Source organism: Euprymna scolopes, chromosome 13 (assembly GCF_053919585.1).
Source record: "Euprymna scolopes isolate OS-2025 chromosome 13, ASM5391958v1, whole genome shotgun sequence".
In the NCBI taxonomy this organism is placed as follows: Eukaryota; Metazoa; Mollusca; class Cephalopoda; order Sepiida; family Sepiolidae; genus Euprymna; species Euprymna scolopes.
Window position 1 is genome coordinate 104,916,735 of NC_136494.1, and position 72,089 is coordinate 104,988,823.

At 34.3% G+C, this 72,089-nt stretch overlaps 1 protein-coding gene across 2 annotated transcripts; it reads left to right on the plus strand.

The window, feature by feature from the left end:
* The first annotated feature begins 3,143 nt into the window (after positions 1-3,143).
* Positions 3,144-29,510, plus strand: LOC145292139 (low density lipoprotein receptor adapter protein 1-like). 2 transcript variants are annotated; one of them, XM_080138261.1, is made up of 8 exons: positions 3,144-3,418; positions 17,779-17,936; positions 24,600-24,712; positions 25,449-25,563; positions 26,040-26,150; positions 26,552-26,695; positions 28,168-28,205; positions 28,933-29,510. In XM_080138261.1, exons 1-8 carry the CDS (start codon positions 3,346-3,348, stop codon positions 29,075-29,077), a joined length of 897 nt encoding a protein of 298 aa, XP_079994387.1. In that variant the 5' UTR covers positions 3,144-3,345; the 3' UTR covers positions 29,078-29,510. The 2 variants fall into 2 exon arrangements, with proteins under 2 accessions (XP_079994387.1, XP_079994386.1); XM_080138260.1 differs by having other exon boundaries at positions 3,175-3,418; positions 28,165-28,205.
* Positions 29,511-72,089: the final 42,579 nt, after the last annotated feature.

The window sequence follows — 72,089 nt, forward strand, 5'->3', positions numbered from 1 at the left end:
TCATCAAGAACTTGTTTACATTGGTCTTGAAGACGACCATAGGTGCATAGCTGAAGGGATTACATAGTCATAGTGGATGACTTGTATGACTTGTGTATATTCCTTATGTGCATATGTACATCTATGGCTTCATGTGTGTGCATGTAAATGCCATGCATACCTCCCTGCGAAATTGTTCAAACTCTATGTAACGGCACACGTGGTCCAACAAGTTGTACGCATAACTAAAATAAACTTTTGCTGTCATGGCGTTGAATTCTATCAATAGAATCCAATCATTTGCTTTGAATTTAAAGTTCACTTTTCATTACACCTTTTCATATTTGAGAAAAGGTCAGAGAAATACTTTATTTACCATGATCAACAATGCATCAAAAGCGGTGCTGCATACCTCTGAACCCAGTAACTATCGTAGGACCAATCCTGTTGCAGCCACCCCATCCTTCCAGCAGTGTTCGGGAGGTATCTCTAGTATTATTTTATGTCCCCTGACTAAAAATGTTGTCTGAAAAAATATATATGTGTAGAGTCACTTTTAGTTGTAACAACATATGATTTAAAAACAAAACATTATTATTTCATTTACCGCCTGATCAGGAGATCAGAGACAAGGTCAAGTGTTAGTTTGATGAAAATGTTTCTGTGGAACGGATTGGGTTCGAACTTGGCACACCCAGGTTTTAAGTTTGTCTCGTTAACCACTTAGCCACCGTCACTTACAAAATTTCAGCTAACCTCCGACTTTCTTCAGGTGCGTCTTATCGAACTCAGGCATCTTCATAAATCGAGGATCTGTACATGATTATGAACAGAACCTTTTATTTAATCCACAGGGATAGCTTGCTCTTGTTCCATCAGCCATAACTGGGTAGCAATTTGTAATTGTATTCTTAGTATTGCCTATACTTCAACCTCTAGAAGACTGTCATTTAAAACAGATTATTATTGGCACTTACATCTGTTGTGCAAAGACATTAGTTTGAATAATCCAAATAATGCATTATGCGTAATTTATGTTTAATATATTTTAGTTAAACTTTTTGGTACTTTCAAAAAGTTAAACATTTTTGGGGGTGGGGGTTCTATTTTACGTATTTATTTATTTATTTATTTATTTTTTTTATAAATTTGTTTTTATTTCCTGTATTATTGAGATGAGGATTGATTATTCATATTATTTGGAGCTTTTTAGGCTACCATTCTCATCTTGAGTGTTATTTTCACAACATTTCGATTAATGTAACCTCCAACCTTCTTCATATGTATCTTGTCCGACTCAAGAACATTTCTTGCGGATAATTCTAGTATAAATTTTAGAAGGTTACCCCCATAGATTACATAAAGGGTTCTGTTTTAAATTCTAGGCAGATTCTCGAGGTTGACAGAAAGATTTCCAAATTTGATAAGATACAGTTGAAGAAGGTCGGAGGTTACATCGATTGAAACGTTGTTTTTTTGTTTTTTTTAGGTTTCTATTAAAATGTCAGACGAACAAAATTCTATAACAAAGCATAGAGGAACAGTTAGAAGCCATAATGTCTCTTTTTCTTTTTTTTTTAATTTTAAATTTAATTTTTTTTCTTTTAGACAACATGGGGCAAGGCTAAATTTAGGATGCTGCAAAACATCCCTGGGTTATTAGGCAAAGGCGAATTTAGAAGCTTGACTCATTTCTGACCGCCACCCGGACTTAGGGTTAGGTTTGAGGTAAATGAAGGACATGCTTTCTTCCTCATGATCAGCAAACAATCTAATTGATTGCTTCTTCTTTTTCTTTTTCTGGACAAACAAATTTCAACAAAAAAGCCCATACCTGCCTCAGTGCCTACTGCCTCAGTGCCTCACTACCTCCAACTATTCATATAGCTAATGTCAGCTGTTTCTCTGTTATGCTTCGTCCTATTTATGTTACATCTTGTAGTAAACTGAACCCCATTCTAAAAAGTGAAATATGTAATGGGGGGAGTCTAAAAGGGTAATTTCTAGCATATTTGAAGACCAGATTAATTAATAATAAAACAAAAATATCTATAAAAGTAACACTGTTTAGCGTTTTGCCCTCCCCCCTCTCTCTCTCTCTCTCTCTCTCTCTCTCTCTCTCTCTCTTTAAAAAAAATACTCAATGTTTTTAATTGTTTCAATGTGTTGCTGTTAGGCATTGCATGCATACCTTACTGTAGTGTACTCAGTTCGGTATAATAACGATATGGAGGAATACCTGTGGAAGGGCGTTGTTCACCCCACCCCCTCCCCTCCCCTGAGGGGACACTCTGGAAGAACTGTCGTCATTTCCCGGTATGGGAACCTCATTAAACTAATCTTTACTTTCGAAGGAGGAGGTAATGCATGGGAGAATGGGCTCCCAAGAACTAACCGAACCATTCAAACAAAAGGGTCGGAACTTAATGCGCTAATGATTCCCCCAGAAGCTGGTACAGACCTCCAGGCGTTTATCAGAGTTGAATACGGCACTGTTTGGTTTCAGGGGAACATGCACCAGGCATTACCTTCTCCTCTATGAGGAGGGATTGATTTATTGACGATTACCTGAGACACCACTGGCACTCTCCACTGCTGAGAATGAGGACGTGTGTGATCACAGCAAACATTCCTTTTGGAGTTAGTGTCTAGGATCGCCACGTTAAGATCGATTTTGTGTTTAACTTTTCTGTAGTGAAAGGTAAATAAATTCACTTTACAGATATTCCACACTTGTGACACTTACGGTATATTTCTTTGGCATCTACAATAATAACAAAAGTAAAAATAAATAAATAAATAAATAAAAAATAATAATAATAATAATAATAATAAAACGTGTTTCCTTTTTTCTTCTTTTTTTTACTACTACGATTAAACTTAATTTCAGTCTCGTGCCAGGGCAAATATATTATTAAGTAAATTAAAGAATTTCCTTTTTTTTTTTTTTAATAGTTGTGGGAGCAAACAATAATAATAACGAGCTAGCAATGACTAAATAATATTAATAATAGTAATAATAATCACATTTGTACATCAGTAGGGGTGAGAATGTATGAAAATATTTCTGTTCTCTAAACCGATGGTGTGTTTTCTCTGAGCCATTCATCTTTTAGCACCGGTTCGATAGCTCCGCCCACTTTTGCCCATATATGGAATACGCCGAACACAGTCTGACAATATACGCGAAAAAGCGGCATTCTACTGAACATAGGGTTTGTAGCCGGTTGTCATTTCTACTTTTAGAGACCGACTACCCTTTTATATTTCACTTTTATAACATAGCATTACTCTGCTGTGTATTTATATATATATTTCTATATTTTTGTCTGGTTTATATATATTCGCTTGAAAATATTCAAAAAAATGGATGTCTTATGTAGAGTTGTACGAAAGAGCCCGACTGTTTTCAATTCTTTTCACAAGTCTCGTCATCAAAGTAAGTTAAACATTCACTTTTTTCTCCCTATTCTGCGTTTTGATGATAATTGTATGTTATTTATATGTTTCTTCCTTTCTTTATATACCATCCTTAATTTTGCATTTATTTTTTTTTTTTAACAATACCGAAACAAATTACATAAAATATCATCAATCTCACTATTTCTGACACAGACACTCGGATTTATATCAAAGTCTAGTAACTGTTCTGTTAGGTGTTAAGGCTACCAGGTATTACTCCCTCCTTTAGAAATATGTATTTGTTTATTGCTGGTCGTCTGAGGCGCCTCTACCGATGAATACCGACGCGACTCCGATCATGGCAAATTTTGCACCCATAGTGCCCCCTTAAAGTGCAGGTCTGCATTCCCAACTATAAACTAACGTTGTGTCTAACTTTGCTGCAGTTAGAGTGGGGGGGGGTTGAACACTGAACAGGTATGACACTTAGGTTAAACCAACTGACAACAAATCGCCACACCTATTTGTATTTTTAAAAACAAAACATTTTCTCGTATTTTGCATATTGCAGGATTCATCAATTTAATATTTGCGATATAAAGTAATTTATCAGAAAATTAGTGTTATATTTTTGTGATTAAGTGACTGTTTGCTGCCTTTTCAGTTTGACAACAAATTTCTTTTATTTTGCAAATATAAAAAACACAGACAATTTTTAAAATCATCTTTAAATAAATATTATGTTTGCAAACTAAAGTTTTCAGACTTTACATCTCAGTGATTTTAGTTTATATCACGAAAAACATCTTATGTGCTGCGGTTAGTAAGAAAAAGTGGAAGAAACCGACGAACATAATTGTTTTCCGAGCACATAAATGTCAAAAATACGCGCGACTGTAAACTTTTATAACAAGAAAGCTTTGACATCAATGTAACCTTTTGGTTAATTATATGCAAGCAGTTAATTTTATTTAATAATTATAATTTACTTAAATTAAAAGAAGCCGGTTGTGAATTAAAATAAAAAATAAAAAGACCAGATTGCCCCCTCCCCCACCTTCCACCTTCCCCGGTGGTCTGATTTCGCTCGTACGATGCAAACCTACGAATAGAATCGCTCGATTCTTTCGGGCGTGTTTCCTATATCAATTCGATCGATTTGTTATTCGATTTCGATTGCAATGGCTTCATAATGGTCAAAGGAATAATTAGGTGGTCGTGTTTTCACTTTAGTCCCTTTATAAGGGCCAAAAGACGACTTTAAATATTTGTGAATTAGGTGATGGAAGGGGTTGGGGTCAGAGGTTGCATTTCATTACCATGTGTTGTTGATGGTTTTTACGTTTATACTTCCACCGGCTTTTATGTTTTTTCTTATTTTAGCTTCATTTCAATCGGAATATTTTATAAACTTATAATTTTTTATCTGTCGTTAATAATCTTGCGGAGTTTTCAAATGATATTTTTTGAATCGATTCTATTAAATATTCGCGTTTGTTTGACGCACCGTCGTTAATTTTGACACTGGTTAATCTATTGAACGTTCCGTTCTATCTACCCATGCTTACGCGTAGACTTCTAATATAAATACATGTTTTTTAACATTATTCATTACAAAATAATATAATAACATTTATTAATAATATTATCTTTCTCTTAATTCTAACATGTCAACTTCCTAGTTAGATATAATTGCCAGTTTTCATAACATCAAACAGTCATTACAACAGTGAACAAACTGAAAAGCCGGGTTTTATTTCATCGCGAATAATCACTTGTTTTATAACAAAAACATTGACAATTTTATAAATAAAAACAATAATACATTAAAAATAAAAGTGAAATTTACTTAGTGTTTATATTGATGCATTTATTTGAATTTATTAAAAAAATCATTTTATGATATTACTTATTAACCTTAATGCGTTAAAAACAGTTTAGTAGTTAACCAACGTCCATCAAAGTCATTTACCTACCAAGATTAATATAAAATTTTGAAGTGTTAATGTATTTGTGATGACAAAATAATTATACTTTTTAATTCAAAACAAAATGAAGATTGTATCAATATTAATAAATAAGAGATATTTAAGTTGTTATTGTCAAAATACACACACACACGTTGAAAGTAAAAATAAGAAGGCTTATTAAAAATTTCAAGTAAACAAAGAACGAATATATTGCCTTTAATATTATGTATTTTTATCAATACAATTAAATTATTTGGTATATTAATTGTTCATTTGGAAAAGTTTAATCTAAAATCATCAGATGTTAAAAACGCATGTTAAGTAAAAGCGGGTGTTCAACAATGTGGCCAGTTGCTTTTGTAATATCAGCCGATGCTACTTATGCAAAATGAGACGAGTGGCGTGATCTTTCCCAGCCAACCACGATTCGCCTTTCGTTACAAAACATACACACACACACACACACACAATTATACACTTGAACTCTATAACAAGTAATATTGATACACACTCATACATACGCAACTTTACGCACGCATCATCGTACGAGGACCGGCTTCACCAATCTTCCTCTTTCGTTTATTCGCTGCGAACCTTTTTGACAATGCAAACAAAAAAATAAAACAATTAAAAATATTTGCGCTTAATTTTAATACTTTTTAAATACTATATTTTTTAATTATTTAAAAAATAAATAATTTATTTTAATAATTTTTTTATTACCCATAAAAATAGTGTTATAACATTGCACCTGCTTTTTGGCATTCCATTATTTGCTGCTGGCTTAAAATTCAAATTTTATTCAATAACTGACATTAACCTTATGCTATATGTCGAGTTGAGATCGAAATGTAATATCTGTTCTCTCCTCAGTCAGAGGAGGGGAAATCCCTATAGACTGGGTTAAGTTTTAGTTTTGCGTTCATCCATAGTTCGCTCTTTTGGGGAGCTGTGGATATCCCCATTAAAAGCCAACCTCGTGTTTAACTTTGACCTCGTGTGGGGGGGGGGTGAATAAATTGACAACTGTCAATCTTTTTCATTTTCAATGTCATTTAATAAAATTAATAACTAATTTATTAAATTCTAAACGAAAAGGCAATTAAATTTCCACACAAGACAACAGAGAATAGTGAATTTATGAAAGTTTATATATATTTTTTTACTTAATATTTTATTTTTCAATATTAATTTAAACTTGGACAGAATATCCCAAAATCCTAACATTTTATTTATTTCACAAAAAAATATCCTCATTGCTTCCTTTGGCAAAAGTGATGTATTGTTAACAACGAGAAAAAAAAATGTGTAAAAAACAAAACAAATGTACAACAAATAACTGTTACCAAAGGCAAGAAAAATTACTTTTTTACCTACGTGCATATTTTGGTAAACGTTAAACATCGCGGCTAGAATAGAATACGAGCAAAAGTTCTGTATGGTTTTTTGTTTATAAATTCCGATCACAAATTGTCAAAACTAAAACGACAGTTATGGCAATAGATTATTTATTTTAAATAATTGTTTTTATTTATCTTAATTGAAAGCCATAGCTCAATAACACTTTGCGATAATAACAAATAACTTTATTTAATTAAAACCCTTCCCAGGTAATTACTTCATCGTGCAAAGCTAATTTAAGCGTTAATTACTTTGACTTTTCACTTTGTGAAATATTCAACTTGAATAATTGAAGTTATTGAAATTCTGACATGCTAACCCCAATTCATCTCTTAAAAATTTAATGTATATTACGCATTAAATTATTTTTAATAGAATATCTATTGAAATAAAAATAATATGAGGGAAAATTAAAACAATTCAAAAACTCCTTTTTTTAAAACAAAAAAACAAAACAAATATGGACAATAATAACGGCCTAGCTTATCGCGTAAAATTGCACGTACGCTTTTTATTCGTTTTGATTCTATTGTTGAATGCGACTAGCAAGAAATATTTCATAATCTATCTATTAAATAAAACTGTCAGACCAAATCCCGCATATACGTAACTTTCATAAATATATATACAGTATATACATCCACTTTTCAGCTGTTGTTTATATTTACTTGTCTCCTCACGAGGGCAAAAAAATGTGGGGAAATCTAGTTCCACTAAAGAGACACTCTGTATTGCAACAAAAAATTAAAATTGTCTCATTTTGTGCGGATTTCTGCTTAATTGAGTTAATACTGAAAGGAGCGTAATACCAGAAACAGATACTACATTTTGTTCATAGCCAAAAAAGGTCAAGGAATCAAGACTTAATCCGAATAAAACTTGAGAACTGTAAGCCAAATTAATTTTTAAAAAAATAATGACAACAACGGCAAAAACAAATCCTATTTTTATTTATATATTTTTTTTATGTAAACATGACTATTTAAAATTAATTTTACTAAGTCTCTCACCTGGCAATGTCTCAATCCAGACAACACATAATAATCCCTTCAGGTAACAGGTGAACTCACTGAAAACGAATTTTATTTTATTGGTGATTTAATTTTAGGTATATTTGATAGATAATAGAACAGTTATTTGTAAACATTTCTATTTAAAAATGCATGCAAACAGTAGATGTTATTTGGAGTACTACATCAACTAATTCAGATCTAAATCATTCAATGAATGTAATGAGGTTTATACAAGAGTATTCAATATCAAGGTAGAGCGATATATAATTTTTATTTATTTTTACATAAACATTTCGGTATCGCTACACATTCATGAGTATGTTTTAGTCAATTAGTTATAATTAACTTAGAGAAATCACCAGGCGATGTTGTTTTTAAAAAAGTCTAGTCTGTAAAAGTTGACTGAAACATACTTATTAATGTGTAGCGACACCTAAATATTAATGTAAAAAATGTTTCGTATGGCACCATTTGCATTGCACTTTTTCGTATTTAATCGGAATTAAGCGATATAGTGAAATAAAATTATGCAAGTATCTACCAAATTGACGTAAAATAAAAACTTGAACGAGATTAAATTCATTTTTAATTACAGTTCTGATTTAGAAAAAATTTCTAAGAAAAAATTATATTGGCAGAACGACAGGCGAACACATAAAAAGTATTATGGGAAATCTGTGACATCTTTTTTAAGACTTGGCGCCACAGTTGCTCGTGAAACTGTCGCTGAATGTCGTCACAATTCATGTTATTGCGGAGGGAAGGGGAAGATACTGTTTAAAAAAAATATCTGAACAAAGAATTGCAATATTCCTTTCCTCGCCCCGCGTCAATAAGGGAATCAGATTCCCTTTTGGAATGTTCTCATCTTTACTTTTGCTACAGGGTCTGCAAAATGATTCGTTTTTATTCTGAAAATAAAATAATTGACAATTATTAAAATCATTTTGATTTTTTTAATTTTATTTATTTATTGGTATTGTTTAATTTTAACAACTGTCTGTGTGCTTTTTGTTTTTGTGACTAGTAAATTAAACATTAATCGAATATTATTGAAATAAAAAAGGTAAAACAAATAGTAAAATAAAACGAAATTATAAAAATTATGTTTTCAAAAAATCTAATTAAAGGATTAAATTCACCAAAATGCATTTCGATTTCTTCGTAAACAAGTCAGCCATTTTAATTTGTGTTAATATTTAAAACAAAAAAAAAGGGACGCTATCGTTATAATTCAGTTTAACTTTCAAAAATTCTATCAATAAAAATAATAATTTGGTGTAAAAAAGAAAAAAATAAGGGAAAATAAAAGTAAAAAATAATGACTCCCGGGTAACACTGGATAGGTCAGCTAGTTTTAAATATTGAGGAATGTTTTATTGTTATGTAATGTGATTTTTTTACCGCAATAACTACGCTAAACTGCATGCAACATCCTAAATGCACAAAATCTTGCCTATTCATCAAACCTCGAATTATTTTAATTAATATTTTATTCTTTATTTATTTATATTATTGGATTTTTTGTTAGATTTTTTTTCTTTCGTATTTTGGATTTTTATAAATCGTTTGAATTAAATGTCCACCTACATTAGGTTAGATATTAATGTGTAAATTTTAATTGTATAAATAAAGTTAATATTTTTAATGTCTTTAGGTATTTTTATATTAACTTATTTAATTTCAACTTATATTTTCTGATTTATCTTACTCTAATATTTCAATTTGAAAACTTACAGAAATTAAAATTGAGATTGGTAGGTTCAAACGACTTCATTCATTCAAAATCGGTGCTTGCTTTTTGTTTATTATTAATTGTTAAATTTAATAAAATCTAATGAAATGATTAATATATTTAATATACACAAGTAAACTGTTAATTTACCTGTCTATATTTTTTATTTTATTGGTGCATTATATTTATATATTTTTAAATTATCACGTTTACTGTGAATGGCCGTGGGAACAACTGGTGTTTGTTTCCGATAACACGTCATATAAACGTCATAACATCGTACGATCTTCCTGACTTGAGTCAATCATCCAGATTTGTTGGTATGTGTAGTAGTAATTAAGAAGGGAATGGTCGACCTTCCTCATTTCAGATATTCACCCTTTGACGTCTTTACGACATAGATGTCGATTGTTATCATGTTTAACGAACGATGTAAAAATACTTTTTCGAAATAACAATAAATCGAAGCAGGGAAGGTAGATAATTTTTTCCTGTCAAACAATCAAACATGTCTCAACCTAGGTGGGATCGTTAAAATGTTCTGTTCTTGCTATACTTCCAAGCTTTACCTCCTCTCAGGAAAGAGGGATATGTTTATTGCTTACCACTTAAAGGCGACCTCACTGGGTAATGCCAATAATTCGTACATCCGAAGTTCTTTTCCTTTTGTGGGAGTTGTTGAGCTCCCCACATTAAGCTGGCCAGGTAAACATTTAGAGTTCGCATGGTTTGGATTTGACCCAAATTTTGTGATTCCTTGTTGGAAATGCAATTTAATGCATTTTTAACTATTTATTTAATTAAAAAAAGGGGGGGGACAATCTTTCCGAAAAAAAAAAAATATTTTGGTAATTATACTTTAAAGAAACGTTTTAAAGTGTGTTCTCTTATGAGTATCTTTTTTTACTTGTCTCCCCACGAGGGCAAAGTTAAAAGCAAGGTCGATTTTTGGTAGGGAGGTGGTATAAAGCTGGTATTTTTAACAGCTGCAATATGCAGCTGTTAAAAATACCAGCTTGGATAGGGGACAATAATAAAATTAGAAGGATTTCTCTTCCGGAGACAGACAGACAGACAGAATACTACACTTTGATCTTATCCCGAAAAAATACTTATGACAAGTGAGGTACTGACTGAGGTACATGCAAAGGTGTGTGTTGCCACTGTTGCATTCCATCGAAGTAATTCGTCAGGCTAATTGCCGACAGTTGTCTTTGACGATTAATAATTATTGTACAACTTAACGTTTAAAATAAATACAAAATGAACAAGTTTTATTTGATTTAAACTCTTAATTATTCTAGTCACCTTAATGTTGATTGTGATGATGATCAACTCAAAAAACGTGAATGTCTAATTCCGTGTAGTTCAACGATTGGCAGAGACTTTTATATCACGCCATATCACCCCCCCCCCCTCTCTCTCTCTCTCTCTCTCTCTCTCTCTTAAATTAATTTGCCTTACTCTTTCCCGTTTCCCCCCCCCCTTATCAAGTAGCGTCAATGTGTGGGTGGGACTTTCAAGTACTTTTTTCCTATTTTGTTTAACAATTCAGTTCGCAATCCAAAGTGACTATTTTTATTTTTAAAATAATAAAATCGATTCTTCTATTTGTAAAAAGTATTATTAAAATGTAATAGGAACTGTTCTTAAGATTGTATCGATGATTTCAATCAACCGAACTACTATTCTCGTCTTGGCTGTTATACTCACAACGTTTTGGTCGCTGTAACCTTCGACCTTCTTCCGGTCCGGTGCATCTTTTTGAACGCGGTTACCTTTACGGAATTTTGAACTGGACCTATGATTTACCACTTATAGACGTTAAATAACAGTCGGTTCTAAGTGACAGTGGAGGTTGATGGTTCAATTCTTACTACAAGCAGAGCGGACAATAACTAAAACTAACAAAAATAACATAATTAATTCGGTCATGATTGTCGAGATGAGAACTTACTCCCGTGAGTAAAGTGTTTACTCAGTTCGAAATTTCTAGTTGAAATATGCAACCATGAAAATGATGATCAAACATCCGCCGAAACGTGAATATAAAGGGAAATAAGAATAGTAGTCTGAATAAGCTGAATGTAAGAGTTGGGGGGGGGTCTCTCTCTCTCTCTCTCTCTCTCTCTCTCTCTCTCTCTCTCTCTCTCTAACGGCTATTACATTCATAAATGTAGGGTTTGTCGTCTTCATCATTTCATTCACTTAAAATGAATTTTACAAGAAAAGACATTTGTTTTTACATGATAACAACCGTTAAACCCTGAAGGTGTGACATATTAACCCACACTCAAATCTTATTTCATTTTTTTTTTTTTTTTTAAGTGTGTGGGGTGATTTAGTGAATATAAAGTGCCCTCCTTACTCCGCCTCCTGGGGTTAATTTCGGATGAGATTCTGTCTTTATTTCCTTTCTAAGGGATCACTTGTATCAGCAGATTTAGTTGTAGTTCATAAAACCCCCGGTTAAATGTAGTAGTAACCCTCCCTCCCACCCTCCTTCTCCAAAAGAGTGTTTGAGTGGCGCATGAGAAAATCAATATTCTCTTTTACTTAAAGTAAAAGGTGATACTTGAAATTTGTCTTTAAATTTTAATACAAGCCAGAAATTACTTTTTTTATAGCTAGTTTAAAGGTTTTCCAATCATTTTTTTAATATCGTATATTTAAAAAAATGATTGGCTTGTACTTACAGAGCGTTACATTCGATATTAGTAATTTCTGTCTCGAATTTAAAGTTTAAAGGCTTACGTCAAGTATTATGGTTGGTTTGTGTTCGTAAATCAATGAGAAACATTTTTCTCGCGCGTCTCTGTCGTATCAAATAATATAATAAAACGATGGTGGTATCTCCTCCTCACCGTCGTCTTCAGGTACTTCATTTAAATTTATCTTAAAGAAAAAAAAAGTGGTTTTAACCATTATTTAACTAGTAAATGATACTATCAATCATAATAAATAATACACCTTGCGTCTCTGTTTTAAGATATCTATAGTGTATTACACTGAAGGAACTTTTGTTATATAACAACCAGGAATAATAATATCTCTTAAAATATCACAAAAGGTGACAATTGTCTGCTCGATTTAAAGTAGCAATAATCAATCGTTGTAATAATTCTAATTAATTTTGATGAGTATAGTGTTAATTAGTCGTTTCTTAAAGGGAAATAGAGTTTACTGTAATATAAAATGTTTGCCTTTTTATGCTTGATTTATTTGTTTGAAAATACAGGGTGGCCCACTTAAAAGTAGCCCAGAAAATGTAGTAGATAGGAGGAAAATTCTTTTATTATTTAAATTACCTGTGGCATTCTTTAAATTACCTGTAGTGTTATAAAAGATGCTGGGAGTGTTCCCCGTTAACATCTATGCATTTCTGGGCATGTTTAACAATGTTGGCAAATACTGTCTGTAGATCTTCTCCCGTTATTCTCCTAATAGCGTTGGAAATGTTCTCCTTTAGTTGGTCTAGATTGTGAGGATTGTTTGCATAAACTTTTTGTCTTAAAGTCCTCCAAAGATAAAAATCACATGATGATAAATCCGGGGAACATGGTGGCCATAACCCTTTGCTTATTATTCCATAAACATGCCATGAACTCATGTCAGTGATTTGTGAGACGTGTGGCATGTCTTGTTGGAAAAAGAATTGCATTTTGTTTTGTGATGTCAGTTGGTCGTTAAAAGAAAGATTAGATAGACTGGAGTACTTTTAAGCGGGCCACCCTGTATCACATTCGTCCTCTTGACAGAACAAATACTATAATGTAATAATAACATTCTTCTTCTCCATGTTAAGACTAATGGAAAAGAAATTTCACATCCAAAGGTTCAGCTACTCTGTTACACCTATGAAATTGAGTATATGTGATAAGTAAAAATTCTAAAAACCAGGTGATGTTATTACATGACTTAAAGAGTTCCTCTTACATCACCCAACATCCCATGATACAACCAATTGACATAAAACCTTTTTTTTTTTTTTAATTTTATGTAAATATTTTGAGACCATAATATTTAAGTTAAAATCCAAACTCAGAAGTGAATAATCAAATTGAAAAATATTTCTTTTTAAAAAGAGTTTTCTTCATAAATTCAAATATGTAATCTGGTATTAGCATTACGAATCTCATAAGGACTATAGACTGGCTAAAAAGAGAATAGCTCCACTGTAATCAGGAGACGATTATAATGGTTGCTCAAAATCAAGACTTGATGACCAATACTTTTAAGATGAGTGTTCTCAATAAAGACGAGCAGGTTTTGCTACACAGAAGTAGAGAGTATGAACAGCCTTATATCCCTAGTAAGCTGCTGCTCGGGGGCAGCTATTATATGATGCAATATAATGGAGTGTGTAAATATCTACACTGGATCATCTGTAAAAAGTTGAATATTGAATGTAGCAGCAAGTTATGGGAGCATATACCAGACAAAACAGTTGGAAAAAAGTCATACACAGTCCAATACGTACCTGGAAAGCAGAACTATTAAACCTGACATAGTGATACAAGAAGGAGAAAGAAACAACCTTAGTAGAAGTTAGTATCCCCAATGATGCTGGCTTCAACAGAGCTAAGAGGGAAAAGATAACAAAATACAAAGGTTTTATGCACAACATGAAAAGAAATTGGAATCTTAGGAAGATCTTCATCATTCAAGCAACTGGACTCATGGAAAAGAATTTCCAAAACTACCTGGCAAATATGCCCAATGAACCAAGTGCTAGAGAGATAGAAACAATTGCACTTAAAGAGATAATTAGAATCTTTACAAGATCTTTCGGTTGGAATGTATGAGAGAGTGAGTGAATGTCTGTCATCCAGTAGGATGCCCTAACCTCAGTGAGAACAAGATGATAATAAAATTGGGAGTGGGTGCATTTCTTTCTTAACTTTTGTCACAAATTTGACAAACTTTGATAATTTTCATTCATAAAAAGAATTAGAAAATACTTTTAGTCCAATTAATCCAATATTAAACATGAAATCATTTTGTCGTTCACAAATCTCATTTTTCTGTGTCTTTAACAAAAAATGGTTTTGACTTATCAATTAAAAAAATGTATTCTGAATCCACTCTGCAATAAATCAGGTAAATACAGCAAATTATGTTGGAAAAGGTTCAAAACATTTGAATCTTGAACAATTATACAACAACTAGGTAGACTTATTTCAGCATTAGTAATTAAATAATAATTATAACTGCAAATTGAACAATTGACCTGGCTAAGTACTCAACTAGCAGAAGAAACCAATATGCAAGAATTGTGAGGACAACGATAGCTACTGGACCCTGAAATACACTTGACAACAATCTTATAATAACTAATTTCATTCTTTTACAGTTAAAAACATGGAAACACCAGCTCTTGACAGATCACCAAAGTTAGGCTATGTTAGCTGAGTTAATATTTATGTAGGTAGCCATTTCCGAATACTAGAAGTTGCAAACAAGCAACTGCTCTGCCTAGTTGTATAAAAGGATATCAGTTTTGCTGAGAAGTATAAATGACGACAGATTGGCATCCTGTCATAGCTTATCTGTTCTGCTTAATATTATGCGATTGGGATCAGTACTGAACGTGAGAGACTTTCAGGTAGAGAAACTTTCCTGTTTTAAGTTACTTAATTTGACTTTAAAATGCTTTTTAGTTTTGAACATATCTAAATTTCTGCTGAAAATTGTTAGATAGCTTCAACTTGAGCCATCTTTTTTCCAAAATCTCAGATCAAAAATTTATTTTCCTGTCCTAACATTCTGTATACAATATAAAGTTTTATCTATTTTGCAAGTCAATCTCCCCATTGTTATTGCATGTTTTTAAAAACCCATTTTTGCACTTGTTAAAACCTTTTACAAGACTATCAAGGATTTGCTTTTATTCAAGTGTACTTTCCCCAGTTGCATTCATAAATCATTTTGCCTAGACATTAATGTCGCATGCTTGGATTATTTTTACAAAAATATATTTATTTATTTTATTTATTTTTTTCTGTTGCAAGGAGCTAGGTCATGTTCTATTTGACGTATTTCATATTTGTGCATGTAAACAAAATTGTTATCTAGGTTATGAGAATGTTTATAGCCCCCCCCCCCTTTTTTTTTTTTTTTTTTTTTTTTTTTTTTTTTTTTTTTTCACATTTTCCACATTGACCGCTTTTCAAAAAGATTTTTTAAAGGGGGGGGGGGCATGCAAGTGGGTAACCAATCAACTCTCTGCTTCTCAAATTCCAGTTTTCCACAAAAAATACCTCAAGTTAAATGGCGAGATTTGTTATTCTGCTGCAATTTCACATGACATTTTGTTTATATTTCGGGCTGTGCCAGTGTACACTTTAGACATCTTTGAGATGTCACTTCAGGACAACCAGAATTCATAAATATTTAAATGCATTTGAAAACATCAAAATGTCAGTGAAATATATATACAATTTAACCATTTTATATTGATTATCTCTTTTTCTCTCTCTCTCTCTCTCTCTCTCTCTCTCTCTCTCTATATATATATATATATATATATATATATATATATATGGATGGATATATATATATATATATATATATATATATATATATATATATAGTAAGTTATAAAATGTCTATGGTGATTAAGCTACACTGAATATTCCGCGTTTCATCCACTTTAGGATTCTTCAGGCTTATGCGCCCGCATAAGCCTGAAGAATCCTAAAGTGGATGAAACGCGGAATATTCAGTGTAGCTTAATCGCCATAGACATTTTATAACTTCCTAACTAGCTCTACCTACGTATTGAGCACTTTTGAAGTAAATACTTAAAGCTTACGCATAAATCTATACTTTCGTATATTAATTTTATGTGAGTAAATTAAGTAGTTATATATATATATATATATATATATATATATATATATATATATATATATATATATATATATATATATGTGTGTGTGTGTTGTATATATTATCATTTCATGTATCCATATAAAATGTTTTAAGGAGATATATTTTATGTACAAATTTTCAGTATTTACTTCAACAGTGCTCAATGTACAGGTGTAGAGCTAGATAGCAAGTTATGAAAATATATGGTAATTAAGCTACATGGAATCTTTCGCATTTCATTCTCCTAGGGAATCATCAGACTAAAATGCATTTTAGCCTAATGATTCCTTACGAAAATGGAACATGAAAATTCTGTGTAGCTTAATTGCCATATATGTTCATAACTTATGTATATAATGAGACTTGCTATATAAATGAATGTGACTGGAACAAATTTTCGCAAGAAATTTAATCATGTGTATATAAGTTTCAAAATAATATATGAAACCCTATCTCTATTGAAATTGTTCTGAGATTTAAAACAAAATTAATCAGACAAGATTTTTTAATTTAAAAATATTTCAATAAATCTTGATCCTTTTTTTATTAATAACATTAAACATAATGCTTTGAAAAAAATATCTTTACGTCTAAATTGTTTTTATTCCTTGAAAGCATCAAACATTTTGTAGCATTTTTTTTTTCAATGTAATGTCGCTATTTCATTTTAAAATTTGGGGCATTTTTAACAATTGGCAACAAAACAAAAAAGGGTAGGGGTGAGAAAAATAAACATGATTAAATGTTACCAAAGGCAAGATCGTTTATTTTCCTATTTAACTGAATAAGTTTTTTATGTGTTATAACATTTTAAGCATTTTTTTTTTTGTTCAAAAGAAACCATGTGTCCATTCTATTCAGTTAGAACTGAAAAAACCCATAGCTGCCATAAATATTACGTGAGAACCTTCGATAATCACTCAAAAATTGAAAATTCAACAAAATACTGGTAAAACATTACATTTTCAGAGATTGGTGACATTTATTGAATGTGCTTCTAGTAGATTATAGCAACCTTTTTTTTTTTCTTTTCTTTTTTTTACTGAACAGTGTGGATGCATATTCATTTCATTCGAACCAAAAAATGCTTCAAAATATGTTTAAATAAAAAAAAATCTTATTCAGATAGGTAAAAGAGTAACTTGCCTTTGGTGACATGTATTTGTTGTTTACTTATTCTTTTCACACCCTTTTTTTTGTTTTCTTGGCCCTTGTTAAAAATACTCCAAATTTTTGCCATGATATTTCTCGTAATAAGTGATATCTGATTTACGACCTTAAACAATATTTCGTACAGTCATGCATTCATTTCTATAGAAGATGAACAAAATTCTTTATATATTAGAGATTTTACGATAATTCTATTTCAAAATTATTTATTTAGTTTTCTTCAATTCTTTTTCAGAGTTACATGATAAATGGGGCGAAAATAATGAAACATTAAATGAAGGAATGACTTTTTACCTGAAGTACCTCGGTTCGACATTAGTCGAAGAAATCTCTGACGGCGAAAGTTATGGTGATGGCATAAGCACTAAAGCTATCCAGAGAGTAATCTCCATGGTGAGAATCTTTTTTTTTTTTTTTTCTCGCATAGGCAAATTCTGTAAAACTTTCAATGAAAAATATAGGTTGATGCAAAAATAATGTCATTTTTTGACGTTCAACTATATATATATATATATAAACGGCATTATTTTTACACCAACCTAATACTTCTTAAGCTTTTTTTTTTTTCACATAATCAAACATTGCAGTGATCAAAAACAAGTTTCCTACTTTTAAAGTCATATGCTCTACAACTAAATGACATATTACTGCAGGTGTTGGACAAAATACTGAAAACACCTTGAAGTAGTGGTTTTCTGATGGCAGCTCTTCCCATGATATTCAGCCTTGTGAAACTCTTGGAGAACAGATTTTGTTGAAACGTGATTATCCAAATGATTATTTAGCTTTGTTGTAATTTTGGTTGCCGCGGTTTTACGCTCTTTCTTCACAATCTTTATACAAGGGCTCTTCAATCTCTTTCAGACAGCTTCGGCTTTCTTCAAGAATTTTGTTTAGAGAAAGATGTTTTCTTTTTTTCATAGGCTGTCATCATCTTCAAAACAGCCCTTCTCGATACAGCCACTTCCATTAAATATGGGCATCAACAATCTGCCCTCAATGGAAATCTGATAGATCTGCCATTTTAATTTTTCTTACTATTATACACTGTCTGAAATGGAAAAATAAATTTAGCTAATTAATGCAAGACAACAGTAACAATGGATGGATGAGTCTCTTAATCCTCTGGAGTCATGGGGACGCTGTGTTATTTCATACAGCATGTCTGGCAGCACCCATTCCTTCTCCAGGCTTCAAGCACATACAGTAGCTGGTATTACCAAATGGTCGGCCATTTTAGTATTGGCCAGGCTCAATGTTGTTTAACTTCAGTAATCTAACAGGAACCAATGTGTCAACCAATGTGTCAATGTGATTATGCTGTATAACAATAACAAAACAAAATGACACCAATATTTTGGTAATTTTTTTTTTTTTTTTTTTTTTTTTCAATTTGTATAGGTGTTTTAAAATTGATGCAAATTTCATAAAGTGTTTCTATTATTTGTCCAACCCCTACATATGACAAGTTGAGACTTTTCTGTATAAGATAGAGAGAAATGAAGATTGGAACGAGTTTGGGGAGATTTCCGTACACATATCTCTTCTATTTTAGCGAAACTTACATTGGCTCAAACACTCATCTTCAATTCCAACTCCCAACATTTTGACTTAAGAACCCATTTTACTGTAATAATCTATTATTATGTTAAAGCTGAGTTAATCAACACTTGTTTCCCTGTTTTTTTTTTTTTTGTTTTGTTTTTTTTTCTTATATCTAGTAATCCCATAAATTACGTACTAAAATATTCCTCAGTTTTAAGATTGAGTCATGTTTGAAAAAACTTAGATTTTAATAGTTTCAATTAGTCATAATTTGCAATTAACCTTTCTAGCTATCATTTTCAACCCTCCCCCCACCTCTCTCTCACTCTCTCTCTCACTCTCTCTCTCTCACTCCATTATAAACAAACAATATTGCCACAAGTAGTAATATTATTTTATCTGTAGTTAGAGAGCAAAAGAGAAATTGTAACTGGGAGGAATATAGCAAACAAAAAGTACATTACATTCCTGAATTGTGATTATAAAGATTTGTGAAATTAATTTTTTTTATTGAATGAAATCTAAATAATTCAACATTTAAAAAAAAAAAAACAATAAACAAACAAACAAAAAGTGATAAAGAACAAAATTATGATCATGGTTCAGTACAAGTAGTCCAAACATCCAATTACGGCCCCTTAAATTTTAAACAGTACTGTCTTGACTCTTAAAAGCAATGAATTTTCCCTGACTCAAATCTCAACATTTGCTCTGATTCTACAACCTTTCTTACACTTGTATTTTGTTTTAAATTTCCATTTACCAAACATTTCATTCGTCTGTGGCAATTATATTGTTCGCAATCTTCAAAACTATCAATTTTTTTGTCTTCTATTTCCATATCGACGTTTTATCATATTCCATTTCATTGTCCTCTATCTAGATGGCAAAACAAGTTTAAACATTTTCTGAGATTACAATATCTCTATTCTTATACAAGTTTAAAAATATGTCATGGATATTAAAAAATATTTAGTCATTGCTTCCTTATATCATCAAGAATTTGAGATTTAATTATTTAGGTTAGGTTTGCCTCGTCATTCTCTACCGACTTTCAAAAGCTGACAATTTAAGCATTGTAAATCAAATTATTGTGCAAAATGTGGTTTTTGGAAATCCTGTTTGGAAAATTGAAATTTCCTGTTGATCCTCTTCTTCAGTCATTATATCCAAACAGTTTTTCCAATGTAAATAAACTCTTTCATGTGACATTTTCCCAGTCAATATCAGCTTTAAAAAACTCTGCTTTCCAAGGAGTATTTATTATGTATGACATCAGACTTTGTCATGATTTTTTTTTTTTCTTCTTAACTAAAATAAACACATAAAAAAAAGATTGGTCAAAATAAAAAAACAGATTTTTATGCCAATCCTGCTTTATTGTTTTTATTTTTACCTTTGGACTTCCTGGTATTAATCTTTAGCTAAAATAAAGTTCACGTCTTGATTGACCTCTAGCCTTTCTGCTCACATACCTTACCTAGCTTGTAATTTTAGCCAATGGAGTCTTGACCATTTCTGAAATGTTTTTCCTTTTGACTGTGGTATGTTACTGGTCCTGTGTAGTTCTAGGAGATCCTTTATTCCGAGCTTTGCCGTCTCTCTTTGAGGGGGGGGGGGTAGTTTATTACTAATCACTATTCATCAGTCACACATTTGCATAAGTTTTTCTGTCAACCTATCATGTATAAGTTTGAAATATCCAATTTTTAAAGGATCCATGTATTTCAGCAAGAGACTTTGTCACATATAAGTTGGAAACAACATTTTCATTGTTGAACATATTAAAAATATCTCTTCTTGTTTTTTGTTTTTTGTTTTTTTTTTCTTGTTGCCATTTTCTGGATAAATGGCTAACCATTTGTATATATTCTAACATACATGGAACCAATTTCTTTATTATTAGTTTAGTCACTTTTGTTTTTCTACCTAATTTATAGTGCATATGAACACTTTGTGTAAATTAGATGACAAAAAAAAGTAGTTAGGGAGCAACCTGACAAAAAAGAAACTTCTAAATGCTCCTGATTAGAAGAATTAAAACAAATATTTTTCTAACATAACTCAATCCCAAAACTAAAGCATATTTTAGCATGTGTTTTATATCATCAAAGTTGATATTGTTTGATTAAATGTGTGTGTGTGTGTGTGTGTGTGTGTGTGTGTATTAAATCTTGTTATTGAAAATTTATTCAAATTTTCAAGAAAACCTTATAAACCTATAAGGAACGTATACAAAATTTTAATTATTCGACATGGAGTACAAATAAAAATAAAAACCTTATTCCACACTTTTGAAGAATGCAATTCTTCTCATCAGAGGGAAGGAAGAAGTTTGCAAAATATGCATTAAATTTTGCAGATTAATGCATTAAAGGAAACAAACAATATGAAATTTATCAGATTTGCATTAAAAAAAAAAGTAATTTAACAGTTAGAGACAGTTTGTAGGGATTCAGTGAGATTAAGAAAGCAGGCATTGGGGGGGTAAATCTATACATCTCGCTCATCCCAGCAGTAAAGAAAATTATAGCAGTTAATTTTTTTGTTTTTTTTTTACATTCATAATACAAGTTTTCAAGAGAACTTTATTCTAATTATAGATAATATTTTATGCTCAGTGGACACCATTATATTATTTCTCCTACTAAAGAGCTCAACCCACAAGTAGTGATTAAATAGTTGTAACATTTTACCTGAACAAGTTAATGGCATTATTCAAATGGAACCACACTCTCATTTGAGTCCACTTATTGAATATTGTACTAGGAATACACGAAAGCAAACTTTATGGAATAATATGACATTGTTTTTGTTTTGTTTTTGTTTTTTGTTTTTTTTGTTATAATCTACAATCTGGATAATTCTAGGTGTTTCAGCTACACTTATAAATACATAAACACATCTACACATATCTATATATTAATAAAATTATAAGACCACTTTGTGTGTGCTTTCTTGCATCAATATAATTTCAATAATTGCACATTATATATTTATTTCATATAAATTGAATATCTGTTGAAATCAAAAATCCATTGATTAAAAATAAAACAGTTTTTTTTTTTTTTTAATCCTTTTAATTTGAGTTTCCTTAATATTTATTCTTATGTTCTCTTCACTCACAGCCAAAGCGGACACTATGTAATCACTTTCCCCTCTCTCATTGGCACTTATCTCTGTATTAGTCTCCCTATTGATTTGCCTTAATGGCTTTTAGCTTTATTATCATTTATAAATTTAAGTTGAACAAAAAAAATTGTGTGTGTGTGTGTGTGAGAGAGAGAGAGAGAGAAAGAGATTTCAAAATGATAAAAAGCGAAACAAGATGTGAAAGTAAAAATACTCTTGGGCAATGCCAGGTGGGTACAGCTAGTATTATGGCAGGTAAGCTACACAGAAACGGTCACGCTTCATTAGTTAATAAATTCTCATGCTCCTTATCTATTATTCCTGACTCCTGTTTAATTGTTTCTATATCTAAGTAGTGTTTACTATGAAAGTATTTGTTACCAACTTTCTATTGTCAGAATAGCATCCTTTATTTGTGACGTTTAAACATTTACCAAAGCTTTTTTTTTTTTTTACACCTCACCGCACAATTAAGAAATTCTATTGATGAAGGAAGCCGTTCTTTAAGGCTAATTGCTGTTCTGGATAGCAACTAAGTTGTTAACCAGTGTCTGCTGACTGCCACCTTGACATAGTAACCTATCAACTCCACCCACTAACCAAAAACTTCATATCCTCTACCCTCTCCTCCCCTGTGCGGTGATGGTCAGGTACAGTTTTTAAGTTTTAAGCAGCAAGAATATAATCTCTTCCTACTTTGCTCATCTCTCTTTCAATTGATTGTGATTTTTTGAGACAATAATCAACCGAGCGTCTTCTCCGCCCATCAGCTGATGCTGATCATGTCATCTCTCACCACCATCAGCTGATGTTGGAGAGAGATTTGCTGCTCACAACTTGAGTTAATTTCCAAGGACTTGTTAATTTTTAAATCATATAGATTGAATTGCTTCCCGTTGCAGTGAAATGTTGCACATGGCCTGAAGGTAGAGAAAACCAAATCCCTTGTAGGAGGCATTTTAGTCAGGTAAAAAAAAAAGAGGCTCAAAACTTAACTTGTCGACATTTCCAATTAGGAGGCTCTCAGAGAATCAGCAATACCCTGTACTCTCATTTAGAAGATAATCCCTAGAAGGGTGCAACTCCTAAGACTGCTGAACCATACCTCATTCTAACAAAACAAAAGTCAGTGCATATACAGGATGGGACACATATGAAAATCATATTCCAAGTAAAAATTCTGATATATTTACGTATCAGGCAATAATTAGTATCCTTACCAAATATTAGGAAAAAACTATTGAGTAGAAGCTTAATCAAAAATAAAAATCAGTTTTTGTGTTTTGTTGATCCGCCGTTGATAAGAGCGGAATCATGTTTAACCAAGGGGAGATAAGTCAGTTTGTGATTTAACCAAGTAATAGTGAATGGAGGATTAGGAAAATACAATAAAACTGATTTTTATTTTTAATGGAACTTTTTGATAATTTTTCCTAATTTTTGATGGGGATACTTATTTTTGCATGATATGTAAGTATGTCAAAGAATTTTTACTTTTACTAAGAATGCAATTTTCATATGTGCCCTATACTGTATAAGCGCCCAAAAGTCTGCTCATCAGTGAGGCTGTTCTTCGTTACTAGAATGATGTAAGTAAATCTTAGCTGGTACGTTGACTTCAACTTGTATCTACCTACGTACATGCATCATCTGAAACAAAAATTGATTACTTTTTAGTTTACTGCTAGGAAATATGATTAAATTAAAGTTTCACACTGAATAAAAGTTTTTGAAAAATTCTAAAGAGAAAAATAAAAAAAGAATTAAACTTCTTGAATGTGAAATGATTTTTTTTTTCACTTGGCAAAAAATTAAATTTCTTTATCAATAGATATTTATTTACATTTCTTATTTATCAATAATCCCTTATCAATTTTTAATGAAAAAAGTACTTGAACAGGAATAAAAGTAATTAGCAAAGAACAGTCTATATACCTATTCACCATGAAAATATAAATATTATCACTAATCAACCATGTGTAATCATACACCCAATGTTTGACGTACCCACTCCCACTCTATCAATATCTTTTAGTTATCTACCTTGCCTTTTAGCCTTCTTTTCTCCCACCACTACTTCTAACTTTATATCTGCTTGACTCTGTTCAATAAAATTCTTTTCTTGACAAAGTGAAATGGAGTAAGAAAACGATCCCAAGCAAAACCTGAACAAAAATAAATAACAATTTCAATGGTTAATTGATTCATCTAAAGTTTCCATTTTATTTTTATTTATTTTTTTCGTATCATTTTTTTTTTTTATTGGTACAAATAGTTTAGATATTATTTTTCATTATTCAATATGTAAAACTTGATGAATCTTATCTGTGGTTAGCTTAATAAATGTACTGTAAACATCTATTTTCTTTTCGTTTTTAGGAGAAAAATTCTGGAAAGAAATGGAGAAAAGTTGCCCTAAATGTATCCCCTCGGGGAATTAAAATGTGTGACATGATGAGCAACGAATTACTACTTGATGTTTGTATTTACAGGTAAATATATATACACTCTCTCTCTCTCTCTCTCTCTCTCTCTCTCTCTCTCTCTATATATATATATATATATATATATATATATATATATATATATATATATATATATATATATATTAAAAGCCTTATCAATGCACATATTGAAAATAAAATACCATTAAACTTCACATAACCCATTGGATCAAAGTCATTACCACTTTTGATTCAACTTGAAAATTTAAATACTGTAACATTTCTGTTAACACATTCTTTTTACATAACTAAAATAATAATTACATTGAAATAAAGAGGCTGTTTTTTTTTTTTGTTGTTTGTTTTTTTTTTTGTTTTTTTTACTATCGAGTTCACTTACGTGTTTACGGTGTGTATGGACATACAATATAAAATTAAATTGCAAAATAAAATACTTAAGAAACAACACTAAAATAAGAGTCATTCTTTTTCTAAATTTTCACAGAGACGTGAAAAAATATTGGATCAGCATACAATGTGAGAGGGTGAGAGAAATATATTAATAGCTAAATGACAGATGAATAACTTGTTCAGTTAATTGCAAATTTTGGTTGATTTAAGAAAAAAAAAATGAATTTTAATTTTCAAACAAGTCAATCCCAGAACTAAAGAATATTTTAGCATGTTTTGTACCATTTAAGTATACAGAAAAAAAAAAACATTTAGGGAACAACTTTCTTGCATTGCCTTTTATGTGGAATTTTCTTTTTCATTTTCTTTTTAGGATTTCATTCTGTACTGCTGATAGGAACCATGAAAGGATTTTTGCATTTATCGCCCGAAACACAATAAATGAGACAATGGAATGTTACGTCTACGTCTGTGCAAAAAGAAAAATTGTAAGTCTCTTGCAAAATAATTCTCATTAAAAAAATCATTTTGAAACTCCTATTATATTGTTCAATTTAAAATTAGTTATCCCCCCCTTTAATAATTTTTAGTTTTTAAGTGATTAATTAAAAATGTTTCATATTATGTTTAGACCCAACTAAGTAATTTTAAAAATAAATTCTAACCAAGTAAATTATATTGTCAATAACACAGTACAATAATAACAAATGAAAATTGGCTAGTCAGGAGTAAAGTTTGATTTGTTAGTTTAAATAATGTTTGAGTCTGAGTTTTGCAAAATAACTTCATATGTTAACTTATTACTCTTTGTTCTCATCTTGTGCAACTATTAAATGTTTTAGATTATTTTTTTTCTCATGAATAATCTTGTATCATGTAAGATTTTTATTGAATGAAAGCAAATTAATAATAATAAAATAAGTTTTAATTAATTATTACATGAATTTTTTCTTTCTAATTGCAGGCTCAAGCTGTGACTCTTACTGTATCACAAGCATTTCATATTGCAGAATATTTGGAAGAAGAGGAGTTGGAGCGGTTAAAAGCTGTTGAAAAAGAAGCTCAAACACGACTGGTGAGTTCCCATTTAACACATAAAATGAACTGCATAAACTATTGAATAGATTTCAATCAAAATTAGCAAACAGATAAGTAAGAAAGTGTTGTGGGTTATCTTAAATTAACCTAGGTCAATCCTAAACTTTAAATAAGCCATTTATCATGGAAATGTATCTCTAATCAGAAGAGGTCTTAAAAAGAAATGTACATTAACTCTTAAAATCGGGAACCAAATCATATCATAATTAACCTTACATATGAAAATATGTGATCTGTAATTGCACTAACCATGTACCTCCACAAAGACAATATGACAGATGCTGATGCTTAACCTTTGTTTTAATTTTTTTAATTAGTAAATATTTCTTTTTATCTATTTTATTTTCGTTTAATTCACTTATATATTTTTGTTTTCAGTGTGTGGAAGATTTGATTGAGATTCACGATCACGGATCATTATCCAATGGTTATCATCCCAAACTTTCCAATTCCGTCACGAGTAGTGATGCTTCAACTCCCCTTAACCTTTCACCACCATCAAATTCACCTTGCATTAATTTGGTAAGTTCCTGTTAAAATCTTCTCCCTAAAATCTGCACATTCTCTTTATTAGAATAGCTTGTGGACTAAATTGCCAGATTGTAATGAAAAAATTTTTTTTTTTTCCTACATAAGGTTCTGTTTGCCATGTAGATGTTTTGTAAAAAGCATCTCGACTAGTTTTTAGCAAAGAAAAACAATGCTATAAAAAAATGTTATTATTAGTTTTAAAAAGTTTACTTAATTGAAGCATACATGAATATGAAAAAGAAAACCAAATTAATTTTACATTTATATCAAACAGTGTCAACTGAAAATGTTTCCCTTAAACTTTACTAAGTTTTAAGAAGCGACCATGTTTCATTTTACTTAAGTCAAAGTTCTCAGAAATTAAAGGATCCTCTTCCAGGGGCTAACACTTGGTCTCTACATGGAATACATAGATATTCAAATATTCCAGTAAGGTTCTCCTTTACCTTTTAAAAACTGACTTAGTAAAGAAGTTGAGAATATAATTTTCTTATCTCCAATTAATCATATCAATCTGTTATAATACATCTTGTAGTCTCTTGGTCTTACTGAATTCAAGGACAAAAATTCCTCTCGTCAGATGGAATATCTAGCTTCGTGATTTTACTTGTGGTAACATTACTTTGAGAAGGTGCACTATTCCTCGAAAAAGTCAGTGTTGGCTAGCTATGTTGAGATCTTATTTGGGCTGCGAATATTATGTAGTTTTGAATATTTAGTTGCGGTTTACTTCTAGGGAAAAATATCCTCATGCCAGGTTGTTTGGACAAACTCTGTACAGAAAGATGTTAGGCACTCAAGGATAGTGTCTAGTAGGCATTCAAGTTCTCGACAATATATGTGTGTGTGAATTTATGAACTATTCGGTGATGTTTTTGATAATTAATAGTACATTGTTTAACAAATGAATGAACTGGTAATACCTGGTGTGGTAATAACCTTGGTTGGGCTATACCGGTTTTCTTCTTTATAGGAAGTTTCTAGGGAATATCAAATTCACGAGCAGTCCACAATTACATATATATATACCAGTCAAGGGAAGATAACATACAGTGCCTAGCATTCCCAAATGGTCATATATTTAGTACTGGCCAGGCTCCATATTGCTTAACTTAGTTGATCTATTGAGAACCGGTGTGTCAATGCAATTATAACATACATAATTCAATTGCTTAACACTGGATTTTATTCCAAGTTATAATTTTAATTCATGTTTCCAAATAGATCAATCATTTAAAAACTGATTTGATGCATTAATTGAAATCATTTACGACTTCTGAGCTTATAAGGTTTAAATTAATTTTAGTTAGCAAAGCTTTAACATTGCATTTTTACATTGTAAGTTTAGTTATGAAGATAAAAAAGTAAGAATTCATTTTTTTTTTTTTTTTAATTGTTAATGAAAAATTTTTGAATCAAATTTAAGTGAATTTTGTTTTCTTTTTTTCTCTTTTGTACAGCAGGAATTTGATGAAGATAATTTAGACGATTGTTTCTCAAAGTAAGTTTAATTCTTGCTTTTGTTTTATAAACGAATAATTTGTTACATTTTCAGTCATTAATAAGATAAAAACATTTATTTAATATTATTACTAAAATTGTAACATAATTGAATATCTAATTTGATTAGCTTTATTAAATCTCTAGGTGTGTCTATTTTAATCAGTAATTCCATTTTAACCTTAAATTTCGAGGCAGGGGATGTATATAAACATTTACATAGAATATATATACGTATATATATATACATATATATGTATATATATATACGTATATATATATACATATATATGTATATATATTAATTAGTGTATATTTAAACAGCAATCCGTCTTTTTATACATGTTTGATAAAATATAGAAAAGACAAGAACATTTTGAGGGTCTTCATTAAGAAATATAGAAAAGAATTATATATTTATATTTCAAATATAATTTTTTATAGTACAAAGTTTCTTCAATAGTTCAATAGTGTAGGAATAGAGCCATAACTATTTTTATATTATATAAACCATCTTGAATGCAGGGAACAAAATGTTCATAATTCATGGCATATCTTAATATGACCATTTTTTAAGTTTTTTGTCAATTTTAACTTGATTAGATAATTTTCTACGAAAATATATTGCTCCATTACAAAAAAAAATATAATTGTTAGGTAAAAATTGTTTTTATTCTCTATTTTTATTTTCAAAATTATTAAATATTTTTTGTATTTTCTCTTTCTAGGCTTGCAGAAAATCGGATACGAAGGCAACCCTCTTTTGGCACCGACATTTTCAATGAGGATAGTGTTCAACAATATTTAAAAAATAACAAACGGTTTGAAGACTTTGTGCACCAAAAATCTGTAGAAGATTTGCTCTTGTTATGAAGACTTTTATTCTACAAATACTGAAAAAGGACACAAAGAAATTATATATTATTATATATTCAAATAATTTTAAAAACTTGAAATGACAGAGTTCAAAAGACAATTTTTTATATGAAAAAAAAATTACAAATATAAAGGGAAAAAAAAAAATGAACAAACGAATCATCTTTTTACAAAAAAAAATAATTAAAATAAAAGGAACATCCCGGATGAATCATTTTGGGGAAAAAGAATAGAAAAGATTGGACTCTTCATCTCTAAAACTGAAAGTTACAGATATCAAAGGAACGTTCACAGCTTTTTATACCTGATAATCAATCTGTGGTAATTATCAAATAATGACTCCCAAAACAATTTTTTTTTTCATACTCCAATACAACAAACGAACTCCTGCTGAATTAAGGGGTTTTTTGAAAAGAAAAGAAAAAAGTCACTATTTTCCTGTTTTTCTTCCTCTTGCCTCTTGGGGGATGCTGACCATATTAAGGGCCAAAAATCGATGACACCTCCATCAATTATTTATTTAAATGATTTTTCGTTTTTATATTTGTTTCCTCCCCTTGATCCCATTCATATCTATTTTCTTTAAAAAAAAAAAAAAAATTCTGTTCTCATTCTTGCTCAAAATTCTCATGTTTTTTTAAAAGAAGGGAAAAAAAACTCTCTTCTCCATTGTTCCTACTTCATAGATCCTCCTATTTTTTATTTAATTACTAAGAAGCTTGATACTGACTCTTACAAAAATCAACTATTCATGAACTAACTGGATTTTGTTTATACTAATAGCCATGTTCCTTTTTTTTTTATGAATTCATATTTATTTGCATACAAAAATATACTTTTCAAATTTTTTATATTTATATAAAAGGGAAAAACAACATCTATTTCGGTTATAAAACTTCCTAATTTAATGCTTTTATTGACCTAAAAAAAAACAAAGAAAACTTTGTTAAATCAAAAATGTCTTCTCTGACTTCTGTTTTGAGTAAGGAAGCACAGAGAAGACAAAAATTTGATGGTTGTGTGTTCAGCTATTTACTGTAAAATTACAAAAGAAAAACAGTTAATTACTTCCGTTATGTTTTACTACTCTTTCTGTGGTCTTTTATTAAAAGATAATTTAAATTTTCTTATACCTCATTACTTCACTTTATTTATTCATATCTATCTATCTATCTATCTATCTATCTATTTCTATATATATTGTTTCTTTTTGATGGTTGGTCATGTGTATTTGCCTGGACAAATACTGTTATTAAATGAAACAGTTATATTATCTGTTAGCCGAGGGACACAAAAATATTCAGAGAAAAATGAAGTTCAAATTGGAATCAAACTTAAGTGATCTCCACTAAGCCAGTTTCAACATAACCCATAGATGATATAACTGTTGCATTCAGTTACAGTATTTCCGTATGCAAACACGAGTCCACCAAAAGTTAACAATATACATAAAAAAATACTGTCAGAATTATATTCAATTGTTTACTTAATATAACTCTATTTAAAATCTATACCAAAAAGACATTCAAAATCCAGTTCTATTTGAGAGAATTTAATTATTTTTATAATTATATTTGTGCATAATGTTAAGTGAACATGTATATTCTGTTTATCTTCCTAAAAAAAAAAAAACTATATAAGAATTCTTTTTTCTCTAAAAAGGAAAAAAGTTGATTTTAAGTTTTTTTTGTTTTTGTTTTTTTTTTTAAATGCTGAATTAAAGCAAGTATATTTCCAGGAAAACTTCCTTTGAGTAAGCTGATACTGCTAATGACTTATTTATAAATGGTTGGGATTTTATCCAGTATTTCTATGAGTCTTTGGATATTTTTTTTAATCTCTTCCAAGTCTTAAATTATAATATATTGGAGACAAATTAACATCAATAATTAAAACTGATGATCTCTAACCAAAATTATTTTACTTGAATCTCCTCACACACTTTTTAATATGAACATAAATATACCTGAAAATATTATTTAACAAAGTAAAATGCCTTTCTGTGCAAACAAAGAAGAAAAAGATTACACTGAGAGATTTTTTGTTTATGAATTGTACTTAATAATTACATATAGATAATTGTTGTGGACATTCTTCTTTAATTTATGAAATCAACTGACTTGAATTTTTCATTCTGTAAGTTAGTCAATGGTATAGTTTATTTCACTAAACTCTCCAGCCTTCCTGTTAATTTACTGAATAATTTTTTCAAATATAAATTCTATCCAGTGTTATAAATAATTCCTTTTTTGTCAACTATATAACTAATTCTAAGCTTGTTAAATACAAATGAATCTTAGATTGTTTATACCCAATGTTTTTAGATTTTCATGAGGATCATCTAATTTGTACATTTGCATCAGTTATTTAAGCAATATTTATAAGTCAATAGTAAACTGCTGACTAATTTGAAGATGGGAGGGTGGCCAAAAAAAAGACATTTTTTTTTTTATAAATATGTCTTCCTAGTTTTTTCAGTAACAAGGATTTTATTAAGTTTAACCAACATTGTTGGAATACTCTAAAGAGATGTTTTCCAGACGATTGAAAAAAAAAACCCTAAAAAACTTTAAAATGCCCTGCGAATGAAATCACAAGTTGTAGCGGCTTGGCTTGGCTCTATCTCTCCTTGTCCCCCTAAAAAAATATCCTGGGGGTTAAGTATACTTGCCATGAATTATGACTAAACTCTATACAAATAACTTGATTTTTTTATAAAGAGTTATTTGTATATCGTTGAACTCCACCATTTGATTTGGTTATTTATATTTTTTTTTATTCTTTTACTGTTGTACAATCAAAGTGGGATCTTTCTTGTTTGTTTTAACTGACATAACATTGCTTTATTTTGATTTCTCTTTAAGGAGAAAGACTAATTCATATATCATCTAGCTTTCTCTCTCTTGAATGTTAAGTGAAATCTCTCTAAAGCAAATCCCACTTTTTTTTGTCTGACCGGTTTTTAACTTCTGTTTAGTTTTGAAAACAGTGATATAGTTTTGAACAGACTGAGGAGAATTATTGAGGCCATGAGCCGAAGATAATTGTTTCAATTTGTTCAAAGTGCATCACAACCGAAAAGGGCACAGAAGACAATCTGGAAAAAGACGCTACCTCTCTGAACCCTTCTTCATTCTATTTCAGTTGATTTTACGTTTCTTTAATTCAGTTCTAATCCTTTTTAAAGATTTTTATAATGATTTTCTTTTAAGCGTTTTTATATGGTGGAATATTCAAATTATATTGAAATGAAAACAGACAACCTTTTGAGCTTGACTAAGCTTTCTTCAATGTAATTTAACATTGGCTGCAAAATAGATCCGATTTTATATAAAGTAATCAAGGAAAGATAACTCTGGTGATCTTTGCCAAAAATACATACATAATATAGCCTTTATATATATGGAAACAATATAAGAGTTAAAAAGAAATTTTTTTTATTAAAAATAAAACTAAAATATATTTTTGAATAAATATTTTCACTTGACAACTTTTCAAAGAAATAATGACGGAATAATTTAAAAATAATTCTTATGACATATCTACATAACAAAACAATTCTAAAAAGTATCACTAAACACACTCATATGTGTATGCAACATGCACACACTATGACAGTCACAAGCAGGAAGTCCTAGGCTTGATTTTCATCCTCCTTTGCTCACTCCTGTAGAACATCCAAACTCTGTATTCAAAACTTGTATGCAGGTTGGATACTCTATTACTTTTAAATTTTGAGTTCAGATATGTCCTACTGAAGAGTTCAAATGAGGGTGAAACACAAGTTTAAGATTTCCTGTCTATGGTTATCATAGTGTGTGCATGTTTTTATGTCTGATTGTGGAAAAACTTGTGTGCGGATATATATATATATATATATATATATATATATATATATATAAATAAACAAAGTAATCTCTCAGTGTGCACTGCACTGTGTACAATTTTGTACTCATATCATCTGCATCGACGAAAGGTTGGAATCTTGTACAATTTTGTTTCAGGCTAACTAATTTTTATATCAAAACTTGTATAAGAAACATGACACACACACATATATTAATATTAATTAGTATTACAAAGATGTTCTTAATAATTTTGTGAAATGTCTTTTTGTCTCTAAAATCCTGTGATATTCAAATGAAGTTTTATGTTAGTTAGTAATAATGATGATGATGATTGTAATAATTAATAGTAGTTTTTAACCAAAATATGTTAACTGTCCTACTATATCCAAATGTATATTTCGTTACATTTATACAACTCCTACCCTGCCCTACCCTCTTCCCTCAATCAATTGTGACTTTAGATTTTTAAAAAAAAAATGATCTTTTTTTCTTTTTCTTTTTTTTTTTTCTTTTTCTTTTTTTCTTTTTTTTTGCTATCTGTGATAAGATTTTCAGGCCCGCTCTTAATGATATCAAATAAATTCATTTACATCAGTTTTAATCACCATTTTTCACTTTTCTTCAAAATGGAGGAAAGTTTTATCTTGAGTGGCCCTCACGTCATGTTAACATTTGCTTCTCTTTCCTGACTCTGAACATTATTTTTTTATTTTGTATTCCCCCCACCCCCAATAGAATCAAATGTCAACAAGGTTTTAAAAATCACAAACGCTAAGAAAAATTTAAAGATTTTCCTGTTAAATGACGGAATTTGCAGTCTTTTTCCCCTCTGCTTTTCCCGAGTGCATTTTTCGTTCCTTAAAGAAAGACCAAATCATCTCTTTCTTCAATGAGGCATAAAATGCTGTGATGGGCAAACATTTTTTCTTTTAAATATGCTTTTGTGATTTTTAAATTTAAAAACAAAAATCATAACTCCTTTCTGCTCATCGTCCTTTTTATTTTTATTTCTTTTTTTTTTTTTTTTTTGCTGACATTATAAATCCATAACTCTTAATAACTTTATTTTCAAAATGAAAGCAATTTATTGTTTTCATTTTAAAAACATCATTTCTCCCACCCCTCTCCCGCTTCCTCAATGCCTTTCACATTAATTCTTGGTATTCAAGAAATATTGAATAAAAAGTAACAATAAAGGACCCAAGTCCGATCAACTATTTCTGTAGAACGCAATACAGAAATTAACCTTCGCGAAAACACTTTACAGAAATTTATGAAATGCTGAAAGAAAAATAGACAAAAATGGCCGCTCCCAATATATACATAAATCCGGCATTTTCTATTATTACACGCTAAAAAAAGCGTTGTGAAGATTATTCCTTTAATACCATTGGCGTTATATGCCAGTGCCATATATGGTGTGTATTCTTGTTACAGAATCATATACAGTGTTTGAGACCCCTAAAACTCATAGTCATTTACTTTATGTTTGATTCGTTTGCAGTTTTGCTCATTTTTTTGGAAAGCATTTTTCTTATTAGCCTTGGGTCCTATAATATATTTGTACCAAGAAAAATCTTTTATTTATTTTTCATTTTTTTTTTTTTTTTTTTTTTTTTTTTTTTTTTTTTTTTTACTTCATCCCTTTTCTATAGAGTTTTCTGTATTCCCCTGTAAAACTTTCTGGGGTGAATTATTAAAACAATTAAGTTCATTTTTGTATAAAATATCAAAATCATTTTCACTTTTTAATTTTATTAATTATAAAAGATATGGATTTTTTTTTTTTTTTTTTCATATAAAAAGAGGCATAGAGGAAATCTTTTTCTGTTTATCTTGGGGGAGAGAAATCATCTTGTAATGGAGGCGGACGACAAAGAGGAGTTTTGTCACACCATGCAAATTATTTCATGTCAAAATTATAATAAAAAATTGTAAGATAAATGTCTAATTTAAAACCTGTTTTCGACTTTTTATTTTTCAAACATTTTGATGACTCAAAACACCTTCTTCTTCTTCTTCTTATTATTATTATTATTCTTCTTATTATTATTATTATTCTTATTATTATTATTATTATTACTACTACTACTCATATTTCATGGCAATTAAATTTGCAGTAATTTATCATTTCATTTGTTGTAACTTGTTGCATTTTATTTTTTGCCTTAATTTTTTGGTCGTGGAATTATTACATTTGGACAAAGTTAATAAAAAAAAAAACATTTTGAAAATTTACCATTTAATCAATAATAATTTTTTTAAAATTTATTACTTTTTAATTGAATAACATAAATAGCTGAGTAGGGTCGTATTCACACAAAATTCGGTTTTAATAAAAAGGTGTTTTGAATTTTTATTCATAATTTTTACATTCCAAATCTCACTCAGTAACAGTTGGAAAATCTAGAATTCCCAGTATATTAAAAAGAAGAAAAAAACCTATGTGTATGTATCTGTGATGAAACAAAAACATATTCCAAAAATCACATAAATTGATTAGTTTTATTTTTAAATAAGAAAATCAAATCTAATGAGTATCCAAGAAGTGATTGTCTCACTTGCCATTTTAAAAATATATCAAGAAATAAAGGAAGATAATTCATACTAGGTTTGTTTTAATACCTGCAAATTTCCATTAATCACTTAAAAATAATTTTCTTTATAAAAATAAAACTACTTGATTAATTTTATGTGATTTTTGGAATATGATATTTTTGTTTTGTCACGTCTACATATATAGTAATATATTAGTATTTTTTTAATATAGTGAAATCTGGACAAAATCTGAAAATTTACCTTGGAATTCTTGTCTGGGAATGATGCAATATTTTCAAGAATTACTGAGATAGAAGATGCACAGCATGTTCTAAAATGAAGTAAAGAAACTTTTATTTAATGCGTAGCTTCCATTTTGCGTTAATATGTTTGGAAATAATTGGAAAGTATTATTCAAAACATTTTCAGACATACATTAAAGAAAAAAAGAAATCAACACTTATAGAATTTTACAACACATTCTCACTCAGCATCAAATTCATGAAAAATGATGCCATGGTGTTGTTCAATTTGACAAACTTGTACATTCTTCTTCAATGTAACTTTAAATTTTTTTCAAAGCTTCTCAAATGCTGATAATGAAACACTCTGACCTTCAACATGCCCCAAACCAGAAATTCACCGAAGTGAGTTTGGGGAAGCGAGGCAGCCAACTTCTCTTGCATCCTTTCAAGATCAAAGTTTCTTCTCCAAATAATGCTTTCAAAACTGACATTCTACGTTTGAAATACTGTTACATGACCGACTCAAAGGTCGGTTGGGCTCCCAAAAGGAGGGAGCAAAAACTTAAAATTCATTATAAAAACGGGCATACGTAACTCTTTATTAATATAGAGTGCCTGGGCGACAGCAAAAATCCCTGCTGAGAGAAAATAGCAAAATAATAAATTGTTTGAATCATTTTTGGTTATCTGTCAACAGCAATATCACTTTAAAGGTTGAGCGAAAACGTATGTGGTGAACCAGTGCAAAATAATGCAAATTCATATATTGGAGAACGAATGTTTACACTTCGGGGACAGTCATTTGACCTAGGGATCACGAGTGTGACCCCAAGAGCCTGGTAAACAGCTTCCAACTTTCCCAGGTGCGATTATGTGGGAATTCGGAGAGGAATCTTGTTAAGTGTTAAGACATTATGTTGAATAAAGATGGCAGCGAAGAAGCAGTGCAGTACGATTCTGAGCGTAATTGCCAGTAACAAAGATGGCAGCAAACTGATTGAATTCGAAATTCGACAATTTTTATAGTAACTTTGGAAGCTTTTCATTGGTTGCTCACCATGATTTGTGGTTATGAAAACGATCATCAAAATCATTGGTGTTATAAAAAAAAAAAAAGGCATGGTGGAAGTGACGCTGTCGTGATTGGTTGGTTGGGGAGAACGTATTACATAATCATGTGCAGAGCCGGAAAAAGTCAGTTTGAGTTGAGTTTTTGAGTCTTAGAGTCAGTCCGAGAGTCGATTTCAAAGTAGAAGTTGAGAGTGATCGCTTACCTCCCCTCCATGACGCCCATATTACTAAGGTGAACTACCAAGAAAGAAAGGGAAAGGCCTAAAGACTAATTGTCAACTATATTAACTCTATAATTCTGAATTGTAAATATATATATATATATATATATATATAACTACTTCATTTACTCACATAAAATTAATATACAAAAGTATAAATTTATGCGTAAACTTTAAGTATTTACTTCAAAAGTGCTCAATACGTAGGTAGAGCTAGTTAGTAATTTATAAAATATATGTTGTGATTAAGCTACACTGAATATTCCACGTTTCATCCACTCTAGGATTCTTCAGGCTTATGCGCATAAGCCTGAAGCATTCTAGAGTGGATGAAACGCGGAATATTCAGTGTATCTTAATCGCCATATATATTTTATATATATATATATATATTTGTTTAAAAATTAATTAGCAGACTAGAAGAACTGGGTTTGTTTTCTTTCTTCTGTGCATTGAGCACTTTCCTACCGGACGGTGAATTATGAACTACTGTTTCTTTTTCCTTAGCGGGCAACCGACCAGCAAGACGACGGTATATCAACCCTGACACGAGAGAACTTAACAGGCACCGGCCACAAATGAAAGACTGACCAGCACAACCAACAGGTCCTACTGCATTGAAAAGGGTCACATCTGATCATTGTTGATCAGAATAGTGACTCGGACGAGGATAGGTCACAATACTGTGAACTTCAACATGCCCCAAAATCAGAAATTCCCTTACATGAGGTTGGGAAAGCAAGATAGTCAACTTGTCTTGAATCCTTTCAAGATCAAAGTTTCTTTGAGTAATGCTTTCAAAACTGACATCCTACATTTGAAACACTCTGAATTTAAACATGCCCCTAAAACCAGAAATTCACCTGTGTGAGGTTTGTGAAAACAAGACAGTCAACTTCCCTTGCATCCTTCCAAGATCAAAGTCTTGAATAATGCTTTCAAAACTGACGTCCCACCTTTGACCTTCAACATGTGTAACGTAGCGTGGACGGCTATATGCAAATACCAAGCTGTGAGTGAAATGACGTCACAGTAAGGAAAAATGGGACTATAAAAAGAAGAGAGCACATTTGAGAAGATGATCACATTAGAGATGAAGATGATGTTCAAGAGCATGTTCAAGAAGATGATCATGTGAGGGACATCACAGCAGTAATGAAAGAAGGAGAAAATAAATGTTCAACAAAAAAAGCAAGTTGAAGTTCTTTTCTATTCTTTGTCTGTTTTGCGACTGAGGCTACAACGTTACACATGCCCCCCACCACCACCACCACCAGAAATTCACTTGTGAGCAAAGTGGCCACCTTCTTCATACTTTCAAGGTCTCTTCTCTGAATAATGCTTTCAAAACGGGCGTTCCACCTTTGACCTTCAACATGCCCCCAAAACAAGAAATTCACCTGTGTGAGTGAGGGAAAGTGAGATGGTCAACTTCTCTTGCATTCTTTTGGGAACAAGTTTCTTTAGGTAATGCTTTCAAAACTGACGTCCAACTTTTGACCTTCAACATGCCTCCAAAATCAGAAATTCACTTGTGTGAGGTCGAGAAAGTGAAGTGGCCAACTTTTGCATCCTTTCAAGGTCGATTCTTTCGATAATGCTTTCAAAACTGACGTCCTACCTTTGTAGAAAAGAATAGTCTCATTGGAACATTTAATAACAGCTTTATTGATTATCTTCATTAGTAAATAGTCATAGAATGAGTCTATGTGTATGGCCACAGACAAAAAGTTAGTCTTGTTGGAAAGGAAAGAATTCATATATGTTGAAGTTAAGGTCCAGCAGTTGCCATGATGGATTTTCCTTGATGAAATCGAACCCTGGACTAAAGACCCAGGTGGGTTTTGTTGCACCTCAAGAGAGATTTGGGGATTGGTCTGAACACTCTGAAGCACATTGTCAGTACCAAGAGCCATAAAGGAAAAGAGTTGTTGTGCGTTTAACCTTTTTATAAACTCTGTCACATGATCAGCTCACCCGAGAGATGACCTCTGATTGGGAAAACTAGTAGAGAAGTTAACTGCTAGCACCAATCACATTGAGCTTATAAACCAAGGATATTCAAAATCTCAGACCGTGAGGTGACACTGCTGCTACACCTTTGTGTAAACTAGTGTATTTGAATTTTCTATTAACTGACATAAACAATTATTTTTTTGTGGATTAAAAGAAACTTTTTCCTTTGTTTTGAGACATTCTGTATTTAGCATAACAAATGGTTCTTATCCAGAATTACCTCGATATTAAAAAAAAAAAGAAAAGAAAGAAGAATCTATATAATGTATGTGTAACCATGTCAGGGGGATCGCAATCCGGCTTCAGGAGACCAGTTAATGTAACCAGACCGTCACCAGCCTCGAAACACATGGGCTAGCCCCAAGTCCCTATGGCTACACCTTTATCTTTGTCTAGTGATGGACCCTTCAAAACGTAACCAGACACTCACTGATCACTGGAAATCACCGTCTGATGCTCAAAGCACACAAAACGTTCACAACCTGTTTGTGCAACAATACCTTTAACACGCTGGCTGTTTGTTGTCAGTCGTCGAGTTGAGTTCCTCTCATAGGTGCTTTGGTGAATGGTTGGTATATCACTTCTTTCCATGCAGTCTGGTTTTGGTTGTGGTGTCGGTGCTGCAAATAAATGTATTTCCAAATCAAAGCAATAATCAATAATCAATAACTAAGAGATCACTTTTTATAAACAAAAATAATTATTGCATGAAATAATTTCAGATACGTTTCGTACAAAGGAAAGTTATACATCTCGGGTTTTTCTGAACTCAACATATACTGTTTGAATATGCAGGATTTTTCAAGTTAAATTCTTTCAGATGGTTTCTTGGTCGGAGGAGGAATGAAGGATTTTTCCACTTATCCCCTTTAGGGATCTCTAGTCGTGAGCAAGAGCAGCCAGTAAGTAAGTCCCCCTATCTGCCAACAACAATGGTCTTTTATTAAAATCCTACTTCCAACCCCCATCTCTGTGAAATTAGCATTTCCTCCTCTGTCGTGTCGAGATTATTCCTTCTTCACTTTTACCTCCTCTTTCTTCTTAAGCTTTTTTCTTTTCTTCTTTCCTCAAAAATCCTTCTCTTTCTCTCTCTCTCTCTCTCTCTCTCTTTCTCTTAATCCATATCTCTCTTTAACTCTCTTTCCCCCTTCTCTCTCTCTCTCTCTCTTTCTTTCTCTCTCTCTCTCCTGAGACTTTTTCATCTCTTTCTCTTAACAGAGTAATTCAATTATCTACCTTTTTAGGCAATCGTTTGCTTGACAGACATATGGCTTATTTATAAGATTCAGACACTGTGCCGCCAAATGTCTATTTTACTTTGTTGAGAATTTAATTTTTTCATATGATATCTCAACATAAACACATTCTATCATTTTCCCAAAATCTGGACATATGAGATTTTTTGGGACAAGTGTCAACAGCCCCAACCAAATCTAACCCTTAGCCTGTAAACAAGGTAATTTGGTGCTGTCCAAATGCATGAAAACAGTGTTATATACGAGGGGCGTGCAAGAAGAAATGCCCCTGACCCACTTCCAGTTGTCTGATCTAGCTGAAATTTTGTATGTGCAATGATGTATATCTCTACGGGTTACGTGGCAAATTACAGCTTTGAACTAATTGTGGTTTCTGTTTTACAAGTGTTTGAATTGAGTCAGGTGTGAAATGGAGCCTGTTGAATGTCGAGCAGTGATCCGGTTTTTGTATTTGAAAGGACGCACACCACAGGAGACTTTTGATGAAATGAAATAAACTTATGGTGACCCATCATATGACCTTGTAAAACGCTGGCATCATGAATTCAAACATGGCCGGAAGTCTGTGGAAACAGCTCCCAGACCTGGTTGCTCCCGCTTCTGCCATTGATGTCTGTCAAGTTGAGGCTGCCATTTTGGAAGATCGGCGCATTACTATTCGCCAAATAGCCCAAGATGTCAAGATTAGTACAGGGTCTGTGGAAACTATCATTCATGGCCATTTGCATATGCATAAGGTGTCTGCCAGATGGATTCCCAGGTTGCTCACACCATTCCAGAAGTGAGAATGCGTTGAGTGCTCGAGTATGAATTTGGAGATATGCCAAGAAGATGAGTCAAAGTTTTTCAAAAGACTGATTACACAGGATGAAACCTGGGTCCATCACTATGATCCAGAGGCCAAAGTCCAGTCAATGCAGTGGAAGCACTTGGACTCACCACCTCCAAAGAAGGCAAGAGTGCAGCCCTCCGCTGGCAAGGTCATGCTCACAGTCTTCTGGGACCAGGACGGAGTAGTGATGACAAATTTCCTGGCAAAGGATACCATAATTACAAGAGCCTATTATGTTTCACTTTTGAGGAACTTAAGGGAAGCTATCAAAATTAAGAGGCGGGACAAGATCAGCAAAGGTACCCTTCTCCTGCAGGACAACGATCCGGTCCACAACTCGCATGTCACCAGATCAGAAGCACGGGCGTGTGGTTATGAAATCCTTCCCCATCCTCTCTACTCTCCTGACCTTGCACCCTCTGACTTTCACCTCTTCCCAGCCATGAAGTTGTTTTTGAAAGGAAAGCGTTTCTCAGATGGTGCAGCCTTGATTTCTGAAGTCACGTCGTGGTTGGAGGACCAACCTGGGGTGTTCTACAAAAACGGTCTCCAGAGCTGCATCAAATGATGGAGAAATGCATAACTCTGGGTGGTTCCTATGCAGAGAAAGACTAATAACTGCGCCAAGTTTCGTTGCTCTACTGCTATGGGAAGTGGGTCAAGGGCATTACTCATTGCACGCCCCTCGTACGTACTTGTGACGAAACAATCTATGGCAACATTTCAAAGTCCAGAAATGACCGTGATTTTTCTGATTCTCTCTCTTCTGATCTTGAGAAAGTGGTTCAATGGGAAAAAAATTGCCGGTTACTTTTAATGCATCAAAAACCAAGCTTCTCTCCTTTCATCATAATCGCTCTGACCACCATCACGCCCCAATTGAAATGAATGGCTCTCCATGTCTTGACAAGCTTCTGAAACTGACCTTCACTTATGATCTGATATGGAAGGCATACATCAAATCTGTTGCCAAGATAGCTAGAAAAATGGTTGAATTACTCTACCGCTCTAGAAGGTATCTCACTGCCAATGCAACCCTCTATCTGTGTAAGAGCCAGGTATGCCCTAAAATGAAGTACTGTTATCACATTTGGGCAGGAGCTGCTTGATATAGTTTAAAACTGACTTTGAAACCTAGTAGGTGATGCTTTCTTCTCTGCAACCTCTTTTCCACAAAAGAGACGTTGCAAGCTTGTCTCTGCTCTATCAATATTTTTATAGCAAGTGCTTAAATGGGTCCCCCTACCAAACTTTTACAAAAACCACTCGACTAGTTACAACCACTATAAACGATTCCCCCCACTCTTTATCTGTATCTAAATCTAAATGCAGATTCCATGAACAAAGCTTCTTTCCCAGAACTGCTCGTCTGTGAAACACTGTTCCACTGTCCTGTTTCCAGGTTGAATACAACACGGTAGCCTTCAAATCTAATGTAAATAATGTAAACAAGTTCTTGTTGAGCAGTCCCTATAAAAAATCAAATTCTACCCAACTTACACCATTAACGATTACTACACTACCAACTTACATTCATTAACCTTTATCCTCGAGTGACTTCCGGCCCTTGATAAATGATGACTCCCAAGTAAAAAAAAATATATATACATTATATTCCAAAAATCATATAAATTGATCAAGTAGTTTTATTTTTATAAAAGAAATAATTTTTAAGCGATTAATGGGAATCTGTAGGCATTACAACATAAATCTAATAAGTATGAATTCTTGTTCAGTTATCTCCCTTTGTTTCTCTAGATTTTTTTTTAAATGGCGAATGAGACAGTCATTCCTCGGATTAAATTCATTTTCTTATTTAAAAATAAAACTATTTGATCGATTTATGTGATTTTTGGAATATGATGTTTTTGTTTCATCACGAATACGCGCGTCGTACAGATTTTTCTTTATTTTTGCTTTTTAATAGATGGGGAATTCTAGACAAGAACCAAACAAATTAACGATAAGTAGATTGTATCTTTTGTTTACAACGTATTGAGCCTGAAACTATATTTGTTTGAAGTCAAAATGTAACAAAGAACAGATCAGCCATTTGTTTAAAAGCTGTTTAGATGTGTACAAAAAGTAATCAGACCGAGACTTTATTTACCCAAAGAAACATATGAATCATTTTCTTAAAAATATAACTTGTGCTCTAAAAGAATCAAGGTTAAGACAAAAACGAACACATATAACTGCTTTCTTATAATAAAAAAAAATAAACGCTCAGAGAACGTAAAAAAAAAGAAAGAAATTAATCGCTAATAAAAAATAAATAAAAATTCAACAATCTTATATATATATATATATATATATATATATATATATATATATATATATATATATATAGAGAGAGAGAGAGAGAGAGAGAGAGAGAGAGAGAGAGAGAGAGAGATGAATTAAAAATGGAAAGGAAGAAACAAAATGCTCATCGATTCGTCTGTTCTGTGAGTTTTATTCAAGAGATTGTAGGTTTGGATATAATTATTATTTTTTTATTTTTTTATTTTTTTGTAGCTGTTTTCAAATGTGAAGTATTTCTTTTCGACTTCCAGTTAGTGTTGATAATCAGGATAAAAATACGAATTGTTTTGCCACCTTCTTTTTTGTAGTTGTTTCATTCATAAATTAATTTGTAAGCTGCTTTTAATTGTGGGGTATTATACTTCGGGTGTCAGATAATGTTAGGTCATCAAGAGAGAATATGCACCGTTTCAGGGCCAACCTACTGGCTGCTTTTTATGCATATTGGTCCTTCTCACTGATGTGAAGTCCTATTATCTGATACACAAGCAAACGAACTGTTAAAATCAATAAAAACTGGATGTTTAGTAATATACAGATGTATAGATTTTCTTTCTAAAAGAAAAAACTGTTAAATACAGCCAGACTGAGAGATAACAAACAATCTGATTGGTCGGACAGGATCACATGATAACAGGAAACATTTTAATGATCTCTTCTCTTCCTTAAAGTTGTTTTCTCACAAGGGTTTCTTTACTCTGTCATTATTTTTATGGTAGGCGCTCAACTGAGCTACAATCTCTGGTACCTCCTGTTGCTAAATATTAGGGACCCTATGTCAATAGCGATTAAGTCAACTAATGTAAAATTTGACATAGGCACATTGAGTATATGTAATGATGTCTTGACAAGCTTCTGGGACTGACCTTCACTCTTGATCTGAAACGGAGCACATACCTCAAATCTGTTGCCAAGATAGCTGGATAAATGGTTGGATCATCATACCGCTCCAGAAGGTATCTTACTGCTAATGCAATCCTCTATCTGTATAAGAGAGAAGTTGAATGTTCAATCCTCAGAGCGGGCGACACTCAAAATACAACTGCGAATTACTTTTGCTGTTATGGCTGACGGAACGAGAACATTCTACCCCTCGTGGATTAAATAAAGGGTTCCGTTCAAAATTCCCGAGTTTGACAGAAAGATTCCCGAATTCAACAAGATACACCTGAAGAAGGTCAGAGGTTACATTGATTAAAATGTTGTAAAAATAACACTCAAGATGAGAGCAAATAAGTTTGTGTACGTCACGTTCTTCGATACTTCAAATATTTATTCATTGTGTTTGGTCTGGTTGTTTTGTAGAGTAAAACTACTGTTTTTTGTATTTGACTTTGTCCTCAAGTGGCCACCGAGCCTTGATAAGTGGTGACTCCTTTTTTTTTAAAAAAAAAAAAAAAAAAGAACATGATTCAGTTTTGCAAAAGGAAGAGGGAAAACAGTAGCATCAATGTTTGGTGCATTTTAGGTAAGTTGGTATCTACAGACAGCTCGATCGTGTAATCAATCCTCATCTCCAAAGTTTAGAAACACAATCAGATCAAAATTTTTTTATGTTGCAGTATTGAATATTGAATGAATTTATTCATGTTCATCCATTCATGCCAAGACATATGATTCGGCCATTACAAAAAAGAAGACAAAATAAGAATGTAGAATCCAGCTGAAATCACTACGACAATCATACCAGATGAATATTTAAAACACTTTTTCAGAAATTATGTGAATGAGTTACTATATTTGTAAGTGGAAAGCTGATCAATATTATAAGTAAAGTTGTTTTGATGATATTGACATAGAATCAATGGAATTGTTTATATTCGTTTGATGGTTGCAATGTGTCTGCACTCTTCAAACTTTGTATATACAGGATGGCCAAGATGTTGCTGAGGCATTTTTAGCTTGAATAGATTCTTTATCTTTTATGGTAACTTAATAGAAGTTTAACATAATATAAGAAAGACAATGGAGATTCGTTTGCAAAAAAGAGATCAAAAATGAAAAAGAATTTATTTATGAAAAATAACACCTTTTAAATGGTTTCCGTTTTCAGTCTATTAGCAATGTTTTCTTGTGGGGATATTTAAAAAAAAATGATTATATCAACAAACTCTACTGGAATTGAAAGAGAACATCAGAAATAATAAACTTAACCTGTTTGTTTAAATGTATGTATGTATGTATGTATGTATGTATGTATGTAACTCTTTTTCTGGGTCAACGGCAAACTAGCACCGTGTATATTTGTGTGTGTGTGTATATGTGCATTGGGGTAGAGAGGGCTCCCGTAAGCCGTGGTGAAGGCAACCTTTCTAGGAGAAGCAAATCTCTGATTTAAAAAACCATAAAGCGGAAGACCAGTACCCCCCGCATTAAGCTGGTCTGCAGTTTAATTTGTTGCTGGCTATCTTGCTCTTGCTTGTTGCTGGATCTCAACATTTTGAACCGAGAGAGAGACTTAGCTGTCATACAAAGCTAAGACTCTGTAACATCATCTTTGTATAGATACTCCCTCAGACATTTGGGCTCATGGATTTTAAATGTCTGAGGGAGTGGCACTCGTCTGACAAGACGTTGCAAATCATCATGTATGTATGTATGTAACTCGGGAATCTGTATGTGGTGGTCAAGGTCTGGTGGAGATGTGTGTTAAAAGCACACAGATGTCTTAGCATCAGACTGTGCTTCTCCCAGACAAATCAACCCCACGTGCACGTCATGACCACTGCCACGCAGACGGGGTTCTTATGAACGGCGAGTGTCCTGTGCCGTATAACTGGATCTTCACTGCCTTGTGGGCCAAGGTTCTTTTAACCAAAGGCTAAGGGTGAGGTAACCCTGACAGAAACCTCCAGAGGAGCTTAGGCCCTGTAAGTTGCAGTATACATGACCCATCGGCGTATGGAATATGCTCTGGTGCCCAGCAACCTGTCCCAGTCATGAATCAAATGGCATAATGGGTGGAGAGGGCTCCGTAAGCCATGGTGAAGGCAACCTTTCTAGGAGAAGGAAAACCCTGATATAAAACCTGTGGCGACTGTTGCTTCCAATGATGTTGACTTGCTCTTCTTTTTGGTTCAATGTGTCAGTTGTTCAGAGAGTGGGATTGTCTCAGTGCAAAGTCTTTCCTCACTATAAAAAGCTTCAAGCACAGGCATTACTTGATATGTAATGGAATGCACATTTTACCATCAGTGTGTATCTTGATAAAAAAAAAAAGGCTGGCTGTAGCCTAAAACGGCAAACGGACACTCAATGAGGACTAATGCGGATATGGGCGTCAATGAAAATAAAGGCTCTGGAACATCCAAGGTTTGGACCGGCAGGTGTTCAGGGCACCACAGCCTGGACCCAGTCATCAACAGATGGGCAGGGCTGTAGAAGGTTCATAGAAGTGACCGTCTGGCACGTGCTGCTAGCGGCGCTCATGTCGGCCTCATTTGAGTCAGAAATGGCAATACTCGAAAACGAGTTTGCTGCCATCATGTATGTATGTATGTATGTATATATGTATGTATGTCTGCCTAAAACTTTCGACAGAGGAGACAGATTTTCATGAAGTCGGTATCATTTTGAAGCTTGACCCTTCGGACGACAAATATCGAAAAATTGGCTAAAAACATTAATTCCTTCACCCTCATCTGGGCACTTTTTTACAGGGAGGAATCGCATTTTTTTTTGATATTTTCGAAAGTCATCTCCTCTTTTCGATTGTTTAGCCTTAATTTAGACCTTCGTCACTTCTGGTTTGGCGATGGGTGCAACAGCAAAGACGTCACAGTGTTTTTTTTTACTTTCTTTTCCTCCTTTGTAATATGTGTTCGAGCCTGTCTGTCTACTACCATTTTTTTTTTTTTGCTCAACACACACCTCCAAACACCCGGGCAACACCGGGCATCCAGGCTAGTCAGAAATAAAGTTGGGAAATCAAATTATAATTATATGATCTTTCATGCATAATGTTTTGGAAAGGACACGAATTTATGAAACTGAAAAATGATTTAAAAGGTTGTTTGCATTGGTTCTAGTAGTAAATTATGCAGCTGCGATAGCCAAGTTAAAAGAAGTTTCCCTTATAATGATTTGGATGTGCTCCAGTGCCATGATGTCCATGCTGGGGTTCACACATACTAATTCTTTAACACACAACGAGAGCCCAACCATACACCCATATGCTGCCACTCTATCAAAGAGTTCTCCAAACAATTCATGCCAGATTTTGCAATGGTGCCATGTAAACACCCACTGTTTCTGTGGCTTATAGTAACCATACAGGTGTTACATCATCAGGCTATCTGAGCTAAAATGTTCCAAATGTTACAGTTTTTCCCCTCTCCTTGCAAAACTCTATCATGTTATACAAAACCAAATACAAAAACAATAATTTTACTCTACAAAACAACCAAACCAAACCAAACTTCTAAAATAAATGTGGTATTATGGTGACTAATCTCTATTAATCCCTAACAGTGCATCGAACAGATACCATAGTACTTAGTCTGTTTCATCTTACCATAATAAATGTCTATGCAAAATTTTAGTCAGATCAGTTCCATAGTTTCCGAGAAAAAGTGAAATCGACAGACAGACAGATTAAGAGGAATATGATATAGATGGTCGGTGGTGATAACCAGAAACACAAACTCCAAGAATTTTATTTCTGATTTTCCATTTTCTGCAATAAATGCTTCCAATACATTCGGGGCAATTATTACACAAGGCAAACAAAATTCGCTAATACCAATACTTTTATTGTTGTTGAAACAGAAAGATACACAATGTTAAACAACTTCTCATACTCTCCCAACTCTCTTTTTACTTGTCTATTCATCCACCTCAAAGCCAAAGTAACATTGCTTTTTACTAATGTATCACCACTTATCAAGGCCAAAAGCCACTCATAGATAAGGGATTATGTTATATTGTCGAATAGAAAACAATACACATATATAGAATACAGAATAGATTCATTCCGTTAGGTACAATAATAGAAGTCCATGTCGGGTAAGATCAACTGGTGAGTTGACAAGTAAACTGCAAAGTGTTTGCATTTTAAATCACAGCTTCGCTTTTTTTTTAATATACCATAGCCACGTGTTCAAGCCACAACAGTTTATAAGATGAAATGATTTTTAGTTGAAAGATGAAGAACCTTATGATAGGATTGAGAAAGATTGATAGGCTGGACCAAGCTTGAATTACTAGTGGGGGATGGTTCAGAATAGGAATCTGTTTACATTGGATTTGAAAACGACCATGTTATAACCTGCAGAGAAACAGGCTTGTGGTAGCGTGTATTTCACAGATGAAAATCTCTTTCAAAAAAACAACTCGGTTTGTGCTAGTTCTACCTGACACAAGGCATGTGATAAAAGAAAGGATAGGGTTTTTTTTTCCATTCTGGTTACAAAACGAGTTCTTATCATGAATACTTTGTATTGGATATTTGGCAAGTGACCTCAGGAAGTGAGGCACCCGATGGGTTACATACATGCAAATTAATTCCATTTGAGAAATGTGAGGCTTTCCATCATTGTCTATTAAAATGCATAATTTGACCAGAAATATATGAAAGGATATCGGTCAAAAGGTTGAGACAAAAGACAATGGGAAATATTAAACATTCCATGATGAAAGAATGTTTATATAAATGGACAACAGAAAGCAGTCAGAAAAGAGTTTGTCATAGTGAGGACAAGCTAACACATTTTTCTTCATTGCCAAAACATCTGCACCACACCCTCGTTATGCACCTTCGCTGATGTCAACTACCGTCGTACTAAATTGAAAAGGTTTTCATTAGGTATAAACAAAATATTTTTATAACCAGCTGTATTGTGTTTTATTCGCTGCCTGGTGTATATATCGTAGACTGTGACAAAAGTTGATTTAGAAATAATATAGACTAAAAAGCAGCAAATATGCAAGAAAGAACCATTTGAGTACGTCTGGAGACCAGCATCCAACAATGTGTCCCAGATGATGCTTGAATATTATTTTCTATATTTCAAAGAATGTGAGTTCGGTTCAGGTGGACAAAACACAATTGAGTTCTCTGACACTGCTTTAATGATATTATTATTATTATTATTATTATTATTATTATTATTATTATTATTATTTACACTACAGGTTTGGATTTGAAACAACTGAACCATTAGAAAGAAAAAAAAGAATGAAATGTCTATTTCAATTTCAAATAATGACTTCTAGACGGCTTTTCTGTTTTTATCATTATTTATTTGGTTTCCTCCCCACGAGAGCACTTAAACATAAAATCAGTTTTAGTGTTGCGGAAATCCAGCTCCTGAAAAGAGCTACTCTAGATTTTGACAAAAAATTATAATTGTCTCAGTCTAGGAGGATTTTTGTCTTCACTGATTGGGGACAGAGCAGGTACTACAACATAATCCCGTTCCAAAGTTGGTTGGTGAAAAAGGGAGAAAAATAAAGAGAGGAGGAAGAAAACAAAAAACAAAGGAAAATTGTTTCTGAATTTTTGAGATGGGAATTGACAATTTGTATCAATTGTATTATTCGGACTATTGTTCTCATCTTGAGTGTTATTTTTATGGACTTGAGAATTAATCTCACAATGTTTCAGCCGATGTAACCTCCGATCTTCTTCAGGTGTATCTTGTCGAACTCGGGAATCTTTCTATTGAACTCAGGAATCTGCAAAGAATTTCAAATGGAACACTTATTTAATCTACGTGGGTAGCATGCTCTCATTCCATCAGCCATAACATGTGGCATAGTGGATAAAGTACTTGATAAAATTCAGTTGTAAGTTACACTCTCCTGGAAGTTGAAGGTTCAATCGTCAGTATAGTGACATTCAAAATACATTTGTGAGTCACTTAGAACTTCTATCCAAATACACCTGAAGAAAGTCGCAGATTACATCGACCAAAACGTTGTGAAAATAACACTCAAGACGAGAACAGTAGTCCAAATAATCCAAATAATACGAAAAGAGAAAACATGTCATTAAGCACTATTAAATAAATACTGCAATGGTTCCATTGATTGATTTTTCAATTCTGAAGAAAATATACTGCTGCTCCTGATATTGTTTATTTAAACAGTCAGATTTCATTCTCTTGTGTATATCGATATTGCTCAGTGTTCCCAAGTTGTGGGTTGTGACTAGTGTTGGGACGATTATTCGGAATTGAAGTTGGGAATCAAAAAATTCAGAACTTTTTGCGGATATCTGTTCTGTCCCTAATCAGTGAAGGAAAAATCCTCCTAAATTGAAACAATTTTAATCCTTTCTCTAAATCCAGAGTAGCTCTTTTCGGGGGCTGGATTTTTGCAACACTAAAACTTATTTTGTATTAGTATCAGAAGAGAAAGAATTTGTGCCTATTTTTCGATGCACAAAACGATTCTATTAATTGTCTTTCTTTTTTTTTTTATTTGAATTTGTTTAAAACAAAACTTTCCACTGCTAGGAATAATAATAAAATAAATAAATATTTATTGATTTTAAACTATCCATAAAACTAAAATCTATAAATAATCTTCCATAATGATAATAATGATAATGTATTTTTACGTTTGAGAAAATATCTGCATACTTAACATTTGTTTTTACGATAATCAGGAATAAATAACAATTCTATTGTTAAACATTTAGAGATTTATAAAGAATCAGACTCGGAATCGGTAATTGTATCAGAATCGGTAAAACATATTGGAATCTTCCCATTACTAGTCGTGACCACAAATGGAGTTGTGATACTAGGGTCGCTGTTTGATTTTGAGTCGAATGCAAATTTATAAAAAGCACGGTAAAAAACATATTTGTTGCAATATTTTGGACGTATAATGGGGTAAATATTTATTTTATTTTGCAAAAATAAATTTTACATCATAAAAATGTGGCACAAGGCCGAAAAATGGGTGGGGGGTTATGTTGTCCTAACTGACATAACGTTAACTAGACTCTTTCACCAAAATAACAGAATCACTCCGTGGACATCCTACTTAAAACCAGAAAATTACAAATATATATACATGATGTGGGGGGTTGGGGATAAAAATCTTATTTACAATAGTCGAATGACAAAAAGTGGTTAGTAAAAAGAACCCCCTCACTAATAATTGTAGCAGATAAAAAGTTTTGGCAGTCGAAAAGATGTAGGTCCCACGAAAACTAATTTTATTTAAAAACGCCACAAAAATGGCCTACATCACTGACAAAACAGTCTATCCGTCACCTAATGGGGCCAGGAGTGGGAATTATCGAACCAAAAGAGGGAGGAAAAAAAAAAACGGGGGGCGATGGGGCAGGAGTGAACTAAAAAAAGGGATTGGGGCGATGACAACATACATACTCTAGTTAAGTTAAAAATCGAACAAAAATACCTAACTAGCCTAGTCTAGGTGGTCCGATGTATCTCTACGTTAGTTCAGAACACCCAAAATTCTTAAAGCCTAAGTCAATTCAAAAAAAGAACTGTTGTTGAAATTTGCCGGAGCGAGTTTCACCTTCTCCAGCTTAATTCGCATTTTCAGTCGATATTTGAAAATGAGAACAAGCTGGGGAGCAGTAAAGGTCTCATCTCCATAAACCTCCTGTCGCGTCGTCCAAATCACGCCTCTCATAACTGCTAGCAAACACAGAAAAACATAGCGTTCTTCTTTCTTCATGGTCGGTGCCCAGTTGCTGCACGGGGAAACCGAATCCAGCATAAACAACCGCCCGCTCAGCATGCGAACCGTGAAGCTGAACGATGGTGCAGTAGAAGAAAGCATGATCAAGGTCTTCCTCCCAATCTCCGCATCAGACACAATTAGGTGTCTCCGTAAAACCCGCTGCGTAAAGTCTTTTGCCGAACCAGAGGGCATTTCGTATTACCAGCCAGGTGAGTGATGCCTCGTAATTATCAAAGCAGCTCGACCCAGGCACCCAAGGCCATACTAAGCAGCGCTCCTCCTTCGTAAAACCGAACTCCTCAATCTTTTTGTCTCAAACGGATCCCCTCACTAAGCGAGACAACAGCTGGGTGTCAGAGAGGCTTTCTTTCACCCATAGAAGAAATCTCAAGGCCTGCCGACACTCGCGATAGAAAGGGCACTCGTTTCGGGGCAAATTGTGTGCCTCCCCCTCAGCCGAATGCACACTCTCCAAAGCCTGAAAGGCTTTCTTAGTGTCTTCTATCCAGAAGACACCGTTTCCCTCACTAGGTGTACACATTCGATCCAGGTATATCAGCCTAAGAGTGTGTCTACGTATTTCCACACTAGGCATACCCAGACTGCCTTCAGACGGATGCAGGTAACAGACCTCCCGGGTAACCATGGCTTGCTTTCTGTGCCACAAGAACGCAAGAAGAGCATGCACCAGATCAACTAGTGTGGTCTCCGGGAGTGGAAGTACTGATAGACGGTATAGGATCAGGGGTAGATAAGAGAATTGCATACGGCCGCCCGACCCTTCAAAGACAGGTTTCTCAAGGCCCACAAATGTGATTCGACCTTGACCGCTTCCAATACCTCCGACCAATTTTTCTCCAGCTGGAAACCAGACGCCGAGTAGCGTGCATGGCTCATCAGTCCAACCAAAGGGTCCCTGAAGGGCATACCCTCCAGGAACCGATACGTAAGTCAATAGACTTAACATAGTTAATTATGGCCCCTGTGACCTTGGCATACCGACTTGTTTCTATGTTGACGACTCTAATCTCGGCACTGCTCATTACAAGCCTGGTCACGTCATCAGCATAGGCAGTATACTTTACCAGGGTAGAGCCACCTGGCAAAGTAATCCCGTGAAGGACCGGATTCACCCAAAGCTGTCACAAATATGGCTCAAGCGCCAACACATACAGCATTGGGATAACCTTGACGGATCGATCTTGTTAACATGAAGAACTTCGACCTCACCCAATTCACTTCCACCATAGCAGCAGGGTTAGCATATAAGAGGCGCACCCAAGAGCGAAACTGGGGACCAAACCCAGCCAAATGAAGAACAGCCTCTAAGTAGCGATGGTCTACTCTGTCGAATGTTTTGGACTGATCAAAATTGATCAGCGCGGCTTCTGTGTCGACTTTTTCTACGATCAAGAGTATCGTGTGCAAATTATCTGGAATTGTCCGGCCCTTAACAGAACAAGTCTGTTTGGGGCTTATTAGATGGTGTAAGACAATCTGCAGATGATTTGCTAAAATCTTGGCCAAAATCTTTAACTCTGTGTTTAACATCGTTAAGGGCCGGAAATTACCTATCCCATCCCCTCCATTTTTATCTTTGTGTAACAATTTAATGATCCCCCTGGTAAAGTACTGAGGTATGCACCCGTTCCTAAACCAGGAGTTAAAAAGTACAGTCAGCAAAGGAATAAAAATGGGCGACAGCCTCAAATACACCTCGTAGGGCAGACCATCAATCCCAGGGGTTCTGTCTAGCCCGACCTGTTTCAAGGCCTCAATGACTTCTTCCTCTTTTATGCTACCTTCACACCTAGCTGCTTCGGTCACCTCAAGGCAAGAAAAGTCGGCTAAATAGGTGTCAAACTGTTCAATAGTTAGACTGGGCTCCTTGGTAAAAAGTTCCTGAAAATGAGTTCGAAAACCCTCCAAGATTCCGTCGTTCAAAGTTACGGTTCGTCCGTCCAGCAATGTGACACTGGCGATGTGTTGATCCACAGAACGTCAAAACTCCTCTGCACGCAATGACGTGGCCATATTTGTTGCCTCATTTGGCGCTCTTTTTAACCTAGCCCTAACTAGTAATCCCTGGTCCTCCCCATTATCCAAGGAGTCCAATTCAGCCTTAAATATAGTATAGCTAGCACTATCCCACTTCTTCACCGCCCTTTCTTTCGCTGCTCTAAAACTAAGGTTGAGCCGGCGACTAAAATCAGCAGCGAAGGACCTAATGACTTTTTTTAAGTTACCCCACCACTTATTCCGAGAATGGCCCCCGTCAATTCCCTCTGTATTGTTAGTAGAAGCTGTTCCCGTAAGTCCTTCACATCAAACAACGACGTGTTGAACTTCCAGTAACTAGCTATCCTAGGTTTAACACTATCTAAGTTTACTCGAACCCGGACAAGCCTATGGTCCAAATAAACTATATTATGAAAACTTGGACAGTCTAAAAGCCCTAGGTCGACTCTCCTAACTAAGAACCGATTGATGTAACTCGAAAGTTGCACCGGATCGGAGCCACGTCTACCTGTCCAAGTCCATGCTAAATCCCCGAGTTTTTCGTTTCGAAATTTATCAACAAGATCAAACTTGTCGACAAAGTCTCGAAATGCCTTAGCATCCCGGTTCTGGTTAGTTTCCATTGTGGTATTAACCCCGCAATCTAACTCGGGATCCAGGACCACGTTCCAGTCTCCTGCTAAAGCTAACCAACAAGATGAATTCATGAAGGGCACGATTCGCCAAAAAAAGGAAACTAGCTCAGTACGGTTATTGGGCGCATAAACCCCAATAAAACGAAATGCTGCACCCTTTACGGTAACATTCAGAATGAACAATCTTCCCTCCGGATCTGCATAAATAGGGTCACACGATGCATCAAGAGTGCGCTTAACTAGCCAGGTAACCCCCCTTGCATGGGTATCAAAATGTGCTGAGTAGAGCTGAAAGTCTCTAAGGAGCACACCCTGATAATCATTTGGAATAACGTGAGTTTCCTGTAAACAATATATATCCACCCCGAGGCGTTGAAGGTCGCGTGCAACTCGAAATTTACGAGAGGCGTCCCTCAACCCGCGGACATTCAACGTAGCTAATCTCAAGGCCATCTTGGTTTACTTAGGGTTGGGAATCCTGAACAAACATAGACGGTGTCAAGATACCGACAGCTGTCCCCATGGATCCAGTGGTCATCTCAGTGGTGATTGACCCGTTAGAGGGAATGTTAATTTGATCGCCCTATATAGTGATGGATGAAGTTTTATGGGGATCCGTCCAACACATTGGTTTTTAATTTGGGTTAGACCATTGTCATTAAAGAAGGCTGGAGGAGGGAAAACGTTGAAAGCACTATTCACCTCCTCCATCATTGTCCATACTCCTTTAGCCTCTTCTCTATTTCTGACCAGGATTAAAAGTCTTTTACCTTTAGGGAAATTTTCCAGATTGGAGATATCTTTTTTTCCTAAAGTTTTAAAAGAAAGAAGGGCCCTATACTCTTTCTTATTATGAGATTTCATGATGGCTTCTCTGTCCGGTGTTATTTTACAAACATCCTTTCAGGTTAAAAAGAAAGTTTTTTTTTTCTCGTTTCTTTTTCAACGGAAGGACTCCTTTGCCTTTTTTTATCGGCACTTGGGACAGGGGTAGGTGGGTGAGATGGCGGTGGCATGTCTATTTTAATTGGGGAGGCAGGGGGTGTATTTTGGGGCATATTACAGAGGGTAGTAAAAGGGGAGGGTTTGGGAGATGTTTGTTTTATTTTGGGGGATCCTAGTGTTGTCATAGTTTTTTGAGGGTTATTTGTTGGGGAATTTGCAGGAACCAGTGCTTTTACCGCTGGGTAGCGTTTTTCTTTAGGGGAGCAGGTGGGGTTGGTTATTAAACCAGATTCAGGGAAAAGTGAATCCGGGAACTGTGGCTTTTTCTCTTTGGATTTTTTGTTGTCAAGATTTTTTTTAAGGTTAATTAGTTCTTTAAATTTGTTCCTCCCCCAGGTCTTTACTAGAGATTGCTTCGATTTTTTCTGCTTCTGTCAGGGATTTAGCGTAAGTTTTTTGGGGGAGGGGGAGAATTCTTTTTCTGTACAAGTGTCCACCCATCTTTTTGAGGGGATTTATTAAGGGTATTGAATTTGGTCTCAAACTCGTCGGGGGTTAGTGTCTTTGCCACTGTATCTTTTTGTGAGGAAGGTGAAGGGTCGGCGTCATCTCTGATGGCTTCTCCTATCTTGGGAGGTTGAAGGTGTTCCAGGACCCTATTTTTAGGGTTAGGTTGAGTCGGTTTCCTGGTAGGGCAAGTAAAAGTCAGGTACCCTACCTCCCCACATATCCAACGGCCTGCTACTACGATGGGTAGTTTCTCCAGGCCAGCTTTTAAAGTCTTTTGCGATGATTTCATTTTTAAATACATTTAGGCAGTCTTCAGGTGTTTTGAACGAAGCGCTCCAGGTGTTATACCCTTTGCATTTAGTTATCCTTTCTGGTCTCATATTAACTGTTGCTATCAATTTTGTCACTTGCTCTTTGGTGAATCTTATTAATTTTTTGGTTTTCCGATCAATGACGAATAGCCGGATTGTTTTTTTCGAGAATTCTTTGATTTTTCTTATCTTCTTATTATATTTTCACCCCAAACAAGACACATTGCCACTTTGGTGTAGGGGGCTACTATCAGGGGCAACAACTACTAGGGTACTATGTAGGGATTTGGGCAGCAAGATGTTGGTTCACGTTGCACTTGAACTTCTGCACGACAGTACAGTTGGGGAAGCAGGGACCTGGAATGGAATTCCAAAGTCTAGCGGTTCTGGGTAAGAAACTACTGGAGTAGAAAGATCTTTTACATCTAGGGATCTCTACAGTGTGGGGGTGGGATTTTGCAGCCTGTCGGGTCTGTCGAGGGTGTTCACGTCGTGGGGCACAAGTGCTTGCAGTTCGTCAGAGCATTCACCGTTAAAATACTTGTAGAACAGGCAGAGGGATACAACGTTTCGTCGATGGGCCAGAGGCTGAAGCTTAGATGCCAGTTCAGGGCTTATCAGATTTGCGACTCTCTTTTGAACATTGTCAAGGAGCGAGAGACTAGTAGCAGATGCACCAGCCCAAATATGACAGCAATACTCCATACATGGGCGAATGGTTGCCTTATAGAGGTACAGGATACTTTCGGGTGTTAGTAGTTTTCTAGCACGGTAGAGAGAGCCCACCTTCCTTGCAGCGACCCTGGCAATGCCCTCGATTTAATTGTTCCAACTCATGTTTTCTGTGAATGTTAGGCCAAGGAGACGTACTCTCAGATAAAGAGTCGGTGGCCATTGTTATAGGTGGTAGAGAAGGTTTCTTGTAGTTATTGAATGAAACTAGTTTAGTCTTGGCGGCATTGAAAGTGACCATCCATTTTTGTCCCCATTCCACTACAGATTGGAGGTCATCCTCTAGTGTTTCTGCCATTTCTTTAGATATGTGTTCATTTGTTTTCCTGTCGTGCCTGCTATAGAGTGTGGTGTCATCAGCATATATACCCATCTCAGAGGCAATTTTGTCGGGGAGGTCATTTATAAATATCAGGAACAATAGAGATCCAAGGATAGACCCCTGGGGCACTCTCGCATTTATATCATATTGTTTAGATGTCCGACCGTCGAGGACAACCTGGATTTTTCTCTTATCTAAGAAGGATTTAATTATGTTAAGTATTCTACCAGTGATACCGTATGATCTAATCTTCCTGACGAGACCCTCATGCCATACCTTGTCAAAAGCCTTAGATATATCTAGAGCTACCGCTCTGCCCTCTCCCGCTTTGTCCAGTGAATGGTATATTCTTGATTGATCGAGTATGATTCCCTTTTCAGTGACAAACTCCATACATTCTTTGGCTTTAGCAATGAATTCTTCCACGTTAATTGTAACAGTAGGTGGCTTAACCCATTCCGACTTTTCTTTTGGTTGCTCCATGTTTTTTTTGGTGTCATCCTCCAGCGTCGGACAACTGGCTAACACCATTGTCAACGAGTGATAATTCCCACTTCAATGGAAGAAGAAGTTTGAGTTCAAAAAGCAATAACAAGGATTAACAAAAATAGTAACAAATTTAACAATAAAAGATAACGTATAATAACAATAGAAATAACAGAGCGCAAAATACGAACCAAGCTGACAGAAAGGACTGACGTATAATGGGGTATGATCCCACACAGTCGGACGATTCTATTTATAAACGATGCTGCTAGGAACTGACGAATCGAATTAATTCACGTTCTGCTACCAACCAATCAGAAAACAGAATTGCTCCATAAATATTAAACCTTTTTAAACTTTTTTTTTAATAAGGACTTGTGTGTAACAACGAACCATCGGAAACTGTTCTGTCTATTGCAAAACAGTCACCTCTCAAAATTTGTTTAGAACAACAAACCATCGGAAACTGTTCTGTCTACTGCAAACCAGTCACCTCTCAAGACTTGTTTAGAACAACGAACCATCTAAAACTGTTCTGAAACTAAACATGGCTTACACTTCTAGATATAAACTGCAACTTCAAGAATTTGGGGCAAAATAGTTTCCAAAAATTCCCAGTAATATAAGAAATCGCAATAAGGAATTTATTGCTGTTCCTGACAAATTAATGTGAAGCAGCATTCTTCCAACTTCTCATCCTTAAAAACAAGTACCAAAATCATTTAAATGTGGAAGATGAATTGCGGTGTGCCATATCGACAATGGAGACCAGGATAGAATTGCTCGCTAAAAAACTGCAATATCAGCCGTCTCATTAAGGTCAGTCTTTAAACATACATTGTATAATGATGCAAATTTGTGTGTGTTTGCATAGTTTTGAATTGATTTGCAATTAATAAATTTTGGGGGGAATTTTTTATGAATAAATTTGAAATTAATTATGAATATACGGAATGTATAGCTACTTCACAAATAAATAATCTATAATTCAATAATCAGAGTATATAGTAGATTTTTGTACACAAAATAAATGAATATATAAGATATTTTAAGGATTGGGGTCACTTCCTCATTGCTTGTTCTAAAATGGGTCGCCATATTTGAAAAGTTGGAAACCACTGGCCTAGACTGTTGAATAAAAAAAACAGCAAAGTTTCAATCTAAGTACTTGCATGTCTAGCCATACTGAAGAGCTGTGATAGAATCTGCCTGTGAATGACCGTCCACTGCTCTATAATAAAGACCAATGTGTATAAATATGTTACACAATGTTAAGAGATGTAACATATTTAAATAAATGCATTTTTAATTTTCTTTTTAATCGAGCATTTTGATGGGGGTTCTCTCACACAAATCCAACATAGGTGTGTTTTATATATATATATATATATATATATATATATATATATATATATATATATATATATTAGTAGCCTGGCAAGGCCACAGGGGAAACAACCATTAAAAAAAGACCCTAAGCAAAATTCATCCCAAAGCAACAAAACTAAAGCTGGCCTACCAGGACACTATATATATATATATATATATATATATATATATATATATATATATATATATATATATATATATATATATATATATATATGTGTGTGTGTGTGTGTGTAAGCAAAGTTGAGCATATTTTATTGGTTTGAAAATATAGGTTCTTTTTTACCAATTGTCATAAAATTTTGACCATAGAATAATAGCATAGTCTTCAAAAAAACCTGCAAATGTTCATGTAGTTTCGTCCCATAGAACCAAAGATATAAACATTTCACTATTCAATTTGGCTACGAGTATAGATATATCCATATATAGCCCACAACACAATTCAGGTCATTAGCTTTCCAACGAGCCTTCATTTGTTAATTTCTGATCAATAGTTGCAATATATCTATACTCGTAGTTAAATTGAATAGTTAAATGCTAATATCTTTGATTCTATGGGACGAAACTATATACAGTAACGTCCAAAACTAAAGGAACAAAATTTTAAAACCTAATATTTGTTAGAAATAACAACTGTGAAAAGCTGAAATTTTGACAACTGGTAGTCGTTATCATCCATACAAAAATTTGAATCATTTGCAAAGGATAGAAAAAGAATAGGAACGTCCAAAAGTAAGGGACAAAATAGACAAAAACAATGTAAACAGTATGCTATATTCGAATTTCTTGATTTCCTCTAAAGAATAAGCCTTACTTAGTCATTTGTAAACGTTGCATCAGCCGGCACCATGGTGAAACGCCAAAAACTTGATTACTCTGAGAAACAAGCTATTGTGAAGCTACACAAGGAAAAGCACACCATTAGAGAAATTTCAGAAAAAATGAAACGTTCCAAGAGTGTTGTATGCAGGGTTGTTAAATCCTACAATGATACTGGCAAAATAGTTAGTGCTTTTAAAACCGGCAGACCTCGCAAAACTTCGGAAAGAAAAGATCTGAATAATGCAGCGCATGTTATTAAAGGACCGTTTTAAGTTTTGCACAGAAATTAAAAGGGTTATGAATAGTACCGCATGTGTTAATGTGTCAAGACAGACTGTTTCTAGATGACTGCAAGAAATAGGGCTGTTTAATCGAACCCCAGGGGGGGGGGAAAACACTTGTTAGCTCGAAGAATAAAAAGAGATTAGAGTTTGCAAACAGGTATGTAATTTGGACATATGAAAATTGGGCAAAATTATTTTTAAGTGATGAAAGCAAGTTTAATTTATTTGGAAATGATGGAAAAAATAATGTAAAGAGACATATTAGTGAAATATTAAGTACAAAGTGTACTAAGAAAACTGTCAAGTTTAAGGGCAGAAGCGTCATGATATTTGGAATGTTTTCTAGCCAAGGTACAACGCCTCTTGTCCGGTTACAAACTCGTGTAACCGCGCAGATCTATAAAAACATTGTTCAAGATCATGTTGTGCCAATCATACAGAATTCAGATTTCGATAGGGTTACCTTTATGCAAGATAATACCCATGTCACAAGGCAAAGGTGGTCATGAGTTACCTTAGCGAGCAAGATTTCGAAATTATGGATTTCCCACTGCAAAGTCCTGACTTAAATCCAATAGAAAATCTTTGGAAGACCTTAGGAGTGAAAGTTATGAAAATAAATCCTACTAACACGGAGGGTTTGTGGGCGAAGCTTCAATAAGAATGGTCTAAAATTAGTATCGAAGATTGTCAAGAACTGATTCATTCTTGTAGTCGAAGATGTGCAGCGGTCATTGAGAGCAAGGGCTCATTTACTAAATATTGATTGTACATGTATTTTTTATTGTTTTTTGGTTGTTTACATTGTTTTTTGTCGATTTTTGTCCCTTACTTTTGGACGTTCCTATTTTGAAAATAAATAAATAATTGTTATAATTCTTTTTCAATCCTTTGCAAATGATTCGAATTTTGGTATGTTATTATGGATGATAACGACTACCAGTGGTCAAAATTTCAGCTTTTCACACTTGTTATTTCTAACAAATATTAGGTTTTAAAATTTTGTTCCTTTAGTTTTGGACGTTACTATATATATATATATATATATATATATATATATATATATATATATATATATATATATATATATATATATATATATATATATATATAGTTTTGTTCTTATTAATTTACGTAAGAGTTGATTACATAAAAAAGGAGGAAAGTTATTTTTGTGATGCGTCTAATCCCAACGACGAAATTATCTGAAACATTTCTTGATTGCAATTGCAGACGTCAACTACGCAACATTATGCTGCCTGGTTGGGAAGGGCGGGACGGGTGACAACAAACCTGCTGGGAGGCCCTGAAATGGATGGCTTCAGAAACGATCTAGAGATTTTCATAGTTGTATTTATTTATTTATTTTATTTTATTTTATTTTATTTTTAATTTATTTTATATATTTATTTATTTATTTGCCATTTTACTTGAAATATTGCTAGGATTAAAACGCTAGAGAGATATTAAAATGAAATCGACTCTTATAAAAAAAAAATAGCAGGGTCACTTTCATCGACTGTTTCTCTCTCTGTGTCTCTCTCTGTCTCTCTCTATCACACACACACACACACACGCACACACTCACACACACATATATTAGGGGCCCCTACGTCTGTGACGATTAAGTTAGCTAGTGTGAATTTTGACAAGCGTCACACTGAGTGCATGAATGATAACCCAGATCTCTAAAACAGAATCATTCCTAGGGTTGAATGAATCCTTGTGCCTGTTTTATGTGTACTTTAATGGAATCTGCTTTAATGAACCACATAGCATTTGTGCCTTCTGAACATACATACTCCCGACCAAACAGACAAGTAGCAAAATTCCACCTCTTCATTGTTGAGGTCCATAGATGCCGGAAAACCTTCTACTCTAACAGCTTCATTCCCTAGTACTGCTAAACTTTAGAATTCCTTCCCTATTTATTGCTTCCATGACTGTACTGACATGCAAAAATTTTAATGTAATGTGAACAAACATCTTGCTACTCAACTCTTTATAATCCCCTGTTAGATATGATTCCAAATAGTTGCCCCTTTTATCCAAGTGGAAATATGCGTTTGTTAAAGTTATATCAGTCACAGTTTATCAAACTTACTTGAAGTGTGTTCAGTGATAGTCTAAAATATCGATCAACAATAACTTTGGATCAAGATCACAGTGTAGTATCTGGTCTGATACTGCACTTCACCTTTTCTGTCCTCGGTCAGTAAAAGAGAAGTTCTCCATGACTGAGACAATTTTTATTTTTGTTCCTATCTAGCATGCCCCTTTTGGGGGAGCTGAATTTTCCCCACATTGAAACCGACCTTGTGTCTAACTCTGCCCTCGTGTGGAGGCAAGTAAATGGGAATAATAACTAGATAAATGTATCCCTGGTCATTGAACTAGTCGACATATGTATTGGAATGGTATTATCTATAAGTATTACTGGGAATTAAACTTATTATTATTAAAATTAGACTGGGAAGTTTGGCTGCAACCACAGTACTTTTCTTTAAGATTTTTAATTGCAGAGGTGCTACTTGGCTAGAAAACAGAAGATATGAATCTGAAGTGTATACTGTACAACACTCATGCTATGTCTAAGGTGCTTCTCTATGGAAATGAGGTGCAAGCAAATCAGGCTGTCTGAAGATACCGGTTTCCTGACCTAATATGCACCAAACATTGATGGTATTGTCTACTTTTATCTTTTCTGTTTGCAAGACTCAATCATGTTCTACAAAGTCAAAATCAAAAACAACAATTTTTCTCTGCAAAACAACCAAGCAAAACACCATGAATAAATATTTGCATATATAAAGAACTTGAAGCGTAAAATTTTTTTTCCAAGATTACCGGATTCAGCATTACATAACCCAAAAAAGAGTTGACATGTCGTAAAACAAACCAACCAAACCAAACATCATGAATAAATATTCAAATATTTGCATATATAAAGAACTTGAAGAATAAAACTTTTTCCAAATTTACTGGATTCGGCATTAAATAACCCGAAAGGGATTGATATACCGTAAAACAAAACAATCAAATCAGACACCATGTTTAAATATTTGAATACATAAAGAACTTGAAGCATTTTTTTTTTTTTTTCAAAATGACAAGATTCTGCATTAAATGATCCAAAAAGGAATTGATATGTCATAAAAGAAAACAAATAATAAAAAAAAATAAATGAAAATAAGGAGGAGTACCAAGACTTTCTTTTTATATTGTGATACCATCCATTGCATATGTTGATTTGGAATTGATAAAATTTCTGCATACAATCACCACTCGTGGTTGTCTCATGCATATTTCTCTATGTGACAGCCATGCAATCGCTTGGCTGTTGTTGATGTTGTTGTCAAATAAGTCATAGTTCTGCATGGAGCTCAGGAAGATTGTGCCTCAAGATTTTTTGGTCTGCATGAAGTCCTTATTGTAACACGATTTTCAGGCACCTGGACAGCACCAGATTATTTTGCTGGTAACCATGAGGGTTATGTGTAATCGGAGGTGTTGGTCAAAGAATCTAGATGCTTTAGCAGAATGATAAAACAATATGTATTTTTCAAAGATGGTAGAAAAATAGACCTCTCAATTATCATTGAGAGGTCTACACTTGAGACGATCGTGACGGATATCAACACTGTTGCCAAATAGACACCAGTTTATATTGAAAAGGGATTATAAACAGGTTTTGTTTTCTATTCACTGATTTAGTTTTGGTAAGACTCAGTAAAAGATTGTCATGTTTGTTTGGCTGGATGGCAGACCTCTAAAATTTCTTTAGAATAAAGGAAAAGAGAAAGAAAAAGAAAAAGAGGCTTAAGAGAGAGAAAAATAAGATCAGAGGGAGAAATACTAACCCCCAAACGGCAGAGAAGAGGAAACTACACATTTATAAAACCGATTGTTTTAGCAATATAGTCTTTTTGTCTCAACCGGTCAGAGGTGTAGATTTGCCCTGCCTTTTCCCCCCCCACTCCCGCACGCGCGTGCGCACACACACACACACACACACACACACACACACACACACACACACACACACACACACATGATACAGATCCATGCCTGTGAATTCAGAGAACCTGAGAGTTAGTTTGAAATCCCCAAGCACAAGAAAACTAATTGAACTTTGTTTTAAACTAACAAGCCTGCATAAAAAAAAACATTACTTTGTTACTTGAACACAGAAGAACCGAGTAAATTAACTTTTCTTTGCACGGCTAATATCTTGGGTTATTTTACGCAATAATTATTTTCATTTACGAGAAAATGATCTCCAAGTTATAATTGATTATTGATTATTGATTATTGATTATTTTGATTGTGGAGAATAATCCAGTTTATTTTTAGATCTACCCTGAACCCAACACAGAGCCGCAGCTATGAGAGGCAATATACTAGCAACACCAGAGAAGAACTCAACTGCAGCATTTGACAATGAGTGGCTATACAGACTTAAGGTCGTCCATGTTTTGTGTGCCTTGAGCATCAGAGCGGTAGTTCCAGTGACAAGTAAATGTCTGGTTGCATTTTGAAGGGTCCATCACTAGACGAAAATAAAAGTGTAGCCACAGAGACTTAGGGTTAGCCCCTGTGTTTAAGGACTGGAGATGGCCTGGTTACACTAATTGATCCCGTAAAGCAGGATTGTGTGACCACCTCTTCCTTGTGTGACGTGGTTACATTATTATTCGTTGCAGTTATTCGTTAATCAGTAAAAATGCAAGTTTTTACTCCCAACACTGACAGCAGCAAGGGGGAAGGGGGAGGTGACAGTTGCTAAGTGTTTAACAACACAGACTGACAGCCTGGGTGTGCGAAATTCAAATCTAGTAGGTTCCAGAGAATAACTTTCACTTGGGGATGTTTGCAACTTTTACGTGGTGCCTCCCATAGGTACCTGATATCTTTCTAGAAAGAATTCTAGCTAGATTGATATCAGGAAAACAATAATGATATGATTCATACAACACGAATAGAATGGTGCTCAACAATAATAGCAACAGCAACAAGATTTAATTATTGCATACAAAGCCGAGGAAGGTTTAACTCAGAACACACAAAGGAATGACGCAGAAATAACGTTCTCAGCCTCACTCTGTTTAGTTGCAGTTCTGCACCTGGCATGTCTTTGCTTGCCATATGCAGTTCTGCAAAGACAACAAGAGAAGGACAGATCCTGAAATCATCTTCTCTTTCACCAGAGCCCTATTAGTAACCTTATACTGCTTGATGCTAAACCTAGTTACCATAGATGATGCTGCTTGGCAAAGGAATTCCAGATGACATAGCTCTGACATTGTTAGTGTGCCAACACTCCTAAAACGATGAGGAAGGGTTGGATTTTAGAGAAGTTGCGTAGTTATCTGGTGAATGTCATCTCCAGTTTCGGTATGACTGATAGGATCGATTCATTACCTCACTTCTACTTGTCCCACCAATTCGTACCCCCAGCACGACCTCTGAGAACTCAATAACCATTCTCTAGGCCAATGCATGTGTCCTTAGTCTGTCGCTCCTAGATAGGGTTTAAAAAAGTCACCAACCTAATAGGTCCCACACTGTCAGCCAAACTCTAACCTCTGTCCCATCGTCGAAATGTAACATTCCTGTCCCTGTTTTACAAGTACTTTAATGGAAAGTGCTCAGACGAATTCAAAGCACTAGCACCACCTCGATATAAAAACACTGACAAACTTGACAAATAACAAAATCCCATCCCTAAATTCTGAAAAGACTTATACGTGAATAGCTTCTTCCCTTGAACCGCTAGACTTTGGGATTCTCTCTCAGGCCCCTGCTTCCCTGACTGTACTGACATGCAGAAGTTTAACTGTAATGTGAACAGACATCTCGCTACCTAACTACCTACATAGTATCCCTGGTCCTAAATAGTAACCCCTTACGACTTAGTGGCAGTGTGCCTTGTTTGGCATAAGAAAACAGTAAAAAGAAAAAAAAAGTTGACTTTCCCATCCTTTATTTTGTCTTTTTTTATTTTGTCTGCATATTCCATGGGTGACGTTTCTGACAAAGGGGGAAGAATTACTGTTTTTTGTGTTGATATATATATATATATATATGTAACATTCATCGTTGGTTAGTTTTAAATCTTAGAGGGTTATTTATTATTTTATTTATTTATTTATTTTTTTTTTTTAGCTCCAAATGGCTTCATTCCTTGTCTGGAGTAATTTCCATTAAAAAAAAATACTCCGAATGTTTTTGACTAAAATACATTACTCTGTAAACAAACAAATGCGATAGTCTCCTATTATGGGTATGTATGTGGGGGTGGTCATAGATTTAGAGAGGGTGAATAGATCCTCAGCGCGGCCAATGCTCTATTATTTGTTCGATTTCATTATTGCGTTTGTTGCTAGACCGAAACAAACAACAATCAACAATCTTCGACTACCCCCCCCTCATCCTCTGCCCTGATACAAGACATCCATTTGCATTTATTAAACGACAAACCACGTGGGCCGTGGTAATTGTAGCTAAGGGGTGGATGGGGTGTATGGTGTGTGTAGCAGGTAGCAGAGTGGAGGGGGTGGGTGCTGTGAGATGGGCGGGGGTTGACTGAAATATATCTATATCGATATGTAAATGCGATCACGCCACTGAATTGAGTGTGGACTGACTTTCTAGTTGTCAGTGGCTGAAGCAACAATTGATTTCAGGGCGGAAAAAGAAAGGCTGATAAAAAGAAAGAAAAAGACAGAAAAATAGTGTGTGTGTGTGTGTGTGTGTGTGTGTGTGTGTGTGTGTGTGTGTGTGTGTGTGTGTGTGTGTGCGCGCGCACGCTCACGCGTATGTGTGGCTAATTGAGGAAAGAATTGATTTCAGGGCAGCACAGAAAAAAAAGAAAAGAATGATAAAAAAAGAAATAGAGAAGATGAGAAAGAAAGGAGGAAAAAGACTGCGGAAGCAAAATAAATAAATAAATGAAATAAAAAGAAAAGAAAGGAAAAAAAACGGAATGAACGACGAAAAAGAAAAAAAACAGAAAGAAAGCATTTCTGTGTGTGTGTTTGTATACAGAAGCGCTTTATGTATGTATGTATGTATGTATGTATGTATGTATGTATGTATGTACACGTGTGTGTTTGTGCGTATATGTGTGTTGGTGGGGTGGAGAGGGCTCCCGTAAGCCGTGGTGAAGGCAACCTTTCTAGGAGAAGCAAATCTCTAATTTAAAAAACAATAAAGCGGGAGACCAGTATTAAGCTGGTCTGCAATTTAACTTGTTGCTGGCTATCTTGCTCTTGCTTGTTGCTGGATCTCAACATTTTGAACCGAGAGAAAGACTTAGCTGTCATACAAAGCTAAGACTCTGTAACATTATTTGTCTATTAAAATGGTCCTGTGGCGATGGAAGTCATTTTCGGGCTCGTGTCTGAGGGAGTGGCACTCGTCTGACAAGACGTTGCAATCATCATCATCATCATTATGTACATGATGATTGCGATGTCTTGTTAGACGACTGCCACTCCCTCAGTCACTGAACATCCATGTGCCCGAAGATGACTCTTCAGTCCTTTTTGCGACTTGCACATCCTCAAACAGACATGACACTGATGACGATCATTGGTTTGGATGAAACCAACAGCAACGAAACTTGTATCATCGTGCTCTTTCATGTGATTAACAAGACCTGCCTTGGACAACAGAGCCCAGTCACACACCTTACAGATCCAGAGATCCCTATGATTGGGTGGCAAGATTTGGTATTTCCTACATGCTCTCTTCAGATTCACTCGGTCTATCTTATCCGCCTCAAAGTGATCTGCGCTCCTATATATCAGGGCCCTCCTCCGCTGCATGCGATCTGATGCTAGGGACTCCCAACTGTCAACAGGAACATGAAACTTCATCAAACGCTCCTTGATGCTATCATGAAAACGTTTTTTGGACTTGTGCTGGGGTCTTTGCCAAGAAGGAGCTCATGATAAAACAACTGTTTTGGAAGTCGATAGTCATCAAGCCAGACACGATGGCCCACCCAACACATCTGGTTCTTAATAACAGTGGTAGCAATACTGATGGTTTATTTAAGACCCATGTATCAAGGACAAAACTGTACCACTTTAAACGAAGAATGTGTCAAAGGAAGTGTTGATGAAACTTCTTGAGCTGTTCCACATGGGACTGGTACAGAGTCCATGTGTCAGAGGCATAGAGTCGGGATGGTAACACACAAGTTTGATATACTGACATTTTAGTTGTCAGAGTTAGATCACCATCAAACCAAACTCTTTAACCTTCCAAATGCGTCTGATGCCTTGCTGATTCTCAAAAGTGCCATCATTTGATAAAGTAATACCAAAGTAGACAAAATCTTTTACGACTTCAAGGCGCTTTCTATAGACGAAGATTTCAGGTTCCTTATACAGATCACCAGGAGCGTTAGTCTTCTTAATGCTAACTGTCAGTCCAAAGCAGATACAAGCATTCGTGAATTGCATATCTACTGGGGAGTATGTCACCAGATCAGCATCATCAGCACACAACAGCTCCCTAACAAACCCATCATTAACAAGTGTTTTGGTATGGAATCTTCTTTGGTAGAACACATTTCCAGTCATTCGTAATCTAATATAAACACCCATATCATAATCGCCCTGCTTCACACCATTATCAATGGGGAATTCTTCCAAAAGCCGACCATTGAAGTTGATACGACCTTTCATACTTACATAGTTGCTTGCACTTAAAAGTAGGTGTACGGCCAAATTTTTTCAGCACTTTCCAGAGAGCCTCACGGTTGACTGTGGCAAACGCCTTGATTAAGTCCACAAACACCTGACAAAGAGGTATATGCTGCTCAATACACTTTTCTAAAGCTGTCTAACAGAAAACAACATATCTATAGTCCCTCATCCACCCCTAAAACCAGACTGGAACACTGGAAGGATATCAGGGCAGATATACCTCTCCAACTAGTTTAGCAAGAGCTGTGTAAATACCTTTCTAACCACAGTCAGCAGTGAAATACCTCAATAATTCCCACAATCAGACCTTGTACCCTTTCTTTTGTACAACATAATTAGGATGGCATCTATCCAGTCTGAGTCATCCTGCCACACTGACAGTATCAAAGAGTGAACTGCACAATATACATTGACACCACCATGTTTCAGCAGCTCAACAGGAATGCCATCGCACCCAGGAGCTTTGTTTGAGTTTATCTGTTTTATGCAGTCAACTGTTTCCATGAGAGTTTATTCAACATCAAGTTCCGGACGAAAGGAACACTGAGGGATACTCTCTATTGCAGCAACATCAACATTGGATGGGTTGTAAAAGAGATCACGAAAATGTTCATTCTATCGATGCATAATTTCATCTGAGGTTTTCAGCAAGGTTCTCCTATCCTTCAACAGGAGTGGTGTAGCTGAAGAGGATTTCGGACCATAGGCCTGACGAAGCAAAGCGTAAAATGTCTTAACATCTCTATGATAGTAGACAGTTTGTATCTCTCTGGAGAGGTCAGACCACCATTTGTTTTTTATTTGGTGCACACAACACTGAACCTCACTCCGTACGTGGTCAGCAAGAGCTGTTTACAGGTGAAGAGTCGAGAAGTTTCAAATGAGCTTTCCACTTTCTATCAATTTGAAGGTTAATTAGATTGGAGTTATCAGCAAACTCAATATCTAGGAACCTTCAATCCAAGAGTTTCAACACCTTTTTGGTATAGTGTATCTCTTATTGTCTCTGAATCACAGTCTGAGAAATCTGGTTAAAAGCAGATTTCAAGGGACTTTGTATGACTGGATCATTCAATTTGGATACATCAATATGCTTAGGCACTTTGACTCCATTGAAATGACTTTTCTTGCAAATTGAAATTTTGAGTATAGCTATGACCAGTACCACACTCGGCATCACACATTACTCTGACTTTTGCAAAAATTTCCAAGATAACCACATCTACACAATATGTAATCAAGCAAATGGCCATGTTTAGACTGGGGATGGAACCAGGTCTCCTTGTTTTTCTGGTGAGAAAAAGATTTCGTTTACTGAAGAGCTGGAGGAACAGCAAACCATTTGAAGCAATATGGACCTAGCGGAGACCAGGTCTCATTTTCTGAGCCAACCTAGGCATAGAAGTCACCAAGAACCACTAAAACCTCAGCACCTGGCAAACCAGTGAGAACCTTGGCCCACAAGGCAGTGAGGGTTCAGTTATATGGCACAGGACACTTGCCGTTCATCAGAACCCCGTCTGCGTGACAGTGGTCATGACGTGCACTGATGAGCTGTGAAACAGCGAAACAGTACTGTATATGGATGACTATATATATATATATATACAATTATGTAAATGCAGCTTTTTTTTTTTTTTTTTTACACGGTGATCACCACTTATCAAGGCCCGGAAGCCACTAAGGGTTATTGCAAGTACAGTACGTTAGTGTGGAGATTTAATGAAGTGTTTACTTAAGGGGGCGGTTCATTAGGAATTTGATCATGTTGGACTTGAAGACATCCAGGTTGTAGTCAGGTGGAAAGCAGGCAGACAGAACAGAGTTCCACATGCGTGCATTTCTAAGAAAGAAGCTTTGTACATAGAATCTATGTTTTGATTTAGACACAGATAAAGAGTGGGGAAAACTTTTGACAGTGGATTCAGCTAGAGGGGTGTTTTTCGTGAAAGATTGGTGAGGGGGGACCAGAGATTGGAGTTCAGACGAGCACCTGCCATGGAAATAACGATAAAACAAGGATATGCTCGCAACGTCTCTTCTGTGGGAGAGAGGTTGCAGGGAAGAGAAAAGGGCATCCCCCACTAAATCACAAAGTCTATTTTGTACTCTGTCAAGGCAGGATAGGCTGTTTTTAGCAGCTCCTGCCCAGATATGGCAGCAGTATTCCATCCTTGGACGTACATGGCTTTTATATAGATAGAGAATTGCATCAGTAGTGAGATATCTTCTGGAGTGGTAGAAGGATCCCACCATCTTTCCAGCGACCTGATTTCAGATCAGGAGTAAAGGACAAACCCAGAAGCTTGTCAAAACATGGGGCTTCTCCTAGATGAGAGCCATCCATTTCAATTGATGCCAGATGGGGATCAGGGCATTGATGATGTAAAGATAGGAGTTTGGTTTTAGATGCATTAAAGGTAACCAGCCACATCTTCCCCCACTGAACCATGCGTTCAAGATCAGAGGAGAGAGAATCAGAGAGAACTTTGTCATTTACAGCCTTTGATGTGTTGCCGTAGATGGTCGTGTCATCAGCATAGATGTCAATGAATGATTTAAGTATGTGTTTAGGGAGATCATTGATGTAGATCAGGAAGGGAGTTGGGCCCAGGATTGACCCTTGAGGGACTCCAGCATTAATACTGCAGGCCTCTGATTTTTTTCCATCGACCACTACTCTTATGAGCCTATCGGAGAGAAATGATTTAATGATTGAGAAAACATTTCCAGTTATAGGCCCTTATGCCATACCTTGTCGAAGGCCTTTGATATGTCAAGAGCAATTGCCCTCGAAAGAAAGCCTTTGTCAAGAGATTCACTAATCCTGTGAGATATA

What these genes read in the sequence shown, in the direction of transcription:
- LOC145292139 (XM_080138260.1), top strand. Translation starts at nt 3,346, where the DNA reads ATGGATGTCTTATGTAGAGTTGTACGAAAGAGCCCGACTGTTTTCAAT. An exon ending in TCACAAGTCTCGTCATCAAA is followed by an intron (nt 3,419 to 17,778) that starts GTAAGTTAAACA and finishes ATTCTTTTTCAG; the next exon opens with AGTTACATGATAAATGGGGC. An exon ending in ATTCACCTTGCATTAATTTG is followed by an intron (nt 26,696 to 28,164) that starts GTAAGTTCCTGT and finishes TCTTTTGTACAG; the next exon opens with CAGGAATTTGATGAAGATAA.